The sequence below is a fragment of the Erigeron canadensis genome, chromosome 4 (genome assembly GCF_010389155.1).
Source record: "Erigeron canadensis isolate Cc75 chromosome 4, C_canadensis_v1, whole genome shotgun sequence".
NCBI classification, from domain to species: Eukaryota; Viridiplantae; Streptophyta; class Magnoliopsida; order Asterales; family Asteraceae; genus Erigeron; species Erigeron canadensis.
In genome coordinates this window covers 25,115,593-25,187,681 of record NC_057764.1, presented here as the reverse complement: position 1 = coordinate 25,187,681, position 72,089 = coordinate 25,115,593, and the positions used below count along the sequence as shown (strand labels likewise).

Here is a 72,089-nt window from a genome sequence, read left to right as displayed (position 1 = left end):
ATAAAACAAAAGTAGAAAGAAATCAATTTTTAACAAGGCGGAGGGTTGATTTCTGACACGTAGAGTCCAAATCAAAACTAGTCTCAAGTCTCATATAATTCAACACTAACCAAGTGTTAAACTATAATTCAAGCTTGTAGAACACAACTCGAATCACAAAATAATTATGGCTCGTTCGAATGTCCACAATGGCTTGTTTGATGCTAATTCCTATACGTCACATAGTCAAATGCTTTGGGCCATGGTGCTCAATTCGATTTATACCCTCTCACATGTCTATCCCGTTTTGTTATTCCGTTTAGATCAATTTTAGTGTTCACTACTCCCCGCTTTCGTCCCTAAAAGTTTATATATAAATGCCATATTATTGCCATTTAAACTCAGCCAAGTTTTATCGAGTTAAAAAGTTGGAAACGTTGACATCGACACAAAAACCTTTTTGCCTATTTTAGTATTTGGCAAAGTATATGCTTATTTTGGAACACAAGTGTAAGTATATTAGGATTAAAGTTAGATCAGATTAACTCAAAGTTTAACTAATCTACAAAAGCAAACTCAAACTTTAATTACACGTCAAATGCAATACTAAACATACCATCTTAAACTCGCCTGATGTGAAAATAATCAGGTCGGCCACTGCTTGGGAACAATCTAAATTTCCCGTTAAAAAATAGTTATGTATGAAAAATTTTATAATCTAGCTGCATATTCTATAATTGTTAGTTTTATATAGTTGTAATTAGTCAATTATTTAGATAGATTATATATTAAATTTTTTCAAGATGAATACGGTAAAATAAGTTACTCAAGTATCAGTAAATTTTCTTATAAAAGAAAAATCATACGGAGTATTAAGGTAATTGCATTATAATGAATTAATTAAAAAGGGTTTGTTAAATACAGCTCTTAGAGCTGTGTTTAAGGTATATAAATTGTTTGTACATATACTATTAAAAATCAAGGTCAGACTTTTAATATGGAAGATCCTTAAGGCTGTATTTAATATTTCTAAATTAAGAATAGTCTATTTTGATGAAATATCAGACCTATTATATTAGGATAAGATTAATTAATGCATATTGTAACAAAATTTACATATATTCTAACAGCATAAAAATCACTCTAGTAACCGTCACCGTGCAAATCGGCATGGCTAAAAACCAAAGTCGCCGGGAAGAAGAAAGCGACAGCTTCTCAGCCGTCAATCAACCACCACCTCCCACCGGCGACCAACCATCGCATTCTACTGACTCTTTTGCCCTGATTCACCCGTACAAAACCGTCATTCCACCACCCTATAACCCAACTTCCGTTCCACCACCATATAATACGTACTCATCCGTCGCTCCACCGCCGTATCTTACGTATTACCGACCCGACGTTTCACTGCCGTACAACAATGCCATTCCGTCACCACATAACACCTTCTACTACACTTACTCAGTTATAAACACCTACACTACGTCCGTTCCACCGTCGTATTCTTCCGCACCGGATAACGCTGCCGTTCTGCCACCACCGGTCCACAATAACGGTGATACTAACGCAAGGTCGTCTTGTTATTTTTCATAATAATCACTTGTTATTTTTCATAGTTAATTAATTAGATAAATATATATATTTATATAATTCGGTGAGAATACTTTTAAAATAAGAATTATTTTTCATAACTAGATTAATATTCTTTATGTGCATTGGAATTGTTTACTGGAATGTGATAAAATTTTATCATTTGGATTTGATTATATGGTGTTTGGCATCATTTATTGTTGATTGGGTTGTAGATAGACCGTGTTAAGCGTTGATTGGGAATCTTTTTTTTTTTGGTGATTTGTCGTTGTATCGTAATGATAGCTTTGAGTGCATCATCCCTACTTTCTTTGTAATTGAATGAACCACTAGTGTTGCACCTCGGTGTATATGCAGTTCTCGTTTTCAGCTTGTGTAATCTGTTATTCTTAAATACACCGAATTTGTGCTAATGACTTGACACATCTTCAGATATGAAATGAGGCACCGACATCCATCAGGGGGCCAGCAGTCCTCAACAGAATCAGCTCATGATGGGTAAGTACCTGATTTCGTGCTTTATGCCCTCTAGTTTTAAGTTATAGGCATCAACTTTCAAGTTACAAAGTTATATGGCTTAATTAAGTACCTGATTTCGTGCTTTATGCTTTCTAACTTTAAGTTATAGGCATTAGGTATGAAATTTTCTTCTACTTCATGTGATCATTGTGCCATCTTATGCATCAGACAGTAAATGTGCTTGGTCTGTTTTGTAAGCCTTGTGTGCATTGATCTTAAAAGAGTATTAGTCCTTTAGTTTATGTCTTTTTTTTGTAATTCTCATTGCTTTCTTTTTTCTTTTTCTTTTTTTTTTTTTCCGGTTGTTGTAATGGTGTGTATCATCCCTGATTAGTTTTCTGTCATCAAGGAAAAATTAACTTATTTTGTTGTTATTTGAGATATGGATTATATGCAATTATTTGTTTTCAGATTCCAAACACAGCAGCTATCACAAGCAAGGACGCAGCCGTCCTCAACTTTTAATCAAGAAGATCATGATCGGTAATTTCGAGTTACAAAGTTATATAGTTCAATTAAGTACCTGATACATGCTTTATGCTTTCCAGTTTTAATTTATAGCCTTATAGGCATCATGTATGAAGTTTTCTTGTACTTCCCTGTGATAATTGTGTGATATGATGTATCATAGATTAAGTAATGTATGTGCTTGGTCTGTTTTGCAATATTGGCATATCAATCAGCTTTGTATGCATTGATTAAAGGATTACTAGTCCTTCAATCTATAACTTTCTTTCGTATTTTTGTCGCCACTCGCCAGTTGATAAATTGCTTATGCATTACTCCATATAAGCTTTTTTTTTGGAATTGTATGTATCCCCCCTGATTAGTTACTATTTTTCTGTCATCAAGGAAAACTTAAAACTTATTCTGCTCAATGTGGATGTTTTTTGAGATATGATTATATCTTTAGTTGTTCTAGTTTCACTAGTCTCTTGATATCCATTATTTGTTTATTCTTTATTGTTTTGATTTTGCCAGTCGTTATTATATCTTCCGATTGCCATTTTATACATACAGGACCCAAACACAGCAGCGTTTCCAAAGACAGTGGCAGGAATCCTCTACTATTAACGATGATCGGTACTTTCCAAGTTTCCAGTTCTTATATTTTATTTTTAATTTATTCTTATTCAGGTTTGTTGCAACTTTAATTGATGTTATTTCTTGATTATTTATTATTCTGTGTTGTGTCATTATACATAAACTTCTCTAAGTTATTCAAATTAACCAATTGCTATATGACTAGCTAATTTTTACTGCCTTTTCCCAGTTTCAGTTTTTGTGATAATGTTTATTGTTGTGATATGGGAATAAACTGTTCTTTTGTTGGTAGTATTGATGACATATCTTTGAAGTTATTTTTCCACCATTTGTTTATTTTTTGTTGCGTATGTCATTCTTTTGTATCTGTTTTGCGTTGTTTATTATATTGAAAAAGGTGTTTTTTATGTTGTTATTATGGATGAACTATTTTTGAAGTTGTTTTTCTCTACTTGTATGTTTTGTTGCATAATCGTTCCTGGCTGTTTTGCGTTGTTTATTGTTGTGAAATAGGTGTTTTTCTGTTGTTATTATGGATTAAGTATTTTTGAAGTCGTTTTGCACTATGTGTATGCTTTGTATTGCATAAAAGTCATTACTTGTTGTTTGGCATCATTTATTATTGATTTGATGTAGATAGACTATGCTAAGCTTTTTATGCATGCAATTCAGTTTTTTTTATTGGGATTTTTGTTTTGGTGATTTGTCGTCTTTAAGGTAATTATAATATGCCCCATTCGGTTTATGCATTGAGCTTTATATGTTCTTGATACATTGTTTAAATGTGTTTTGCTCTTATATTTTAATGTATCTTGAAATGATGCTCATATATGTCTAAACTATTTTGCATGTGTCTTAACAGGAGATTTTGTGATGACATGTGCAAGATTGGTGGCATAGCTCTAGCTATGTCACTATCTCTCTATGGAATCATGGCGACTCTAATGGGTCAGTATTCAGATTCGTTCATGAGACAACATATGATAGCTGTGGGAATATCGGTGCTCGCGTTATTGTATTGTTGTGCATCGGGAATCGCTGTTTTGATCAATTATCTTAGAGCCACCGAAGATCCCGGGAATAGAAGCTATATCAGATTTTTAATATGCTCATGCGTATATTGTGCTTTCTTTGCTCCACTTTTGCTTGGCATTGAAGTGTTTATTCAAGAGGATACCAAGCCAGTCTATTATCTCATCATGGCCATGATTTTCATAGCCGTGTTTACTACTTGTTTTTCTCTGTAGAACAGTAGAGGTAGTAAGGCCAAAATAGCTAATGAAAATGATTTGTTTTTGTACATTTGTAAAAAACTGGGAGACAGGAATAGGGTATAGTACTATAGTATATTAGCTTTTGCTGAAAAGATATGATCTTTGGATATAGTATACTAGCTTTTGCTAGATCAATTCACAGAATATTATCTCTCTTTTATCTTTTTGTTATTGTTTGATACTCAAAGAATTCATAGATTTTGGGAAAATCTGGGCTTCATATCTTTTTTCTTTTCTTTTTTTTAATTATGGATATTCGGATGATGACAATGTATGAGATATTATCTATGCAATTTTTCTGCATCAATATTTATATCTATATATCCATTTAAAAAATTTCCATTCATCTATAAGATTCTACATTCATATCAACCTGATAAGATGAGTAAATAGATGTAAAAACTTGAAAATACGTAGTAAAATTGTGATCAGCAATATAATAAATGTAGAATCAATAGTAGTCGCTTTTTGTAGATATCATGGTATTTATTGGTTTTTCCATGTTTAAAGTATCAAAAGTCGTGATTGTTGCAAAATTTACATAATAACACACTGTCTAACACACAATACACAAAATTACTAACATTTTGCTCCTTTGTTACCCTTGCACACATAGGGGGTGGTTACTTATGTGGAATATATGGTAAAAAGTGAATCCTAGAAAGTTAAGTGCTATAGTTATGTAAAGAGGAAAAAATACTTGCAGGAATTGAAAAATAGATATACATTATTAAGGAAAAAATGCAAAACCAAAGCGATGTCCATGTCCATGTTGTGTGGCGCATGTAAACAAGTTCCCATCACTGAATATGCGTGATGTTCAAATAAAATTCGAACAATATTTTTTAGAAGTAAATATATGGGAAAGCAAGCATACTCTATTCCTCTAATAGTGAAAAGTATATATACAAAAATCACGAACCAAACCATATTCATATACCAGAACAATCTTTAAGAAACAAAACAATCACGAACCAAACCAAAAACACAATAATATACTTATACATGAAATTCAACGAAAAATAATTACAGATCTCCAATTCAAAATTCCATGAATATATATATACTACATATACACGTTTAATTTCGATACTAGCTAGTTCTAAATAGATCAAACTCTTGTTGGATAACTCGCTAAGGTTCCAAGTTGGATACATGACTAAATCACGTAAAAAAATAAACTATTAGGAAACTAGAATTTCAAATTTTACTCATATGATAGAGTACCAGATGGGGTTAAGTGGGATATGACTGACTGCACCACGATTGAAAGATAGGTATAACAAGAAGTCCAATGTAACGGGTAGGAACCTTCATGTTATTGCACTTATGTTGATAAGCACATACATGTATCCATAGAAAGTAATACGCAACTAAGGTCCCAACCGATAAGATTGCACATACGAGTAGTGAATACCAAATTTGTTATTCATGGAATTGAATTATGTCAAGTAAAGTAGATTTTAAAATTTTAATATTAATAATTCAAACTGATTTTAAAATTTTAATCAAGGATATTGTATCTAACCAAACTAGATTCTGGTTGAATGACTTGAGAGTCCCTGATTACTAATCAATTTGTTTATTTGTTTAACTACTAATTAATTCTGGTTCTAATTAATCACACAATGCTGAACAATAGAACCTACCAACTAATAATACTATTAAGAAAATCGAAACAGAAGGGCCGGGTAATCACTTCACAAATATAACATAAATATAAATATATAAGATATATAAACCAAATACAAATGTAAAAAACTTACTGTGGATTGGCGGATGGCTGGCGTTCGGAATCGGAATCCATGACTGGGTGACCAGAGAAAATAGGTACGTGGGTTTTCTTTTTACAATTATGGCACTAGTGGCCTTTTAAATTGGTTATATAATGTAAGTACTGTTTTTTTAATGTACCAGTTGACCTGTTTTACCTGTAGCCGGTAACAATGTTAATTTTACTTTGGGATTATGACCAACTATGACTGAATGGTTATGTTATGAAGTGACCTTTAAAACTGGCTATCTGATGTAAGAACCTTTCATTTTTATTCTTTTCATGTGCCAGTTGACCTGTTGTACGGTCATGGTTACAGTTGTGGGTTGTGAACTCTGACGAGATGGATGGTGGATGGTCTTAGACACCGAAAAGGTTGTAGTGGGTGGTCTCGGTCTCATTTTTTCTTCCATTCCCCCCCCCCCTACCCCATTGTAAACCAACGTTGGGTACATAGATATAGATTTATGATATAGTTTTCGTATATTTATGTGTAATGAATGAAAATGGTGTTCAATTTCGTGATGTGATATAAAAATTTGTTTATTTTTGAATGCAGAAAAAATGAAATGAAATTGATTTTAGGAATAAGATTTGGGATTTGTTTTCGAAGAGGAAATAGGAGGACCATATCTACGTACAGTGCATTTATAAATATGTGTGTATATATATACATCTATTTATATCTAGTTTGAAACTTTAAAAATGAAAGTTATATCATTATTATTGAATCATGCTCTGAAATCAATAAATGTATATATGCATCTATCTATATCTAGTGTTGAATTGTGTTTGGGATTTAAGTTAGACATTGAGTTACAGTTTCACATTTGCTCTCCGGAAAAACTTTTTGTTACTGAAGATAGTGTCGGAAATTGGCCGGAGAAGATGACCGGAGTATAAAGTCGTCGGAGTAACCCGGTAGCATACATCTGGTGAACAAAACAAAGAGGTTCTTACATCAATTTAACACTTTCGTAGGTCACTACATTACATAACCATTTGCTCATAGTTGGTTATACTCCGGTGCCCTAATCCATATTTTTTTACGTCCAACATGGCATTACCAGTTACAAATAGGATGTTAACCGGTAGGATACATGAAAAGAACGGAAATGGAAGGTACTTACATCAGATAGCCATTTTAAAAAGTCATTACACTCCATAACCATTTAGTCATAATTGGTTACACTCCGATGACATAATCTCTTTCTTTTTTCCTTCCTTTTTTGTTACTTCAATATCTCAATAGAATACTCATAATAAACTGTTTGAATTTAGTCAATTTTTTATAGACAAACGAATATTTAGTAATTGAGTTAATCTAAAATTAGGTTTTAAATTTGGGTCAGATAGCGAAAGTCAACATTAAAACTAAAAACAAAAGTTAAAATTAAGGGAACTTTGATCCATAGATTAAAATCAAGGTTGGGGAACTCGTGACTCGGGTTCGGACCGGATCAGTGGAAGTCAGATCAGAATCGGGGAGAACCCGGATTAGGTTTTTATATACAAAAATTATTGTTTTTGAAATTATATGGAATAGACTTCAAACTTAGAGCATAATTGATTAAAAATTTTAATATAATATTGCAAACTTCAAACTTCATTCATTAGAAACGTAAACTTAAACTAATTTGGAATTTTTTTTTTCTTATAAAAAAGCAAAAAAATTTCTTAACCAAATTGTCCCGAGTTTTGACCCGATTCTTGACCGATTTGGCCTATTTTTGATTGATTCAGACGACTTTGACCGAGTTTTACAAATGACCAAGTCGTTGACTGACTTTTCACCTAATTCCAGTCAACTCGACCCGTTTAACATCCGATTTTGATTCTGAGTTCCCGGCCAAGTTGGCCGAGTTTTACAACCCTGATTAAAATTAAACGTATACCGGAGGGGCATTTCTATCCATTACTTCTGAATCTCTAATCAGCATCTTCATCGTCGATTGTAATCACCTTCGATCATCTTCCACCTTCATCTCCAGTGGAAACAGCAACAACATCACATTGGGAGAAAAAAAATAAAGGTTGAAAACATGTAAAAAATAATAATACATAACCCTCAAATTGTGATCACAAACACGCAACAAAAGTCCTATAGAACATGTTAATGCAATAAGATTTCAATTCAACATATGATAGATGCATTCTAAGTTGACATTAAATAAAGTTAGTGAAAAGCCTAATGTTTATAGAGGGTCAAAACATGAATTACAAGATCTTGATTATCTTTTTGTTAGGAGTGGTCATTTTGTTTGATGTACTAATTTTGGTTAATGCTTTTAGTAGAGGTTTTTATTAATGATCAGATTGGCGATTAAACGTTCACGTTCAAGTTAATTTTCAATGAACCTGAGAACTCAAACTTTTCACCTTTCTTTTGAACCACTATACCACTACGATAAAAAATACAGAAGAGAATCTTGATCAGGGAGGATTTTAGAATAGCGACATTTGATTGGTTAATTTTATACTAATTCCAAGACCTCTTTTTCATGAAACAGAGAAACTTTATCATGTCTAAACCCAAAACTCTACACTACATCCACCAAACATCGCCTAAATAAATTATATCTAAACCTTAAAACCATTTTCTATCCCAATTCCATGTATAAGTATAACAAACACTAACAGCCTTTAATTGTAGAAATACACCATAAATTGGTGAATACTGAATACTACCGGCAACTGCAAATATTTAACCCTTATTATGATTTATGAACATATATGAGTATGTTACTCGCGCGTTGCGGCGGATATTATTGAGAGAGTTTCGATTGTTGGAATCTTAAAATATTTTAATATCGTTAATTACGACCTCTTAATCTTGAAATCTTTTGATCTCGTTAATTACGACTTTTGCTTGATCGGGATCCATATTAATAGACGTTGTAGCGCCATAATTCCCGACTCTATATGAATATGTTGTGTGTGTTTTAGGGTATAGAGAAGACTAAAGGGGTGAGAAAGGGCAAAAATGTAAAATCGCATGTCCCAAATTTTGTAAACTTTCAACATGGGTGGATAATTTTTAGGGCTTTTTATCTAGAAAGTACCTCAACTTGTCACTTTTACTTTATTGATGCACAAACAAAATTCCGTCATATTGTGGGGACAAAAACCGGCTAAAAAAAGTATTATAGGTCTGTACCGGCTGAGACATGATATGGGGCCGGTCATTACTTATGTGGCAGCCATGTTTACACCATGAACCCCACTTAACAATATATTAGACCCGTTACACCCCACTTAAGGATTAAATTAAGCTTTTATCATCATCATCAAATGATAGTTATTCTGTCATTCTTTTTCTTGATAATTATCGGATCAGATGAGATCAGATCCATCATTAACCGAATTCAATAATTAATTCCCATCTAAATTCCCATCCTCCCCTCTTATTCCTCCTCCTCACTTTCAGATTCCTGATTGATTAGGTTTCATTGACATTGAGTTTTCTGACAAGTTGTTGAATTTTTCGGCGAGGTTCAAAATTGCTTTTAGTTGGTCAGGGTTTGTCCGGATTGGAATTCTGAGTGTTTTGGTACGAATTTGGTGTCTTAACTCGAAGAGTCGAAGAAGATATCACCTTTATAATTTTTCCGGCGAAAAGTCAAATTTTCCGGCGAGTTTAAATCGAAACTGTTTTTGATCAGGGTTTTTACGCAATCAATTTCTGAATGTTTTGGTACAAACTTTGTGTCTTAACTCGAAGAATCGAAGAAGATATCACCTTTTTAATTTTCCCGGCGAAAAGATGGTGGTGGTGCTGCTTAGTGAGAGACGTGGTGGACTGCAACCTGCAGGTTGTGGTGGTTGTTCGTGGTGGTGTCCCGGATCATTGTGGTGGTGTCTATCCATTTTTATATATTTATATCTAATGATTTGATTGGAGAAGTGTGTGTTTGTTGGTAGTTGGAAATCTTTGTTGAAGGTGTGATTGCTAAATTGAAAATATCTATAAAGTTTAGGAAAAAGAATAGACAATTGGTGCTTGCACCCAACAACTCATATAGCAACGTCTGTTGCTGTAGGTTTTTACCAGGGGTACGTGCCAAATTTGTAGCTTGCTTTTATTTGTAGAATTTAATTAAATCTGTTACTCCTCACATGTCTTTTCCGATATGATGATGATGATGGTTGTTAGAATTAGAAGATGGTCAAATGAGTTTCGAGTATTATTTGCAGATGAAATCCATATCATTAATATGAATTATAAAATAATTTAAAATAAAAATAAAAATGAAAAATGACTGGCTACCTAGGGGTGTTTGGTAGGAGTGAATCAAAGAAAATAAAAATGTAATAGAGAATGAATATAGTGGGAAAGAAAATGAGTATTTGGAAAGAGAATGGATTCCGTCGTTTGGTACAAGCAGAGAATGAATATATAAAAAATACAAAATTTTAAATAATAACCAAATTTAATACATATAACATCACTAAAACTAAAAAAATATATATATTTCATTCACATCCATTCTCTACATTTTATAAAGAATTTAGGGAATGAATCAATTCTCACTTCTCGATTCTCTTTTCCATTCTCCATTACAACCAAACATGAGAGTCTTTCTCATTCCCTTTCCATTCTTTCCATTCCATTGTACCAAACACCCCCTAATAAAAGACCAAATATAGTTGATTTAGCCGGTTTTTTTCCCCACAATAGGACGAAATTTTGTTTGTGTCTCAATAAAGTAAAAAGTGACAAGTTGAGGTACTTTCCAGATAAAAAGCCATAATTTTTAATAGAGTAAATTACACTTTTCGTCCCTGAAGTTGGCACGTTTTTCACTTTTCGTCCCTTAAGTGAAAAAATTACAATTTTGACCTTAAAATTGGCAGATTTTTTCAATCATCGTCCCTCGCCAAACGTCATTAACTTTCAGCCGTTAAGTCAGACATGTGCAACACACGTGAGGGACTGAAACTGCAAAAAATGACAAGTTCAGGGACGAAACTGAAATTTACTTTTCTGTTGTCATAATCTTCATCTTCTTCGGCTGACTTTCGTCAGAAAATTGACCGAAAAACTTAAAATGCCGATATCTCACTCGTTTCTTCGAATTAGACCATGAAACTACCACCAAACTTCTCAAAATTAATTTCCCCACGAATCCTAACCAAAAGATTTCAAATTCAACACTTGCCGGAAAACTCAAGATACCCATAACATGGATTTTGGGCAATATTTCTGTACGATTTAGCTTGTTTCAAGAATGCAATATTTCTATTTTCGCAAATAAGTCCATGTTGGATTAGGTGTACGTGCTCCTCACTAAGACACCAATGGTGTGCCTCATTTATTATTCCATAAGCTTTGCACCAAATAGAAAAGTACAAAATGGGGATAGACCTTCATGTGGGTTCAGTTTTTGTCAATGAGGCAAAGACATAAGATCGAAAAATTATAAATATATATAAAAGGGAGCAAAGAGGGACGAAAGGACCAGGAGGCCTAACAAGACCCGACAACTTAATTATTTCAGATCAAAAATTCCGATCATCGTCACCTGATTCTTAGTTTGTATAATAGAAGTTCAAAGCAATTTACAGTTCGTCATTTAGTTGATTCTAGATCTTGTTCTATATTTTGTATAGAAACTTTAAATCCGTTGTTCGTTAAATCCTTACGTCGAAATCTCATTCTGAAAGTTGTTACAAGTTTACTATTGATTCATCTAGTATTGTGTTAAGTTTCATAGCGATTCGTTACCTTTCATTTTTGGCGATTTAGTTAGATGTTAGTTTCATCGTAAGGTTTTCGATATAGTTTACTGGTCAATCGTTAAGGTTATTAAGTTGTTACAATAGTTAGATTAGTAGATTGAGGTACAAAGAATTCGGGTATGACAACCGATTCATTGGATCTCGTTTCGGTTATAAGTTATTCGCACTCAAAGTTGCCAGCTCGTACAAGTTCCATGCTAGTTTGTTGCTTTTTTTGGTCAACTGGGTCTTGGTTACAATTTCATTTATGATACTTTTAATTTACATTTCATGAAATATCGACATTTTAAGATTTTTTTTTTGTTAGGATTCGTGCGAAAATTAATTTTGAGAAGTTTGGTGGTGGTTTCGAGGTCTAACTCGAAGAAACAAGTGAGATATCGGCATTTTAAATTTTCCGGCGAATTTTCCGACGAAAGTCAGCCCAAGAAGATGAAGATGATGACAACAGAAAAGTAAATTTCAGTTTTTGTCCCTGAACTTGTCATTTTTTGCAGTTTCAGTCCCTCACGTGTTTTGCACGTGTCCGACTTAACAGCTGAAACTTAACGACGTTTGACGAGGGACGATGACTGAAAAAATCTGCCAACTTTAAGGTCAAAATTGTAATATTTTCACTTAAGGGACGAAAAGTGAAAAACGTATTAACTTTAAGGATGAAAAGTGTAATTTACTCTTTTTAATAAGGAGTATAGAAATATAGATAAAAGGCACAAGAAAAAGCATATCCAAATACAAACCAATTTATTTACTCGGTAGTCAATTAGATCGAGAAAAAGCCCAAAGGAAATACTTGGGTTGGGCCGAGAACTAACCGTTTCTGACGATAAATGTTGTTGCGTTTGATAAAAGTATACTTTTTCCACTTGCTCAATTGCTCGTATCGTATCACATGCAAAGACATTATAAATTTATCATACTACCGACTCACTACTATAGTACTATGTCACCAAAAGCGAGGTTGTTTGATGGGTAACCATATACCTTTCTAGTTTTACATTTATAAATACGAACATGGTGTCCCCGTAATGCGGCGGCGGTGGTGTAGAAGACGGTCTAGTGGTGACGGTGATGGTACTGTTGGTAGTGGTGGCGGTGTCAAATGGTGTAGGTTGATGTAATTGTGATAGTGAAAAGTTTTAAAAGATAAGGGGTTTAAAGTGTTAAGTATTAAAATAAGGGTTTATGGTGTAAATTAATTAATTAAGGGCAAAGTTGGTAATTTATAAAACACTTTCCATAGTGGGTTTTTATTAAGGGGCAATTTGGTAAATTCTCCTGTGACATTTGAGTAACTATTTCTAAAAATGGAAGGGATGATAATCTTTATATAGGAGTATAGATTTATATAACAAAATATGGTAATAGGCATAATACTTGGACAAATTAAGAGATAACCGAGTAAAAATCAAATGAAATGTATATGTCATGAGGATATGATACCATAAATCTTTATAACAAAATTTAGGAATACTTGGACAAATTGAATATGGTAATATATACTTGGACAAATTGAGAGATGAAGTAAAAAAATAAATGAAATTTATAAAATTACAAGTCATGAGGATATGGACTTATTATGATTTAAGATATTGAGATGACTCGTGCCTTCATAAATCATAAGGATCTATTCATCAAATAGCTAGAAAGATCATTTAATATATCTATATGTAAGGTGCGAATGCTAACTACTAATTATTAATTCGTTGTTAAAAAAAAAAAAGTTGAATTATGCAGCGAAAGGGTTGTTTAAGAAATAATTAATAATGCGAGAAGTAATCTTAAGCTTTAATCTTGAAAATGCTTAAACTTTCATCAAATTGATTAAAAGACGCTAAATAATGTTACACGTAAAAAACTATGATTTCACATGTGAAAAACTATGTATGTATTAACATAAATTAATTATATCCTAGACAACTGTTTTTCTTTCTTATATATAACTTGAGATATAAAGGTAGCTTCATGCTACAACAACTTAGATGAAAAAATTTTGTCCTCTAGCTTACTTATAATCCGAGTTAGACCAAAATTCAACATGGTCTAAGATTGGGTACACTAAAAACTACAATTGCCCAAACAAAGCTTCTTGGGATCTTTATATGTTTTGAACAATGCAACAAAACACTCTTTAAAAAGTTTCCCCTGATGTATAAACAAGAAATCGTCGTGACGTTAGTACCATTGGTACGCCATTGATGCCAAGCTTTGCACGACCTTCTAGCTAGTCAGTTTTACCAAGGACAATCCTTTGTCATATATGGTCATAGCTTGTTTTCATATATTTGGTTGATCATATTTTTTTATCATAATCTCGGTGAAACAATAATGTGTTTTGGTAAGTTGTGAGAAATATAGCAAGTCCATCCAAAAAACTGTTTGCTCAATAAATAAAGCCATGGAAGGATTGAAGGATATGATTATGTCTCGGACGTTAAATCCAAATTCATAAAAACAATATATGTAGGGAAAACGTTATGATCTTTGCCATTGAACCTTAATTTTGGTCTTGTCAATAAAATGTCCTTGAATGTACTATTATACCATGTAAATGAACGGGGAGTTGAGCGGGGCCAAAATTTAAGAAAATATCAATCAGTATTCCAATGACACGTGTTCATAAATAGGATCGATAATTTCTCTTTCTTTTTTTTTTTTTTTTCATTGGATGGTTTCTCAAAAAAAATAAAAATTTCCCCAACAGTGGACGGTCCGAACCGTGTGATCCGAAACCCAAAAAACCAAAACCAGAAAAAATCGAAAACAAAAAAACCAATGTGTAACGGTTCGGTTACGGTTTTCAATAGTCATTAACCGCGGTTAACCAAACCGGACCGAATTTTGATATATGTCTACATATAACCATATATATGTATAGTTACACATATATGTGTTTCGGTCAAAAATTACCTAAGATAATTTTAGAAAGGATTTTGGACAACTAATGAACCAAAGATTTGTAAGTAGGGTTTGGTGTTCAAGGATCTTCAAATAAAAAGGAAAGTTTTCTTATCAAAAATAAATAAACTAAGAGTTTGTACTAAAAACGAGTTTGAAAAAATCTTTGAGATCGAAATACTTTGAGTAAATAAGAAAACGGTTGAAGATAATGTAAAGCAAAACAAAATAATGTATAAATCTTAACTAAATGCGAATAAAAGTAAAGACACCAGAATTTTGTTGACGAGGAAAAACCCTTGATCCAATTAAGTGATCTTAGGTAAAAAAACTCGGGAGGATGCACTCGACCCTCCAGTTATTCTTTTATTATGATCTTTGTTTATGAACAATTGATTACAACGAAATGAAGAACTGAATGAATAACAAAATGCTAATTCTCTAAATTGTTGTTGTTGATGATTGCTGAGTGAGTGTTATAGAAGTGAAAATGCTAATGTGTATGTTTGTCCCCTTGTGCAGATCGATCTTCCTTCTATTTATAGAGCTAGATGTTGAACGGTATCTCCGAAATATCCGGGATCTCCCTTGAATCACTCTTCTTCGTTGAATTGACTTGTATGACCGTTGAGAACTATTCTTCATAAAGTAATTATGTTTTTAATCCCGATTCTTGTGGATAAAGTGGTAGACTAGCCGTTATAAAACGTTTTTAATATAAAACGTGTCTTTGACCTAATTCCTGCAAATAAGATCTAATATACTAGATGTATATTCGTTAGTTCGATCATAAATCTTGAAGATATCAAGATTCTCATATATCCAGATAACATTGAATTAACGATTACATTTACCAATATAGGATCAAGGATCCTCTAATTTCATACGGCATTACGAAGTTATTATAAAAGGACTTAAACTGTAAATTATATTCAGGATCTTAGTAGTGAAAATTCTACCCCAAACAATATGTATTGCATGAATACATCATTTACATATCTATTTAACTAATTTTTTGTATTTGTTGCCTAAAATATTAACAATTTTATAAAGTTTCTTTCACAATCTATGATTAGTTTTGGATATTGTAAGTAATTTTGTTATATACACACACACATATATATATATATACTCTTGTTAATAAAATGTTGTTTACTTTGTTTAAAATAATTATCAAGAATATTGGTAATATCATATAGAAAACATTTTAAGTAGTAAATCATAATACTCTTCAATATAAACTTGCATTGTATAAATATAATGTTAGAAAAAAGTAATTTAAAATCAGATATTTATTTATAAATAAAATATTAATGTAGTTAAATAACTATTTTACATGAAAAAATTAATTAATACAATGTAAATTGACTATTATAATTGAAAACTTAAACTTTATATTAGCATAACTTTAATAAATGGTTAACCGAAAATAAAACCACAATTATCTGACTTTTTCGGGTAACCCATTTGCGGGTAACCGAAATTAACGGTTCGAAATTCCTAACTAACCGAACCGAAACCTGAAAAACGGTTCGAAATTTCTAGCTAACCGAACCGAACCGTTTACAGCTCTACTATATACTATCTAACTCCGACAAGTGTTTATGATGGTTCCATTAGTTGTTAAATATATATCTTTATTTGCCGCAACCGATCTATATAATTTTTAAAAGATCACATGCTACAAAAAAAAATTGGTGTAAGTCCCTCACTTGATGGTTTAACCCAATAATGTAAAATACAACAAGTCAAATATACACTGGAATTAAACTAGTATTACTTTAAATGTAAATTCAAGAATATAAATAAGTAATACAAGACTTAAAACAATAAATAAGTAAATATATAGATGGTGGAACACAATGTAGTTTTCAAGTGTATTTTATATATTGATGTTAAATAAAATACAAGATTGTTGTGGAACAAAGATATTACACAAGTGTAAGTATCCCTAACAATCTATGAATTACAAATGATATACTTGATAAATAATTTCCTTGGATCGAAATACTTAAACTTGTGAAGTATTCCTTTTTGCGATCGAGAGTATTTAGGAAAGTTCACCAAATTGCAAAAAGTAATTTAAACGAGGGAAATGACTTGGTATTTAAAGCAAATAAATTCAGCAATGAATTTATTATGCCGTACATATAAAGTTACACACATTTAAGGATATAGTATTTATTCCTTAAATGCATTGGTTAAAGTACAAGAATAACCAACCACCTTTACAAGTGTGTAAGAACATTTAACAAAGGACAAATGAGTTGTCTGGATAAAAGCGTGAAAACGCAAACAAGTCAATTCCTCGTAATCAGTGTTCAAACTTGTAAGGTCTAGAACACTGACAAGGCTCCAGTCGTAGATCTGGTAAGACTGCCAGTGGATCCCACCATTTGTCAGTCACTTTCTTCAGACTTCAGTTTTTACTTCAGTGCGAATGTTTTTAGTAGAATAGATCTGGACTGGAGTGAAATCCAGTAAGCTAAAATCTGGTGAACTCCAGATTTCCTATACAAGTAAAATGCTTACTGGTCTTTTATTATTTCTGTACAAATTTTCATTGAGGCTCCAGTCTTCATGTCTGAAGTGACTCCAGTAAATCTGGACTTAACAAGTGGTGTGTTTTTTGAAATCTAATTTATCAAAATTATCTTGGCGTATAAATTATGGTTTGAATTTTCATAATATCATGATAATGAATTGGGGTGAGTTACAAATCATTATACACGTTTTTTATTACTTTTTTGTTCTCACATGAATAAATCAAATAATACGTGTGTTTATATGTTTGTAACAAAAAAATTTTCTCATATAAATTTGTATTATGTTTTCACAGGTAAACAAATAAATTCACATGTGATCTAATAAATAGAAATTAAGATTCTCAAAAAAACCTTCTTATATATATATAAAGTAAATTACTGAAATGGTACCTATGATTTGGTCGAAATTACTATTTTCATACCTGTTAGATTTAAATTACGTCCATCATACCCATGGTGTACAATTTCGCACTCGGAAGGTACCTCAAGTTGATGGTCGTTAGTTGTATCGTTAAGTAGCCAATGTGCCTTGTACGTGAGGCATGAAACATGTAATATTATACAAACCACATATACCATCCGTGTAAATCACACTTATTATTTATCAAGATATTTATTTTTATAATTAATTTAATCCTTTTTAAATAAAACTATTATCCTTCTAAAATTATTTTATTTATTTAAAAACTATTGATGGTTTACAAATTTTATTATAAATTTATTAAAAACAATTATTATTATATATATATATATATATTTTAAAAATTTGTATTAAAGTTCTAAGATTATTATTTTTAAAAATATTAATAATTTATTATTATCACTAATGGGTTGATAGCTCATTAATAATGTTTTTATTCTTGTGTTATTTCACCAAGGTTCGAGTTCCACGTCCTACATTTAATTACTAGCCAAAACATTAATTAATTATTATTATGCAAAAAAAATTTATAAAAATTGAATTGATTGTTTAATAAAAATCATTTTCAGTTGAGTTACTTTTTTTAGTATTATATTAAAATATTCCTACATGAATTTTTCTTTGTATCTTTCTTAAAGTTTCAATGAGATTTTAATAAAAATAAAATAAAATAAACTATCAATTGTAACTAACTATATAATATATTAATTATGTTTTTATACAATAGAAATAATATATATTTTGTAAATTTGAAATACTTATAAATTATTTTAAAATAGTAAATATTTTTATAAATTAGATTTTTTTGATAAATAATAATTGTACATTACACATATGGTACCTGTGGTTTGTATAATATTACACGTTTCATACCTCACGTGCAAGGCATGTTAGTTATTTAACGATACAACTAACGATCGTTAGCGTGAGGTACCTTCTGAGTGCAAAATTGTAAACCATGAGTATGATGGGCGTAATTAAAATCTAACAGGTATGGAACTAGTAATTTCGACCAAACCACAAGTACCATTTCAGTAATTTACTCATATATATATATATATCGAAAGTTGACAAAATAAATAAAAAAAATCGTATGTATAAACAGGTCAATCATACAAGGAAACACATTCATAGTATATCTTTCTCATCATAAAAATATAATTTCATAGTGAATACCTTTCTCTTGTTCCACCACAATCAAGTCAGGCCTTTTGATTAATTTCATTTTAACAAACCTTTGTTATTCCACCAAAATCAAGTCATGCCTTTTAACATGAATCATACTATATAGTACCTGCAGATATATAATTTACCCCAATATCTAAAGGGGTCCCATAGGTGGAACAATTGTTCCCGCCATTTGTACGGAACCATTTTCAAAATAACTAACAATTATATATATATATATATAGGGGTGAGATATTTTGAGACCACCTCTTATTTTAGGACCAACTGGGATCATTAACTTACACATGTGTAAGTTAATTTACACATGATTTTTCTATGGGCCCGTCGCCGAAAAGTCTTAGTGTTTTTACAAAAAAGTCTTGTATATCATAGTAGATCATGATGGTGGTGTGTAACTTACGAAAATCAATGTTCCTTTTTTGGACTTTTTTTAGTTGGTCTCAAATTATCCTTATATATATAAAAAAGGACAATTAAATAAAAACAATTTTAAAATAAGAACGGTGAGAACACCTTAAAATCATCATTTTGATGCATTAAAAGTCCATAAAACTGACATAGTGCATAACTAATTATCATTATTTAAGTGTTTAACAACACATTGATTCATCAAAATAAAAAAAATCACGTTTTTTGTTGGATGCATCATTTTGATGAATATGCATCCAAGATGGATGCACAAAACAAAAAACATGATTATTTCGATTTTGACGGATGAATGTGTTGTTAAACACTTAAATAATGATAATTAGTTATGCACTATGTTAGTTTTATGGACTTTTAATGCATCAAAATGATGTTTTTAAGGTGTTTTCACCGTTCTTATTTTAAGAGTGTTCTCACCGGAGTGTTACCTTATGGGTTGGACATATTTTAAGAGTGTTCTCACCGGAGTATTTTCACCGTTCTTATTTTAATGCATCAAAATGATGTTTTTAAGGTGTTTTCAAAATGATGTCCCCCTATATATATATATATATATATATATATATATATATATATATATATATATATATATATGGGTTGGATAATGTAAAACAAGTATTAAAGTAAAACAAATAAAACAAGATCTTAACCATTAGATTATGGTTAAATTGATGCACGAAGATTCACGGAACAATTGATGTACGATGATTTTTATGATGCACGGTGATTATCACTGAAGAAAAAATTATTGTTTTACTTTAATTAATACTTGTTTTATTTTACTTAAAACCTATATATATATATATATATATATATATATATATATATAAGAACAATTTTAAAATAAGAACGGTGAGAACACGTAAAAAACATCATTTTGATGCATTAAAAGTCCATAAAACTAACATAGTGCATAACTAATTATCATTATTTAAGTGTATAACAACACATTGGCCTGTCAAAATCAAGAAAATCATGTTTTTTGTTTTGTGCATCCATCTTGGATGCATATTTTTCAAAATGACGCATCCACCAAAAAACGTGATTTTTTCGATTTTGACGGATCAATGTATTTTTATGGACTTTTAATGTATCAAAATGATGTTTTTTAAGTGTTCTCACCGTTCTTATTTTAAGACTGTTCTTATCTTATATATACAATTAACATTTTTGCCCAAAGTTTGGGATGTGCATCAACGCGTCATACTTACTTCATAATGTGATGCCGACACTAAGATTTAAGAATATATATTTCGGATACGAAAGACCACTTTTTTTAATAGAAAATGTCAATATAATTTGTATGATTCTTTTGAGGGCTTTGTCACAAATGGGATGGTTTTACACGCAGAACTTGAGGGCTCCAATTAGAAAGGCCAAAATCAACTTTTCATTTCTAGAGGTGCCATAACGTAAAAGAAGTGATACCTTTTAATTCACCCCTCACACTTTACATATATATGCTAGTTAAACCTTGAATGATATATATCACATTTTGCAATATGTTATTTTGACAGATGACTTTCAAATGAAAACATTATCACTGTCATACATCAGATACTCGGTTATCTAAACCAAATCACGTTACACTACAAATATACCATTTAGTGACACTTTCGGGAATGGCTAGCGGAAAAAAAAAATGTAACTAACGAGTTTTAGTGGCACTTTTTGGCGTGTCACTATCAATTTCACAACTTTTAGTGGCACTATCTAGTTGCGTCGTTATAAAATTACAACTTCTAGTGACATTTGACGCTAAACATTATATTAATTAGTGACACTCAAATTTATGTCACTAACAACACTTTTTTGTGGCACGGCAGATATCTTGTGCACGAAAAAGTATCACAATTGTAGTCTCATGATATATTAGTAATCAAGATTGCTTTAAACATTACAAAATGAAAAGAGCTATTCCATCAATTTAGATACATCTGTAAGTATCATTGGACAAAATTCTCTAACTAATAGTCAAGAAAAACCAAAAAAATAGTCATAAGCAAACATAATTTAGCAGACTTCATCCAATGCAGCGTACACCAAAAATTTTGAAACCAACTCAATCTTATTTTATGATAGCAAATCAATCTATATTTACCATAAAAAAAAATGCTAAAAATCATACTCAAATATAAGGTTGACAATTTTTACACGGAACTTATTAAGACGATACGACACGACCTGTTCTTAACAAGTTTCATGTTTGACCTTCACAGGTTTCGTGTCTTAACAGGTCCGAACCTGTTAAGACCTTATAAGATTTGTGTCTTAACAGAGCCGGACCTCTTAGGACCTGTTAAGATTAAACATATATATTAAATATAAGAATTGATATTATGATTTGATATATGATTTTTGTAAGGTAAATGTCCATGAACTTTTGGAATGTAAAGATTATTATTGTTATATAATAGTTGAGATTTGTAAAAATTTTTGTATCGTTAAGGTTTTTTTTTAATATAAGTCAAGAATTCTATAAAATATATGTTAACAGGTCTTAACAAGTGAACCTGTTAATTTTCGCATCGTGTACATGTTTGAAAAAAATGACACGATTAGTTAACATGTCGTGTTCGTGTTTTACCTTAACAGGTTCGTGTCTTAACAGATTTCGTCTGATCTGTTATGCTAGCCCCACTTAGATATATATATGTAACAAAACTCAAATACAAATTAGGAAAAGTATGGCACGATAAGAAGAATATCAAGTATATATATGTAAATGCAAGTGAGCATATTAATGACAAATTAACCCTAAATTTTTTATAAAAGTAAAATTCATAATATGTAGTTATGTACAGCGGAATTTAAACGATAGTATTGGAGGAGTTAAATATTTTTGGGGATTTTAGATTTTCTCTTGTTTGTATCTATGTTTTGTTTCTGAGAGGGTAAAAACACATAAATTTTTTTATTTATCCTTAACTAATATATAATTGCTAAATATGACCCAAAATTTTGGAGGGACCATAACCCCCTTTGGTCCTTCAAATCTTCCGCCAATGCCGGTATTATTAATTCTGCTTATATCTGTAACACCCGTGTTTTAAAAACCTGGATTTACAAAAACTTTGTCTAACCGCATCAAAACAAGCGGAATTGTTAATTAATAAAACTGGTGTTACGAATCCATATCATAGCAACAATAAAGCAAATTCACACATGTCATCAACTACATAAATGACAAATAAGTCAACATATGGTCATGTCTTGTAAAACTCGAGACATTACAATAATCAAAATAAAGGTTCACAAGTGTCGTCTAAATAGGTGAGGTCACTAGCAAGTAGCTAAGCATCTTTAATCGTCTACCTAGCCTCACATGCATCTCACCAATCTTCAACCACTAACCTGGGAAACACAACACATTTCAACGAAACAAGTGTCAGCTAATTAAAGCTGAGTAAGATAACAGGTTAGTTCGACAAAAGTTCACCATTTAAAACATTTCATCAAGTTCATCTCATCATATATAAGGCATGTCGGAATCACAAAAATCTGCATAATAATCAACATAAGGGATATCAAATCCTGTGATGTATATATCAAGCTAAGTCATCATTATCGTCTCAAGCATCGTCTAAAAGGATGTCACATCCTATATTGTGCCTATAACCTGCAATCGTCATAATTGTCTCATTCATCATCATCTCAGTTATCGACATTAACTTTATTACATCATCTAGATACATATCATATAAATACATAGGTTACGCAAATTCATCATTACCTATAGCTAAGCAGTTATAACTACTTAGTCGTCACATATCATTTTTTGACATCATATCATTACATCGTCACATCTTATTTACACATATAGTCAAGTAACTTACGTTATCTGGTCGTCACATTTAAGTAGCTTGCACCACTTAATCGTTATACATCAACTTTATTATGTCATCATCATATCATACTTATACATAAAGTCAAGCAGTTTACACTACTTGATCGTCACAAAGAGTTAAGTAGCTTAGCTACTTAATCGTCACAAGAATAGGGTTGAGTATCCATTCGTCACAGGTTGGTTGATCATACCAGATGGAATACTCAATCGACAAACTCGGGAGATATCATGACTACCCCCTCGTGATCGACTCAGCATATTAGCCCCAAAGGACTAGCATAGGTTAAGGTTAACACTTTTCGTCTTAGTTTATACTCGAGTTCGTCTCAGTTCGTCACAATCATCACTTATCATCACATATCGTCACATATCAACACATGTCATCTCAGATCGACACAACACATTAATCTTTATTACATCTCATATCATTATATCGTCATTAGCTTTATCTCATTAGACACATCATTAATTCGACATTAAGACTATCTCGGTGCATATGATTGATTTGTCATCAACATCATTTGCCATTAAATCCCTATCATGCATCGTGACATATCATTCCTATTCAAGTCTAGTAAACTAGATGTAATAGGCCATTCGACAATAAACAACATCATCAACGACGAAATCAACATGGAGATGATACTACCTAGCAATCAATCAGTCATCGACATAATCAACACATATTCAAGCAATCATTACATTCCATTATTATGATAAGGGTTATTATTTGCTACAAGGCATTCGTCATATTAAACATCATAGCCATTGCATAATCATCATTCATACATTACAACTTTACAACAATACTAAGGGATGGAATACTACTTGCTATTAATTCATATATCATATAGAATCTCATTCTCGTCCCACATAATAAGTATAGTAAAAGTAACCTATTAAAGCACCCATATCGTCCCCCACATGGTTCCCACACCCCTACATATGTATGAGATATCTACATATTCGTCAAAACGATTAATTATCAAATCTCACTTTTATTGTGTTCCCCAGTGTGACAAAGTAAGTTATCTTACCTTATACGGGCTCACAACAACTTCACGTAAGCTTACGGTGCTTGATACGTACTCCCGGGAACCTAGAATGAATGATGAACGGGCTAAGCATTAAACAATGATTTTCAACACAAATAGGCTAGGTGTGTCGCACTAGATGAAGGAACAACAAGAGAAAAGGTAAGGTGTGCCGCACTCCTTAACGCACCCTTCATCGCACCCATCCTCGGTATCAATGAGTGCGCCGCACCTATTGAAAGGTGTGTCGCACCCACTGATGACACAATACCAAACCTCCCCTAAAAACACTAGGTGCGCCACACCCATTAGAGGGGTGCGTCGCACCTCTTGGGCGAACCAACAACCTTTATTTTTCATCCAAACGAAAGCCAAACGAATTCTCACACTATGTCCGACTTTTATACATAAAAATGACATCTTTCATTCCCATTTGACGTTATCAAAACAACAATTGATTCAAGGATGAATTATAAACATTACGGGGACATTTAATCATCCGAAAACATGATTAATCACCAACAAAACTCAATCGAGTTAACCCCAAACCCTATGACCAATTATCAATGGACAAAACCTAATGAAACGAATCATCAATCAAACAAGGAATCATGTTTTACCTGTAGGGAAGATTATAGGACTGAAATCTATGAGGATTCACCACCAGAATTTCTTGAAATCGAATAGGTTATGAAGGAGGCACCTAGGGTTTGAGAGAATATCTTATGATGAGATAAAACTGATTTTAGGGTTTGAGAGAATATCTTATGTTGTAACATCTTTCTCACTTCACCACTTAGACCCGTGAACTTTACATCTTCACATTTAAGGCTCAAACTAGCTAACAGGAATACTTATGAACACATTAAACACATCTTGACCATCTTAAACACATTAACACACATATTTAAGGCATTAAACCTTACACATATAACACATTAATCACACATAAGCATTAAATCATCTAAAGACTTAACCAACACAAAGTGTTGACTTAACGACTCAAGTCAACCGTTAGAGAAAAAATTTGAGATGTTACACTATCCGAAGATCTTTCATTTCCATTTGGCGAGTTGTTTCGGTCCATAGAATAATCATCAAAAACCTGAAACACCTTGAGGTATATCAAATGAGAGATAGTGAGATACAAGTATATTAGCACCAAAAAGAAAACAACATGCATACGATAATATCTTTCATATTCATGCTTCCAAGGACACCAACTAAGTTGGCACTTGGTAGTATTTCCTAATGATGTTCACAAAACTACTTACAAGACCTTCTGTTTGAGCCAGACGACGCTCAAGAGTTGTTGGACCTACGTTTCCCTAATAATTGAGGATTATCAGAATATCAATTTGTATTTCGACAGGGTATATCGCCTTATCATGGTCTCGACAGACATGTATAAACACTTTACCTTTTGACGGCTTTTACATCTTCTTGGCCGGAGGTCCTTATGGAAGCAGTCTCTCTACCTTTGGGTAGAGGTAAGACTGTCTACATCTCACCTCCCCCATACCTCACCTCCCTCATACCCTACTCAGAGATTGGGTACAGTTGTTGTTATCAGAATATTAATTTGTATTTCGTAGATCGATTCAAACATCCGCTCAATGAATAAAAATAGACTACCTCACCACTTAAGCCATGGGTCATATCGACTTATGCAATATGTGATGCGAGAAAGGTTGATAAAAAAAATGTGTGTTTTTTCAGACGCCATCATTATTAAAAGCATATGTGAATCATAACCTTAAGAATATATATACAAATCCTTAAACATTTAAATGTGTTCATCATCATAGATATCACTTCATTGTACCTATGTTTTTTTGTTCCATCACAATCAAGTCATGATTTTTAACATGCATCATATAATATTTGCCAACGACAATATAATTTGTCATATGTGTAATTACTTAATTTAATTAGCGTACAATCATTACAATATAAATTTGTCATTTGTATGCACTCTAGTCTATGAACCTTTTAAAAATACGTAAAATTTTGTTGAATTGTTTGCACTTGCAAATATGAACAAATAGCCTATATTAAAAAGTGTAAAAAAAAAAGTTACAAGCTACACATTTAAAAATCTGAAGAAAATGTTTACACACTAATAAGTGCGTTATTTTTCACGCGTTTTTATATCTAAAGAGGCAACTATATCTATACTATATTATAAAGCAAATCTCCTTTGTTTACATTTTAAGTTTCAACATTTATTTTTTCAAAATGCCCATATATCAATTATATATTTACCTAACACTTTTTCGCTCTCCTCAAATCTCAACCAATCATTTTTTACCTCTCTCCCCATAAATCATTTATTTTTCCAATTTATTCAAAATCTTTTATCTCAAAAACCGTACATCGATAAATTATAAAAATTATATGAGTGTTCTTAAAATTTCATGTTCTTTCATTAGAGATGTCATTCGATATACTTTCGACGAATTTTTAAATCTGAGGGCGGAGCCCATACGGCTAAGGTATTTGGCTATCACACTCTATGACCTATCAATCCCACCATCTCACCGCCGCAACACACGGATACTTGCTCTCATATTTAGAAAATGATAAATAGAGTTAAAAGAATGAACTTATAAAAGGGATAGCCTGTGTGAAAATTGATCAGAAAAAAGACTAATTTTATGGACGATTTGTATATATACGTTTGTTTAATTTGTGAGTATCATGATATTGATACTTGGACTCATGTAAAGTAAGACTTTTTAAGACAAGAAACTCCTAGAATTTTGTCATATGCTAAATTCATAACTAAAGACAACACAACCTTAAAACACTTAACTAATGGTATAGAAAACAAGATGAATCAGGACCAAAATATTATTAAATGCAAACTTTTGCGGAAACGCCAGTTTCGGTATCGAATAAAAGATCTATTACGGTTTGTCCCACACTATAGTTTTATGTAACTTTCTATTTAAAAAGCCAAACCTACATTATCAAATGAAATTGTTCAATGAACCTTGATTAATTATACAAGCTATATTTTACGAGCAAGTGCCATAGTCCATATAGACTTTGATTTATAATACTCAGTATATAATATGTTGGTGCATGTATTTCTGATGTTCGTAATTTTCCGTACAACTTTGTGAATACTAATAAGAGTTAGCAAAAAATGTGTGTGTCACTTCCCCCTCTTTAATAATGTGGAAAGTGGATAAATCTTTGAAGAGAATATATAGTCGATCTACGAGGAATATTGTTTATTCTAGTTTCAATTGCGGTCTTTAGGATCAATCCGGGTTGGGGTTCGATTTGGGTCAGTTATTGACTAAAATCGAAAACCGAACCGTTATAATTCTGTTTTCAAAACTAAAACCATTGGGTTTTGGTTTTTCAATTTCGGTTTTTTTGGTTTGCGTCTATTTCTGTTAAGTTTTTCGGTTTTAGTCGGTTTTTAACCACTTGTGGTTAAGGTCAAATTAAGCTTGAAAAGTTTATAAGTTTATACACCATAATTACACCATAATTAATTTTAACAAGTTTTTAAAACAACATTTGTAATGATAACACTACAACAATGATAACAAATCTATAAAAGTAAATTGTACAAACTTCAAACAAATTTTATATATAACTTTTAATATATTTTAATACAATTATTAAAGCAAATCAATCCTTGTTGTGTAATTTTACTTAAAACATATAAATGATATTATTATATACACCTAAAAATGCAAATATATTAAGAAATTACCAAAAATTAATAATAAAATGATATAAATATAAAATAAAGTAAACAATATATATTTTTGGTCCGGTTCGTTTTATGGTTCGGTTTTTCATTAAAAACCAAAACTAAACTATAACTTTCAGTTTTTAGAATAAGCAAAACCAATGGTTTTTGGCTTTATAGGTTCGAATTTTTTGGTTTTCATGATTTTTTTGGTTTTCGGTTCGGTTTTCTACTCACCCCTAAATCCGGGCTCTATTTCATCTTCATCTAAAGGCATTCGTTTTATTGAATTATACTAGTATATATGGTACCCGCAATACAATACGTCAACGACGGATGGTGTTGGCGGTGATTATTGGTGGTAGTGACGATATTGAGTGGTGTAAGTTGATGTAAATGTAATCGTTGTAAAGATGATGGTGGAAATACTTTAAATATAGAACAATTAATATATACTCGCACGATGTAATGGTGATGATGGTAGAGAGTGGTGATGGTGGTGGTGGCGGCGGCGACCGACTGTGGGTCGGTGAAACCAACTTCAAAAAAACAATTTCCGTTTAACCTACACATGTGTATATGAATTAATTTTATATAGAGTCTTACTTTCACATGTGTAAGTTATGTTCAAGTACAAAAGTAAAACAAAAATTAAAAACTTGTCAAAAATATATTGATTCGCATATCTAATGAAATAGGAAGAAATTTAAAAGTAACCATGCTTTTTTTTATCCTTTCTAACTATGTATAAAAGTTTATTATCTCTTAATAATAATAAAACAACCCTTTAAATATTTTTTTTATTTTAAAAACCATTAGATCAAAAGCAAAATTGAATGATAGCCTTTAGATTGTTTTACATACATCATTTGCCTTTTTTAGATTTTTCATTTATTATTTGCTATATTTACAATTACTATCATTATATTTACTATCACCCTTTATTAATATTGTACTAAATCAACATTTTATATCTCAATCTATAGAATCATAATCTATTACAAATAATTTTTGTTGTCTATGAAAATACCACACAAATATAAATTATTATTATTATTATATATTTTTTTAAATTGAAAAATGTTTAGTTTTAAATTACAATTGAACCTTTTAAAATTATATTTTTGATCACTATGTTTTTTTATGAATTTCTAACTGTATAAATCAATTTTATTAAAATTCACATATCACGAATATCATGAAACTTTAAATATCAATAGATTCAGTTAAAATAATATATAAATACATGATTAATAAACAAACATTTCGTTTTTTAAAAAAAATATGTAATACACACATTGACTTCAAACCTTAATAAATTATATGCGTAAAAATTAAAATTTTACTGCTAAACGTTACAAATAAGAACATATTATTTTTTTCAGGTTAAAAAGTATATTACCTTATCAATCTCAAGGTAAGTGTTAAATTTATCGTTTAATTGTTTTCAGATCCTTTATCGTATACACGAACTTAATAAACATATTTAAATTTGTCGTTCGAAAAAAAATAAACATGTTCAAATTATATAGCTAATTATGGCCGATCAATCCAAAATCTGCATGTGGCAGCTTATATGGGATGTCGCATAGACGATGTTATATGATTTAAACATATTTAGTAAGTTCGTGCATGTAATTAAGGTTCTGGTTGATTCATGCATACAATAACTTTTCGTGCTTAGTTGCTTACATTATGCCGCACTTAACGCTGTTATAGAATCTATACTACTGCATTCTAATTTCTTTAAACTATAATGCGCCTAATATTGTTTTCAAACAAATACATTTCAAAGGTTTTTACAAAAAGAAATCATAAGATTTTATTTCCTAAATATGTATATAATTATTACATAATTTTATAACTAAGTTAGTATTTTGATTTGATTTTGTATAAATATGGAGATATATGTTTTTTTAGAATTGTATTATTACACTAAATAAATATGTTTTATCTATATTAATTTTGCATCGTCATTATTCAAAGACATTACAAACATATCATAAACCATATATAATTAGCATGGTACCCACGTAATGTGACAATGATTGCGATCTGGTGGTGGTGGTGATGTTGGCGGTGTTAAGTGGTATAGGTTGATGTATATGTAATTAATATAAATGTGATAATGAATATATTTTTAGAGATAAGAGCTTAAAATGTAAATTTGTAAAATAAGTGTTTATGGTGTAAATTAGTTCATGATATTTGTATCATTTCCAAACTAACTTTGTAACTTTCATTAAGGGAAGGGAGCAAGAATTTTTATAAAGGTGTAAAAATGTAAAGGTATCAACCATTTTCAAATGATAATTCATCATTTTTCAGTACTTAGTATCTATATATATATATATATATCTTTGTACGATCATTATATAAAAATAGTATCATTCATATCTTACTAGCTATCTATAAAATATTTATAATAATAACATTATCATAGTTGAACATGTCCTCTCTACAACTATTAATTATATTAATTATTTGAAAATCTTAATATTTTTATTTCGTGTATTATGAAAAAAAAATAATCTAGTTTTAATAATAAAAGAAATATATGAGTCAAATTTATTCTTACATTGTTTATTAGTATTATTATTATTTTTTTTTATGAGAGTTTTCATGATGATTTACGTCATGAATCATTTAAGCAAATGTGTAAACTTTAAAGCCAACCAGAAATGCAAAATACAGAAAAAAATTGACCACTCTAATGATACGAGCACTTTTATAAAAAAAAAATAAAAATTAATATATTGAATGAATACAAGTGAATATGATATTTTGATAAAATAAATGAACGGTCAGGATTGATACTCAGGACTAACTTTAGTGAATATGACCCAATAATATATAGTCTACAGTCTATATACATTCCTACCTTTGTCGTATATACAATTCAACAGACGGTCTTTGGCTTTTCCTCTTCCCTCAAATTAATGTGCTTGAAATACTACTTCTTCTTTCATTCTCTTTCTTAACATCTCTTTCCCACACGTATGCATACAAACATGTCTATATTATATAGAGTGAAGTGATAATGAAACCTTACAAGCTCATATTAAGCCTTCTTTTTATCGAAACTTAATTTTAATATATTCACAATTCACAAAAAAAAAAAAAAAAAAGAAGAGCCTCTACCGATGCCTCTTTCTCTTCTTCCTTCACCATCACTTTCGCCTAAAAAAGAAACAAAATTTAGGCAAAACAACCCTTTAATCTTTGATGCATACTCTCTTCAAAACAAAACCAACATTCCCCAACAATTCGTGTGGCCAGAGGACGAAAAGCCGTGTCAGGAACCACCAACGCCGCAACTTCATGTTCCTCCAATTGACCTTAAGGGATTCCTCTTAGGTGAACCACATTCAATGTCCATTACAACCCGGCTCGTTGACTTAGCTTGTCGAAAGCATGGGTTTTTTCAAGTAGTTAACCATGGTATTGATTCAAAATTGATAAATGAAGCCCACAAGATCATGGATCAATTCTTTGGAATGTCACTTTTGGAGAAGCAAAGGGCACAAAGAAAAGTCGGCGAGTCTTGTGGATATGCTAGTAGTTTCACTAATAGATTCTCATCCAAACTTCCATGGAAAGAGACACTTTCATTAAGGTATTCGACAGATCCACAATGTTCAAACTTAGTTCAAGACTACTTCTTGAATGTGATGGGAGAAGATTATAGCCATTTCGGGTAAATAAAAATAAAAAACATACATCTAACTTCTTAACTTATCTTATTTCTGTACGTCTTATTTTATTTCTATACCTCGACTGCTGGTTTTCTTGTATTAGCTAGATGTACTATGCTACCTACTGAAACAAGAAAACCAGCAGTCACTAACTACATTCTTGCACACTGAAATCTCATCTTTACAATCTTGTTTAGGAAAATTTTCCAAGAATATTGTGAAGCTATGAACAAACTCTCTCTTCGTATCATGGAGCTACTAGGAATGAGCCTAGGAATTGGTGAATCACATTTTAGGGATTTCTATGAAGAAAATGATTCGATAATGAGATTAAATTACTACCCGCCATGCAAACAACCCGATCAAACACTTGGTACCGGTCCTCATTGTGATCCAACATCTCTAACCATTCTTCATCAAGATAATGTTGGGGGGCTTGAAGTTTTTGTCGACGAAAAATGGTACTCCATACCTCCATCTTCGGACGCTCTAGTCATCAATATTGGAGATACATTCATGGTAATAAAGTCATGATACTCCCTCTGTCTCATTAAAATTGTTATATACTACTTGATGAAAGTTATATGAACTGCTATGTTTTAGACGTGATTTCATTAATATATATGTACATTATTTAAGTATATCAATATTGATATCATTGTTTTTTTTTCTTTTTCGATCACAGGCATTATCAAATGGATTGTATAAGAGTTGCTTACATAGAGCGGTTGTCAACAGCCATACGCCAAGAAAATCTCTTGCGTTTTTTCTATCTCCTAGAATGGACAAAATCGTCTGCCCACCGAATGCATTACTAAAGGACGCCAATAACACGAGAATATATCCAGATTTTACATGGTCGACTTTCCTAGAGTTCACTCAGAAACATTATCGAGCAGACATGAACACCCTCGAAGCCTTTTCTAATTGGCTTCAGAATGAAAGAAAATCATGAATATGCGTTTATATTGAATACGTATAACGTACGTACTAAGCATCCAGTACTTTCAGTTTTGTGCAAGTTGATAATCTTTTCGATAAGATCGATCATTCGGTTTTCATGCATCAATCAATGTAAAATTAATCAATCAATTATATATTATGTTAGATATAGTTGCACTTAGAAATTTATTCACCTTATATATATATGTATAGACTTATATGGTGTGTATATATATATATATATATAGAGGAGGGGTTATTTGAGAACTACTAAAAAAAAACTCAAGAACTCTTATACACCCTTGGATCAAAGAAAATGGATGGACAAGATTAAAAATAAAAAAACTCCTTTCAACACTAGAGGGGTATTTTCGCCAGCTCCTTTTTTTTCCTCTCTCTTACTTTAATAGAATTCTATCTAATTCACTAAAAATTTTTTATCTCACAAACCGTAAATCGTTAGACGAAAAGAAAAGCAAGGGTAGTCTTAGAATTTCATCCTCTTTCATTAGAGATGCGATTCGATATACTTTTGACGACTTTTTAAATTTCTTTTTTTTTTCCATCACGTTCATCTTACACATGTGTAAGTTGTACTTACCCATGAGCAAGTTGTAATTACCCCTAATACATCCCGCTCTTGGGTTTAGGGTTTGAAGGTCGAGGGTTAGCCGTAACCCTCGGGCTTCAAACCCTAAACCCTAGAGTGTGAACCCTCATCCTTTTTAGGTTTTTAGGGTTTAAAATTTAGGGTTTAGATTTTCCAGGGTTTTTAGAATGTAGCGTCCCTCTCGGATTAGCAATTAAGCTTTAGGGTTTGAAGTTGTAGGGTTAGCCCCTCGGGCTTCAAACCCTAAACCCTATAGCGGGAACCCTCATCCGTTTTAGGTTTTTAGGGTTTAGCATTTAAGGTTTAGATTTTTTAGGGTTTTTAGAAAGTAGCTTCCCCATCGGATTAGAAATTAAGCTTTAGGGTTTAGCATTTAGGGTTTTACAATGCGTCCTCATCATTTTTGAACTTTATAAGTAACTTACCCATGTGTAGGTTGTACTTACCCATGGGCAGGTTATACAACTCACTACTTTCAGGTCTTTCCTACACATGTGTAGGATGAACGTGATGGAAAAAAAAACTAAATTTAAAAAGTCGTCAAAAGTATATCGAATCGCATCTCTAATGAAATAGGACGAAATTTCAAAACTACCCATGCTTTTTTTCCGTCTAACGATGTACGGTTTGTGAGATAAAAGTTTTTTAATGATTTAGATATTTTTTGATTTAATAAGAGGAGAGAGAAAGAGAGTGCTGAACAACTTTTTTAATAATGACAAACATGCCCTTTTTGATCTTGATGAATGGAGGGCTGAGATTGATTCTCGCGTTTTTTTTAGTGGTTCTCAAAATAATATATATATATATATATATATACATATATATGGGCATGTGTGCTAGAAGTATGTTGCTTCTTATGATTAAAGATCATGCTTCTATAAAGTAAATTTCTGTACGTTGGAGAAATTAAATAACTGAATATAATATCTGTATGATGTACGGATTTGTTATGTATATTTATTGTAAATGATAAAAAAAAATTTGTATTAAAAAAAAAACTGAAAATATATAGTATTAACGTAATCTAAGCAAGTTAATTTGACCGACTTAGGTATCATATTAAAGCTTTAAGTTAATTTGACTGAAAATATAAAGGTTTTCATGGTTTATAACAAATGTTTTGATAGATTTAAACAAAAAAAAAAAAAAAAAACTCGATACGTACAAACAATTATGGATTTAACTAAATCCATGTTTATTAAACTCTATCTTCTTGTAATAGATATAAATATAAATGGTTATAGATAATGTGGTTTTTTTAGAATATACTAGATTTATGTTTGCGCAATGCGGTGACGGTAGGGGTAGTGATGGAGGAGGTGGTAGTGGTAACGGTGGTGGGGGTGGAAGTGGGGATGATGATGGGGGCGACGATGGTGATGAATGTAAAAGTAGTTGATGTTGGAGGTGATATTGTAGTTATTTTTAAGTGTTAGGCGGATCTATACTATAAATCATTTTATTAAGGATATTATAGGTATATTAGATGAAAATGTATAAATTAGTGATAAAGGAGAAGGATAATTTTGATATTTCAAAGACAGAAAGTTTAAGAAAAAATACGTGGTTTATTTTATTCGATTATAGATAAAGTCCCAAATCATGATTACATTTTTGGAGAGGATTTGATAAGCGTAATTGATTTGGCGCGGCACTTTTTTTTTTTGGAATTAGAAGTTATTTGAATTTCTATATAATGAGTGGATAAAAGATATAATTAAAAACTAATTAGGATTTTAATTTGATTTAACTAAGTATATTAAAAGGGACTAGCATTCTACCCGCGCAATGCAGCGACGGTGGTGGTGACGACGGCGTGGCGGTGGCGGCGAGTATTGGTGGTGGAGACGACCTCGAGTGGTGTAGATATTTCATACGAATGTAACAAAAAGGGTTAATGTAGATATTTTAAATGATAAATGATTGATAGTGTAATTTAATTATTAATGTTAAGAGAATAGTATATGTGAAAATGTTTTACAGGGGGATAGATGAAAATGTTACATGAGGACATTTTAGACAATTCCCCCATATAACTTTCAACATGGGAGGTATATTCTTTAATAAAAAGTATAGATATATACTTGTCACTCAAATACTACAACCTTTATCGTTTTAAGCAATACCATAATCATGTTTTAGTTTATTGGTAGATGTTATGCTAATAAATTAAGTTTATTTTTTTGGAATGGAGTTTGTATAAACACACGATTTTATTTCTATTTGATAAGTTTGGTGATTTTGTTCAATTTTTATCGTTGTAAATTTTTTATTCCTCTTCTTGAGACATGTACCATTGACTTGGTACATACGATCGTTGGAAATCTCCTTAACTTATTTCGCTAACTTCATCAAAATTTTACACTGTCACTAAGCTTTGTAAATTTAATTAATATAAATGTTATAAACTGATCAAAGGTTAAGTCGAGGTGTTGACATTGATATATAGTTAAAATTGAGGTCATAACCGGATCAGGGTAGCTTTGCCATGTCTTTTCGATCAGGCTTAATTGGCATTTACAAATACAATTTTTTTTATTTTTTATTTTTTGAAAATCTATAATTTGATGATGTGACATATACAAATACATCATTTAGTGGATAAACCAAAATCATACAAAAATAATCTTTAATTAACAGTCATGTTATCATAACATAATATCATATTATCTAATCAAATGGCAAAGATGTCTTTATGAACAACACGGATTTACCCTTATCAATAAGTACAAGGTTAAACTTTTTCCCTGAAAAAAAAAATAATTACAAAGATTGTCTTCTTCTTTTACAATGATTTAAACTTATCTTCATTGCATAACGAAGACAACAATATAAAACACAGAAACAAAGCACCCAGACAAGTTATAATTTAACAAATGAGACAATGCACAAAAGATTAATTTATCACAAAAATTTGAAAAAATCACGATTGTGTTGGTTTTTTGTACTCAATTCCAACATGGGATTAGATACCAATACTAACTTATTTTATTTTACATTTTATAACTTTTCTATAATTTAACTCTCTAATTAATAATATGGGGCGGAAAAAAGCTCATAGTTTATCAGAATCTGCATTTAATACATTCGTGGATATACAAACTATTACTCGTATTATTATTGGATTGTATTGGTATGATTACAAAATGCTCTTGTTTAATTAGATTACTTGTTTGTATATATATGAAGATACATATGATGATGTAGATTTGCTACATAACTTTTTATTTACATAATGTTGTTAATTATGTCTTGTCAATAAAATGGGTAGAAAAGAGTAATAGTTTAAAGTTAGTGAAATGTTATATATTTCACTACCTATCCCATTTAACAAGAAATTAGTGGTTAACGGAACCACCAACAAATGGGCCTGGCCCTTGGTTCCACTTCAATTGCTAATTTGCTATATTGAGGAAAAAATAACAAACAAGGAGACTAATCCTAAGATCAAGCTGTCAATTAAAACGATAGACTTCATTTTCATCAAAACCGGTCTAATTAAGGGCATCTTCTCCTCTTGAGAAATTAACTAGTGGAAAGTGCTCAAACAAGTATATATATGTTCGTTCACATATTTGTGACTTCATTGTCAAAAGCTTGCTTTGTGAAAAACGCATCTAGATTCTTACATACGAGATCATAAAGATTCCTACACGCTTCTTTCGTTACGGCACCATGATGAGGTGTCAAGACGACGTTGTCAAGCGCGAAAAGCTCTTCAGGAAAGTTTGGCTCGTGTTCAAAAACATCCAAACCGGCACCACCAAGTTCCCCTTTAACCAAACACTCAATTAGGTCTTTTTCGTGTATGATTGCCCCACGTGCAACGTTAACGATAAATCCGTCCTTCCCTAGGTCCAACAACACTTGTCGATCAATCATGTGATGTGTTTGATCGTTTAATGCACACGAGATGATCAAGATATCACAATTCGATGAAAGTTGATGAATATCATGATAGAAAGGGAATGTTACATTTGGTTTTATGGTTCTTGATGTGTATGATATTATACAACCCATTGCCATTAGTCTTGTTGCGATTTGAAGGCCGATGTTTCCTAGTCCAACGATCCCTACTCGCTTGCCACCTAACTAATAGTCGTAAATATTGTAACAAATCATTAACACCAAATAAAGAGAGACACTACAAGAAAACAAGCCTTTGGCGACGCTGTTTGCGGTAGCTGTAACTTTTGTCGTCAAAAGCACTTTTTCTTGTAGTGAATTTTTTCTTGTAGTGAGAAAAGCTGATAAAAGTATAGGAAAAATATTACTTAGACACTTTAATGAAATGTATATTTTGATGCACACGAGTCCAAATTGTGATGTATAATTGTCACGTATCGTTATCTCATTCTTTTTTCTCTGTTAGAACTTGAATAATTATTAGACTTAGGAAAAAAAAAAAAAAAAAAAAAAAAAAAAAAAAAAATATGATGAACAAACCTTATTATGAAGAGGGTAGTCTCGATGTTTAGGCCAAACCCGATTCTTTACATACCGATTACTGGCAGTAATTCTTCTCATGACATCAATTAAAAGCCCGACCGCCATATCAGCCACATCATCCGAAAAGGACGAGCCAGCATTAGCCACAACGATTCCACGACGTTTGCATTCTTGGAGGTCAATATGGTTAACACCAATGGAACTTGCCAACACAAATTCGAGCTCAGGAAGGCTTTGAATGATATCACAAGTGACCGGGCTAAGAGCCGAACAAAAAATCGCTTTCACAGATGTCGAATGAGAGGAAATGAAGTGGTTTAGAGGCATAGGATTTTCCCATGGTTTTAAGAAATTGTATTTTTTGGAAAATTCGGTCTCGTAAACTTTGAAAACAAGCGGTGGGCCGAGAACGAGAACCGAAGGGGCTGATGGTGTCGAATTCATTGCACTTTCGGTCGGATGATGAGTTTGAGCTAGCTAGTTTAAATTATATGTATATGTATGCTAAAGTGATTTAAGTTAGTAATGAATTGAAGTTAAAGCTAAGAAATGGAATTGTTTCTATAAAACGTTTTTGATAGAAGTTGTAGACAACTAGACATGATCCGGTTTAGTTGTATTATAATAGTCATAATTTCTCTAGATCCCACAAATTAAGATGAAAAAAGTGTAATTAGTGATTTAGATACATCATACATGTGCATATATATGTATGCAATTATTATTATTTTGCTATTTTAAACGGTTAACGTACTAAAAGAAAGGTGGCTAGCTAAATATTTAAGAATGAAAAGATATAATCCACTTCTAAATTCTAATATTTATACAATATATCCAAAATAAAAAATCTTTTTTTTCAAAGAAAAAAAGGTACTCTCGAAGTTTTAGTTTTGTCTTTTTTATTGTTAATTAATTTATATTATTAAGACAAAAAAAGGTAGCCTTTGTTTTGCATTCTAAAGTTTAGTAAAAGTCAACCTGGTTTCGAATACCAAGCTAGTTCATCTATCTACGGATTTTTAAAACTGAAATATTTTTTTTCTATGATAACGGTACAAGTTTGACACATTATGTCATGTAACATAAATACGTGCAACATCTGTGTTTTTTTTTCAAGTTGCAAGATATCACATGTCTAAAAAGTACGAGTAATAAGTTACATTTTTTTATTAGAACATAACTAATTCATTTTATTACATATGGTTTTTGACACCTAAGATCCCACAGTTGTGTTGATAAATAACAGTAGTTGACATGATTTATAAACAAACAGATTGGTAAATATGTAAATGCAATTTTGAAAATTTTGATATACGAGTACAAAAGTAGAAAACTACCCGTTGCTATAAAAAACAATGACTATTTATTTGTACTTGTACTATACTATATAAAGCTAAATAATTAGAAATACAACACAATAAACTTGCACTTTGTGAATATGACAAGGTCAAAACGGTGATGAGGTAACCATGGAAAAAATCGAGCAGGTATCATACATGCAAAGCTATGAGAACCATTCAACTTTGACTATCTAAAAAATCGTATTTATCTGGAGTATAAAGCTAGAATATGTAAATTTTCAAGCTTCCTTTCAATAGCTTTATACTATTTATCAAATGATCACCTTTGCAGTTTTTCCTATAAGATTGAAAATCCAACCAAATCTATCACAACGAACTACAAAGGAAATTCAGGCTACAGAAAATAAGAGGTATGTTAATTCATGTTTACTGCATTTATTTCTTTGAATATTGTCTGTGCTGTGTATATATATATATGCCAATACAAATAATGCACATGACAATGCCAAATGAGAAGGTATTATACTATTATCTTGATATCCACAAATAACAAATTTAAAAGCATTATCTCACTATCCACATGAACGAATATTAAAGTGAAGCATCAATGATTTACAGCCAATCTAGTAATTATTTTTCCTAAACAAAGAAAACCAATAAAAACAAAGATAATTTAGCTCGCGCGAGATATAATTCACATTTGATAAACAGCAGATATAGCTAGTACTGGTTAGCGTGGTTTTGCGCCACCATTTTCTTCAACAGAGTTCACTGGAGTTGATGCGCCGCTCTTTTTAGAACCACTGCTTCCGGTGATGGTCCGACCCATGAACTTTCCAGCCTTGCTGAGCCCACTACCAACTGCACCAAACCCACTTCCGACAAGCCCAACTCCAGCACCAACTCCACTTCCCACTAGTCCAACTCCTGTGCCTATGCCGGTACCCACGAGCCCAACACCGGACCCTACCAATCCGGCTGCTCCATCAATGGCATCCATGGTACTTCCTATGACACCTGCTGCTTTAAGTCTCTTTTTCTCTTCTAGTATCTTCTTTTCTTCCTCTATAGCAGCATCTTGCTCCTCTTTGGTAAAATGATGATATTTGACCTATATATTCAAAGATTTCACATCAAAGCTTTAATAATAAAATTTTCAGATAGATAAATATTTCCACCGTTTATTTCTCGATATATGTCATGTGTGTATATGTGTGTGTGTATGCGCCTACTGTTATTCCTACAAAACTTGAAGTTATTCATTTCGGTCAACAATTTTCCCAAAGGATATCTTGAAAATTCATCAAGGACGTGGGACACTCCCACGAACAATGCAACACATTTAAGGGCTTTAAAGCGCACGAGACTATATGATTTAGCTGTAGCGATGGAATGATAAAAACAGCATTTGATCACGTAGATAGTTTCGTTAAATCATGCTGTAAGCATATCTAAAATACTAAATGATAACGATATATAAAAAAATGAAAAACCTAACTGCAAAAGTCAGTGCTTTCAATATTTTATGCGAAATGCAGAAAGGGCAAAATGATACTTTTTGGCAAAGAGGGTATTGCATCTATTTTGAGTCATCCTAAGAAGAACAGATGCATCATGGAGCTCAAACATTGCAACCACAAAACTAAATCTATCAAAGAGCTATTGTCTACATACCTTAATTGTAAGAGTTCCTCTGTCCTTCTTATCTTTTATCTTAAGCATGTCAAGAGAAGGTTGCAGTCTCAATTCAATCTCTTTTTCGGTCTCTGGTTCAAGGTCGATCAAAGGTAACTTTGTAATGCCCAGTCGCTTGTCTTGCCCTATATCTTGATCCAAAACCTGTTTAATTTCACCACATACATCAATATAAAAGAACTAATTGTTTTGTTTTAGAACCATGACAAACGTGAGAGTGTGAGACTACAAAAACAAACACAAAGGGTCTGTGGTGAGAGTTGCTACACAATTTTTAAGAACTGCACCAGTTCTCTGGATTGAAAACAAATTCCGACATAGATTAAAATAATAGAAATTTTGAAAGCAAAAAGAAACTGCTCTCACTCCAAGTGTACTTTTAGAGTATAGCTTTTGTATCAACGAGATTTCATGTAGTTCAATAACACCCAATACATTACAACAAATATCTAATATGGGGCTCCTTATTGTGGCTCTTGTATTGCCAAATAAACATACAAGATGGTTTTGCAAAAATTTTCTAGTATGAGTACATAAACAAAGTTACCACCAAAAAACAATATTCTGAATGTTGTTAAAAATGTTAAGAGATATTTTAAGATATGGGAGCCAAATATTTTTACATACTGGATCTGCAGCCTGAGTATTAGCAACTTCAACACTGTACCTTGAGATGGGATGCCCAAAAGTTCGAATCGATGAGTTGGTATTATGTTAGCCAATCCACCAACCATATTTAGCATTACGAGTGATGAATTTTAAGAGTATATATATATGTGTGTGTGTGTGTGTGTGTGTGTGTGTGTGTTACACATAGCGAGTTAGACGGCCATCTTAGTCCTTAGACATTTCAAGCAATTTTCCTTAAAAGATAATGTCACCAAGGTTGTCTTGGTCAGCTCACTACACTAAGAATATATCCAACTCTGTGTTCTGCTTCATTGAGTGTCATGTTGATGAACTTGAAAAAAAAGGTCTCATGTGCATTGATCTTTCCTTAAGTCTTAACTAGGCACTATGTATGGAGTCTATTTCAAATATCCATTAGGTGAATAATTCTCTACGTATTCCGTCTTTGTCCCAACTCTACATAGTACATATTTATACATACTTATTCTTTAAGAAGTTGTACATAAGAGTAGCCAGAAAACATTGAAAATAAAACAGATATACACGCTTAAATATCGAGTCGTCTGGACAATCTAATTGCTTTATGAGTTTAAAAAGAAGTTATCTGCTGCTAATGATTTCTTTTTTATATCCGGTTATTGGAGAAGGAAGCATCTATGCTACATGACTAGAAAATGCATTTGGAACTAATTAATCTTTCCAGTCTTGTCATAGTTTTCATAATAACTAATAAATGTTATTCCACTCAGCTGTGCAGCAGACCAAAATCACGTTCTTGACAAAAGAGTTAATGTATATCCTGCTGCTTGTTGATTGCAAGGGCCACAACAGAATATCAAAAATGGGTTAAAGTAACATGAACAAGGGATGGAATGTTCAGAGTGATAAATGTCAAACCTCACCTAAGTTCAAAGTGGCCTGAAGTTATGTTTAAGTTAACTTCCAAATTCCAAAATAAGTAAATAACAAGAACGTACATCAAGTTTTATCCTAAAATAGTATGGAATGTTCTATGGATCTTCTAAATAACAAAAACTTAGATAGTTAGATACTGCTTGAAAGCTCGCCCAACTTTAATCAGTTTAAGTTGAAGTCATCCCCACAAACTTCACGTCATGATGAAATTCTTTCCCAGCAGAAACAACAAGTGTCGTTCCCTATCCTACCGAGTGGTAGAACTCAGGAGTTTTACGATCCCCTGGGGGTTATATTGTATAGTCAACCATAATTGAGCTAAAATCGCTTATATAATACGCAGATAAGATTATGTCAAAAAAAAAAAAAAACGCCCCGTCTCCCTGTGCCGCAAATCACATAGTTACTGTGATCCTGGATTACGACCACGATAACAAAAACAAGGTTCCCGAATACAAATATTAGGTGCACACGATAACAAGGTTCCCGTACAAGTGTACAACCCATCCTGTATATATCCGTATAAAATTCTAAAACAATAATTTAGCACAATGCAATTCGTACACGATAAGGTATTATGTAATGCAAAGCATATTAATGGGGTCAATCATTTAAGAGCCATAAAGAAAACAAATGAATCTATAACTGAAAAACCAGGCACTACACAAATGTGTGCGGAAGAAAAGGCTAACCTCAAGTACAGCATACTGTGTCTCCTTGTCCTCTGCAATTAACTGAAGTGTATGATTCCAAACAGGGTTCAGGTTGTTATTAACAACCTTTGTTTTGAACTTTTCAAGTGGCCGGATAAATGCAGTCACATAAGGATCTGATTTCCCGATCATTTCCATATTCTTCAAATTATTTGCCTTCACAATGGTTATTGTGACTAGTCCTTGTGGCTTAAGCTCCAGATCACTGCATAAAAGGAACAGTAAAGTCACAATTTGCATCTTCCAAAGATAGTTTGTGTTGGAACGAACATGATGAAATAAAATATAGATCAAGAACAAAGGAGCATGCTTTTAAACTGACAAATATTATTACCTTGTATCCACGGGTATACCACCAATGGGAACTACAATCCTGTGGGGCCATTGAAGCATATCTGTAACTATTGTATTTACCGTATCCTACACATATCAACAAAACTAATATGTATGAAACCTAACCAATTCATAACTAAAAAAGGGAAATGATACTATAATGACCAAAACCATTCATATATACAAACTTACATCAATCATATCTGAAAGTCCAGGAATGGCTGTTAGACTTCCACCAACAGCTTTCAATGTATAATCAATTCTTGGTTTTGGCTGTTAATTTAGGAATCAGTAGAACAGAAACTAAGCAGTAAGTTTCACACATATGAAATCTTACAAGTCAGCAATGAGCATGCATTTTATATCTATGAATGTAACTTGACCAAACTGACGAATTAATTCTTTATACCTCAGAAAGTAAAGAAACGACAACAGCAGAGATGCAAGGCATTTCCTCGCAAAGTTGGAAAATAACACGAACAACTGTGAAAACTTGTAGATCCTTCAGCTGTAATTAAAAAGAACACAATAACTTATTAGCCCGTGGATTCATAAACACGGTGACAGAGGGGTAATCAAAAAATGCGCACCTGAATAGGCAAATTAGCAACAACTGCAGCTTCAACTCCTAAAACAATACTCGGGTCACCGCCCCACCGGAAGTCAATGTCCATTGTTATTTGACCCTTCTTAAGGCTCTGAACACGAATACCTGCAGATTACTCAGGTAAATAAGGAGTTTGAATACTCGAGTTTGTGAGTCACAATCAATACTTCATTATTTTGAAAGAAGTGCAGCATGCTTTAAGATGGTACCTTCAATTTTTGGTGCCACGGTTCCAAGAGACAACTTGTTGAACTTCAATGATGTAATTCCTGGTGGACGGTATTCTTCCAATAGTGGCTCAACCGATTCCTTAATTATTATACAAGCTGCCTGCAAATGGCATTAATGAAAAAGACATTTTTAACTTAATCCTTAGACGAACAGAATTATATTATTCTGTTCGATAACAGCATAGATAGCGACTAATACAGATGTTAAATAACATTTGAACCCACAAATCTACTTCAAATCTGATATGGTGATGATCCTAATGACATTTATAAGCCATCAAGTAACACAAAGAATACTATAAATAGATAATCATGTAACTATAGGTAGGAGAACAGCCATATAGTGAGACTAAAGAAATTATTAGTAATCCCAATTTCCTTGGTAAGCTTGAAATTTATCCTAGGGAAGTCGTTGAGATAAAAATTTTCATAAAGATGATATTCATAGGACCTTCAATCAGTGTTTCTTCAATAAGGTGCAAAAATCAATGAACAACAAATGAAGAAATCCCACAACATGTTTATCTGTGAATAATGAATACAAAAGGTAGAGAACTTACTTCTGCAACATATGGCCAGAGTTTGGTTAATTGTTTATTCAACCATTTCACCTGAAATGTCAAGCTTTGGAAATGAGCCACATAAGAACTATATGATCTTGTGACAAGAAAATCCAGAAGTACACACAAAACAAGCTTTATATATGCGCTACAAATAAAGTGGAAAAACAACAAAATATTATGTACACTTCAAAAATGCTAACCTGTTCATAAACAGGGAATGATATCCATTCGGGAAAGTTGTCACCACAAATTTTCTTCAGATCATCTCTGTTGAGACATCCAAGGAGTTTTATGTCGACTGCCTGAGTAACAAACAAAGTATCTCAATATGGTGAATACCATTCTATCTCAAACGGAAAATATTTAAAATGACGCAAATTCAAAACGTTGTCCACCTACTTCAATCTCAATAGAATAAAAATTAGCAGTCTTATTGTACAAATCAGAAATATTTTGTAGGTAACGAGAAACAAAAGCCCATCATCACTCCCACACAGCCCCAGTTCACTGCAAACTACAGCGTACCTCCACTCCCAAACAAGAACTGCAGTTTGATTCTTAGGTTCATAAACCTCAAATTATCTTCTACATAACTTCGTCAAATGATTCTCCAAAATAAGACTTCACTACTTACAGAAATACTCCATAATATCAGTGAATTAACCTCGCAAGTCAAACACTATACTACTACTGTACTACATAAATATTGTTTCCACCATGTAGACTGATTGGTTCCAGAGATGGGGGCATTTCCAATTCCGAAGTATCCCACATTCAATCCCCAACAAAATGAAAACAAAAAGTTAATCACAAAAAGTCATTGGCAAAAGGTGGATCATTTTTTTGACCACCATCTTCCCGAGCTGGTCACTATGTCAGCTTGATTTACCTCTCGTGTAACAGGCACGTGGCAGTCATCGTGCATAGCTCGGTTTCAATTTACGCCCCAAAAATCTTAAAACTTTTTATTCAAAGAAACATGCTATCATATCGAATTCCATTAAACAAAACCTCACACCTTAAAATCCCTAAAAATCCTACAACAATCATCACCGAAACGACAGTGAGACACATACAAACCTTATATAATGCTCACAGTCTATGGTCACAATATATATACACACATATATACACACAATACAACGAAAAATCACATCGTAAAACCCTAAATTGAAGTAAATTAAGTAAAAAAAAAAAATATATATATATATATATATATATATATATACCTTGGAGATTCGTTTACTGCTTCGATAACGCATCATATGACGCCAACCGGCCATAATCGCAATCCCGAATATAGTCCCCATCATTATTCCAGTTATTAACCCCATTTTTTTTCTCTTCTTTTCCTTTTTTTTTAACCAAACAATCAACAGTTAAACCTCAAATAAATCAACCTCAATTTCAACTAAAATAAACAACAATCTATAGATACAGATAAAGACATACAAAAAGTGTGAAATGAAAGTGAAAAAAGATAGAGTGATTACCAGCCGTTAGATCAAAAGAAAACAAGTGGTAGGATTGGATGATACATATATGTCGTAATCGGCTTCGTTGTTGATTGGAGATGAAAATGGGGGTGGTGGGTCTGTAATGTAAAATTGCTGCTTAAGTTTTTATGAGGGAGATAGTTTTTTTTCTCCAGAAAATGAATCTCTTGTGATCAGACAAGATAAAAATGGAAAAATAAAACTATTATAAAATAAAAATAATTGAATAAATGTAACGTTTTGTTTTATATAATTTAATTCTTTCCTTGTGGTGTCCGTTACTTGTTTTTCCCTTTTCCTAAACTTCTCGCACTTCTAAGATATACGAGCATGGTATCCGCACAATGCAGTAGTGGTGGGGAAGACAATCTGGTGGTGGCATTGATAGGGTTTTACTTTGCTAGAGACGAAAATGGTTGAAGGGCATAGTTGGTATATCACGTAGAGGGTGCTTAGCAAGGAAGATTATTTAAGGGCATTTTTGTCTTATCGGGTTCTTAATTAAGTTAAGGGAGAAATCCAATTTGCTTTATAAAGTATTATAGATATTTTTTTTTAAGAAAAACATTAAATAAATCCCTTAAAACTTTATAAAAATATGTTTTTTATATCAAAAGTCTACTCCAGAATTTTATGGTAAGTGAAAACTATTCAATACACCTTAACGAAAACTCTTAGGGCTTCGTTTAGCAAAACACTTTTTTTAATAATATACTCTCTCAATCTCATTTTAATTGCTTAAATTAAACTTTTTTTTTTTGAACGACATTTTATTCTACTTCTACTCTTAAATTACACGTATGCCTGAAAATTAGAACTCTCAAAAAACCTCTATTTATCCATCCTCACAAATATGAACCTTGGTGGATCCTCCCAAGGTCAAAGACTTTACCAATAGACCACCAACCCCATTAGCAATAAACTTTTTTAAGTCTTATTCGATTAGTTTTGACAATAAATATTTTTGTTTTTATTTTATAACATTTGGTATAACATATATGAATAAGTTGAGTTTTAAATATATATTTTTCATTTATATAAATTTCATATACTAATATATAACATAAACAAAGATATTTATGATCAAAGTTTAAAGAAAAAGACTTGAGAAGCCAGATAAGACATGTAACTGGAATAGTTTTTTAATTATTTTATTATACATTAAAATCCTCCATAGTTAAAATTATAAATTGGGTTTTATTAATAAAAGTCCTTAAGGTTTTGATAAAAACTAACTTAATGATTAATATAGTCCTTCACTTGCTAGCGCAGTGGTTAGACATCCCGGATGTTGTAACAAGGGTCATATGTTCGAATCTCGTCTCGAGCATTGTTACTAGCCAATATTTTTGGCGTGGGATCGGGTAGGCCCTCGGTATCCAGTCCGGATACCCGTGGTCCGGCCCTTCGCTGTTCTAAAAAAATATATAATATATTACTTTTTAAATATATAATAAGTTGTTATTGACAGACTGTCAATATTATTTTTCCTATTAATTTATTGAATCATGTTTAGAGTTTTTACAAGAGATCGAGAAAAAATAACGGGTCTTAAAATTTGATTAGTTGTGAGTTTAAATTTCCAGTTAGTATTTAACTGATCAAATTAATTTGATATTGCTTTTACCGTATCTTAAACTCAATTTACTAAAAAAATGTAGTTAGCGATTATTTACAACCTACCTGATTATAATGATTAATAAAATGTAACAACTTGCTGTTAAAAAAAAAAAAAAAAATTAACAACTTACCTTTTTTTATTTGTGTTTGATGCAAATAATAGGAAAATTGTTGAAAAAGGTACTTAAAATTTGATTTTCTATCTATAAACCCTTATAAAAAGAATTGATTTTAAGACTTTAAACATTTTTTACAATATCCCTAAATTGTTCTTAACCCTAAAATAAGTAACACGTATTCATGTCACGTCACTTTTTTGTCTCCCTTTCTTTCATACAATTACTTTTCAGTGTGACAATGTCCATCATCATCGACACCCCGACCATCACCTTCCATATCCATTACCACCACACTTAACCACCGTTTTTTAAATGGTACCGCTGTAAGCCTGCAACGCGCGGACACCTATTTAGTTGACAATAAAGAAATCTAAAGTTTATAGATACTTAAAGTCCGAAATCCAATTTATAACTTTTAGAGAAATATTATCATGTCTTCATGTAATGAATATATTTTTATATTTACATGGACGTATACAGAGGTGATACCAGGAAAAAATATTTCGAGGGAGCAAAATTAAAAAATTAATGAAATATAAATTTAAAAGGGGGCAAAATGTTAAAATCTATAAAAAAAAATTTTGAAATCCATGAAAAATTCAAAAATATATAACAAAATTTAAATTTTGACAGGACCATTAGCCCACTTTGCCTAGGGGTGTTGATCGGTCGGGTTATTCAAGTTTTGAGTTATTTGGTTCGGGTTATTCGGGTTTTAAAGAATAATTAGTTCACCCGTAACCCAAACCGAATAAGATTCGAGTTATTTGGGTTTGGGTTGTTGGGGTCGGGTTTTGGGGTAACCCAAATAAAAAACTATGTGGAATTTGAAGCATACTAAACTTAAAAAAAAAAAAGTTGGTTAATTATATTTCAATATAATTTTAATATCAAAAACATAGAAAATTATACTTCATAAAAGTGTAAGTTAACGGATTGTTTATATTCAAAGGTATTTCAACAAATTTGATTATATAATTCTTGATTTAGTGCATTACAACATGGTTGTATTAATCGATAATAGTCATACATATGTAAAATAGATAAATTATAAACTATTCAAAATAATATTAAAAACACTTAATTAATTAAACAATCTTACAAATGTATAACGCAAGTATTATTCAACCTATTGACGTAAAATTTAATTAAGTTATTGTTATATGAAATTTTAATACAAGATGTATATTGTATAACTATTATACTCGTAATATAGTAATAGTTTTGTATAATACTAACAAAAAGCAAAACGGTATGTTTGATTTTTGTTTACCATAATACTTACAATACAAAAATAACCGAGCAGGGAATCATATTTAGTAATTTATAAATAATAGCATAAAGATTGAGTATATAGATTAAAAAAATATATATATTTTATATGGGTTATTCAGGTTAACCCAAATAAAATAAATTTCATCTATCACCCAAACTAATTAAATTGATATGAGTTTGGTTAACCAAATAACGACCCCAAAACTCATAAAACCCAACCCATATAACCCAAATACATTCTGGTTGGGTCGGGTTAATTGGGTATGATTTTTTTTCGAACACCCCTAACTTTGCCCCCTTTGGGCACCCCCTGGACGTATATGTGTACGAGTAAATATACGTGGCATGCGTGATGTGACCAAACTCAACATTAATTACCTTGGACACAAATTTGCATAAAAATAGTTTACCTGAAACATATTGATATGTGAAAAACACATCCATACAAGCTATTTTCATATTGAAAACGACATATGTCATTCGGACGTTACTCCGGGAGACATTGCATTTGTTAACGGTTTAATAAAAAATATTTATTAAAGAGATAAGGTGTCATAAACTTTTTAAAGAAAACATGTATTATTCAAATTATTAAAAACTAATATTTGTCACTTAAAAAATGAACTGTAAAAGTTTTGTGTGAAAATGAAAGTCGTTCGCATAAAACATAAAAGTTTAGTGCTAAAAGTGTAAGAGACTTAAATGTTGTGGTGAAAATAAAAGAAAATCAAAAAGTATAAAATTTTAGTGCTAAAAGTATAAGGGGTTAAAATGTTGTGGTGAAAATAAAAAGAATAGAAAACTTATTATTCTTTACAAGTTTTCCCGTATATTTTTTTTTAATATATGTGTTATAAAGTTTGTTGCTAAAGTATAAAAGGTTAAAATGTTGTACTTAAAATAAAAGATTATTAAAAAGTAGAAAAATTTAGTGTTAAAAGTGTAAGTAGTTAAGATATTGTAGTGAAAATAAAAAGATTAAAAAGTTTACTAAGAATTATAAAAGTTTTGTTCTAAAAGTGTAAAGAGTAAAATTATTATGGTGAAAATAAAAAATAAAATAAAAAGTATACTATTCTATACACGCTTTCCCGTACCTTAAAATAAAAGAAAATTAAAAACTATGAAAGTTTAGTGCTAAAAGTGTAAAGAGTTAAATTATTGTGGTGAAAACAAAAAGAATACAAAGTTTACTAAAAAATATTGTAGTTTAGTGCTAAAAGTTTAAAGATTGAAAGTTTTGTGTTAAAAATAAAAAGAATAAAAAGTTTACTAAAAAGTATTATAGTTTAGTGCTAAAAATGTAAAGATTGAAACTTCTGTGGTGAAAGTAAAAAGAATAAAAAGTATACTATTACTAAAAAAATATTATAGTTTAGTGCTAAAAGAGTAAAGATTAAAAGTTTTGTGGTGAAAATAAATAGAACAAAAAGTTTACTAAAAAGTATTATAGTTTAGTGATAAAAATGTAAAGATTGAAACTTATGTGGTGAAAATAAAAAAAAAATAAAAACGCTAAAAAGTTTATTAAAAATTATTATAATTTAGTGCTAAAAGTGTAAAGATTGAAACTTCTGTGGTGAAATAAAAATAATAAAAATTATACTATTACTTAAAAATATTATAATTTAGTGCTAAAAGTGTAAAGATTGAACTTCTGTTGTTAAAATAAATAGAACAAAAAATTTACTAAAAAGTATTATAGTTTAGTGTTAAAAATGTAAAGATTAAAACTTATGTGATGAAAATAAAAAAAATTAAAAATATACTATTCTTTACAAACTTTTTGATACTTTATTTTTAATATATATATTATAATTTCACCATGACAAGTATGCCACGTCATTTACTTGTACACATGTTAGCATTAAAAACATATTAATATAAGCATGTTAATGTTCCATAAGATGGCATAAATTTGATTTTAAACTCCTTTTTTGGAATCAACAAATTTTACCGTTTCTTTATTTTCAAAACTTGAATATTGTGTTACTTTTTTTTTTAATTTTTCCAATTATTATTTACAACTAGATTTTTATCCCGCGGGAAACCACGGATTGATTTTATAACAACGAAATTTAACACTAAAATACATTAGCTATATACAATGTGAAAGTAATGAAATAGGATTAGATATAAACCGGACAAAGTAGGAGTTGTACATTAGATATTACATCTTCACAAAAGATATAACAAAAGATATTAAGCGTATCTGTAGCAAAACATGTTTCCTGCTTGAATGAAATAAACCATGACTTTGTTAGCGGTATATTCATTTTCACAAGCATTAAAGCACTTCTTTATAGACCATATTTATTGTTGTTTTCTTGACTTCTAACTGTTCATCTTGTATTAGAATTTTCAATCCTTTCTTGCTTTTGACTATCGAGACTCCTACATACAATCTATACTTCAACGCCAAATTCACAGTCCATTTGTAATCTGTTTTGTTTAACCCCATCATACCTGCTAGCTGCTAGCCTGCTACTCTGCTAGTAGCAAGTAAGACTATATCCAATAAACTCAACACATCAAAGTACTACCTGCTACAATCGGACTATTTCCGATAAACTCAACACATCAAAGTAGCATGCCCTCTGCAGACACCATTTTTTCACTAAATATAACACATACCAACCATACCCATTGGTACCTATCATTACAAAATTCAGAATTTTAACTACTTGCACTTACCCATTTTGCTCAAACTCTTACATTTTCAAAAATATTTCTGTAAAAAATACCATTTCCCTTCTCACACAAACAATTAAATCGGTGATGTCCTTTCCAAATATAGAAAAAAGCATCCTCCCATTCTAGTACATAAGTCACCTCTTTGGCATTTTGTCCACAGCCAAAACCAATATTGTTCCAAACATATAAACACTACATTCTTAGCCTGGAACATCTTTAAGCTTCATAGTTTCCCTTGATCTAATCCATGTAACAAATACAAATTACTTATAGATAGTATGGCTTAAGTGAAATATGAATAATTCATACAAAAAAATAACACTAAATATTTCATATAAAAATTAAATAAATCACATTCCTCTCCTACGTCATCATGAACACGTAGAATAAGTTTAATGACATTATTATTGAATGCATATCCATATCCCTTTAAGCTTACTATTACTTTAACCTGTGGGATCAGCAGAAAGTTTATGATAAATCATCACATGGCAGTATTGATTGTCATGTTTTTTCATTATTTAGATTTCTGGACAGTCTATTTGGTTTTTTAACTTTTTTTAGTTTTTATAACTCTAAAAAACACTATCAATATTCATTTGCTTCTGCCGCAGTTCGCCTGATACAATGCACTCTCACTATTCAAATTATTCTCCTTAGATACTCTCGGCTAATCAATAATTGGTTTAATGTAAGTACCTAAAACATATGAATAGAGGTATTTACCTGAATTTGTAATGACAATAAACTCGCATTGTCAAAATAGCTGAAATTTCAGAAATCACAAAGAATCAGCCAAGCACTCGCTTTGTAAAACCACCCAAACTCTTCCTCCACCATTCGACTATATCCTGCAATCCAACAAATAAAAACAAAACAGTTTAAACATAACATATAGAACACGACCATGCTTGGCTATACTTACTTTAAAACGGAACACTTGCCGATTCTAACTAATCAACATTTAAAAGTAGACATTTCAAGTTCCATTTCAGAATCTGGTTCGCTTATGTCATCATCGAGTCAAAGAACCCGAGGCTAAAAAACACTACCTGGTTGCAAAGACCTCATTTGCCATTGAAACTTCCCGAAATCTTTATTTGACTCGAAAAGATTATGGGTCTTTGTTGCTGGCTTTACCATTTTGAATCACATTTTGACTCATCGTCCAACTTTGCTACCTTTACCATTAAAAAGAAAGATACGCACTACATCTGCTGCATCCTTTGCTGCTCTAAAACGCCTATAATTACCAATAACCATGTATAGCAGTTACATATTCTATTTAAAACACCTATAATTACCAATAACCATGTATAAAATATAGAAAGTTACATCTAATGGATACAACTTAATTGGTTGTTTGCTAAATAAAACAATGATTTCACTGAGCTTGTAGATTCTTTGTTGCAGCCTCATTGTTTTTCTTGAAGAATGCTTGTTGCTCGACATCAAGCTTTGGGGTGATTTATTTGATCTACTTTTTGAAATAAGCAACAAACTACTTCTTATCAAAAGGAGGAAAAAGTTTACATCATCATACTCCTATTTCTCCTCAACTTTCTCTTCTTTCTTTGACTCAGCAGCTGCTGCTACAGGTGCAACACCACCATCGGCTGCTGTGGCAATGGCAACATCACCACCGCCTGAAGGAACAAAAGCCAACTTTTCCCTTCCGAATGCAATCAACTCAGTAATATCTTTACCCTTGACCTCAGACAAGAGCAACTCAATTTTATCATCATCAACATCAACTCCAACTACACATTATTAGATTTTAACTTGTTAAGACATAAACCTGACCATTTAATCGGCAATTTTACATAAACGAACCCATCTTATTTATCTTTAATGCTGAAGTACAATATAGTACCAGTGTACACACAAACTAAGCAAAAACTTGCTAACACAAGTGTCACCATTACGTAAGGACACAACTATTGAATACTCACCATTACGAAAGGCAACTTTTCCGCGCTCATTTCACCAGCTAAACATAAAATACTTTGATTCTTATACACCTAATAAATCCACTTTGCTAACACCAAAAACTATTAGATTCTCATAGTTAGAAGACAGATATCCCACCATATATTACAGTATTGTCACAACCGGCCAAGTAGAGAAAAGTAGGTGACAAAATGCTCTAAACAATATCTAAAAAATCCATCCACTTACTTAAAGGCACAACTAAATGTCTAACCATAACTATGACAGCTTCCTTGGCGGGAGCAGCTTCTGCAGATGGAGCTTGAGAAGAGATACTCCAGCAGCTTTACCATCTGGAGACCTGTTTACGGATAAAACTACTATTGACTATCTCATATGTACAATCAAAAATCACACTCTGAAAATCTATAAACGACATATCATATTATAAAAAATATCACTTAACTTCCCAGTCCAACAAGAAAATAGAAAAATCAAAAACCATTAGTGTTTAACTTAAACGACTCGGTTCACAAGCCATTAGTGCTTAACTTAGACGACCCGGTTTAATTATCTTAAAGGTAACCCAGGCTTGAACCTAAATGGCTCAAGTCATCAACTTAGGCAATTGTAAACCCTTTACTAAATTATCAAAGGTATTAAATCTAATTTAGTCTAATGCGATGATAATTTAGTCGGTGGCTCAAATATAAATCTTTTTAATAGCCCAGGCCATTTAGACAATTACCCAACCCACCCATTTTGCCACGTCTCTAAATACACAATGCATAAATTCCGTTATATAATGATTATATGATCATTAATAACTTATACAAATAAGCAATTATCTTCATTCCATTTGCTATTCCAGTCCATTATATGCCAACCAAATGCACAAACTGAACAAAATCATACTTGTAATTTGACCCCGACACTATGCCCTCTTTTCACTATAACGGGCTCATTGGCGAGCACATTCTCAAGATGATAGATAAGTTCTTTAGCTTGACAAGATCCAAATTCAGGACCTGCATCTTCATAAAACCACACCAGGGCCGTTTCTTTATCTTCAACTGTTGACCCATCAATCATCTGGTACAATATTTATAAAAAATTACTTACACAATCTTCTTTAACACAAACTTATGATTCAAGTACTAAGATTATTACCGCATTTGAATCTAACTTTGAAGATCACAATTGCCGCATTCTCTACTTAATATCACCCAACATAATGATAGCATTATCAATAGGAAATACTATATAGAAATTAAGTAACACCATGTGACAGTTCTTTACACATTGATACCCAACAAAATGCATTAACCTGCATTACCACTTTTAAAAGATGATATTTGTTGTTAAAGCAATTATGCATACATATATCTATCGCGAATTGACAAACTAATAACTTATAACATACGAGTGACAATAAAAGTTAAACTACACAAATTGAAAACCTAATTCGACACATACCATGGGCTTGTTAAAAAACAATTCCCCCTGCATATGTATCAAAGCATTAGTAGCAGACAAAACATCCTCAAAAACAACCCAAGCCTGACCTTTGCATTTCAATGTTTTGAATGCTAATATCTCCATTGTCTTTCCAAATCTTGAGAAAACTTCTTCCAATGAATTCTTTAGCTCTGAAAAAAAAACATGTTTATTCATCACGTTTATATTAATACAATAATAATAATATTCATTGAAGCATTTTATCAAACACTTGATATTCATATACAAATCTGAAATTTTTAAATAAGATAACTGATATCAAACCTACAAAATTGTTAGAGAAAATCAACAAATAAAAAACCAAGTTTATATTGGACTAACAAAATTCTCCATCATAAACATACCAAAATAAGATTTTTGGCCATATGCTTGACTTTTTTACATCATGTAGCTTTTTAAAATCCATAAAAATACATCAAAAGCTAACAATAAAAAAAAACTCATATATCTTTTCATCATCATCATCATCATCATCAACGACAACAACAACACTGCTCATCTCTTTGGCTTCCACTGCTCAACTTTCTTTGTATTAAAATACATCATCTAAAAATGATTAAAAGCCCATATCTTTTATATATATACGGAAATTAAAAAAAACCAAATATTTATAAAAAAATCATATCAAATCTCTATATAATATAAGATTTATATATATAAAGAAACAAACCTTTTAGCAATTGATTAATTAACTTACCAATATGTAGACGATGATTATTGATCCTTTTTGAAATAAATTCCAAAATACAAACATGTAAAGCAAAAATGAAATGTGTGTTATTTTGGTGAGAGAGAAAAGAGCCTGATATATATCTATCTATATTCTTTTAGTCTTTCTATCTCTATTCTATCTCCATTTCCCACCACTCAATGTACACATTCAAATTTTGAAAACCTGTGTGATTCCCCCGCCCAAATACGCTCACACACACACACCAAATACGCCTTAAAATACCTAGCACTTGACATCATAATCCTATGTGGCAAGCTTCTTTGTTCGACAACACACAATTGTGATATCACTTGCTATGTCTCCTTTAGTATGAAAAGAGAGATAGTATCTAATAAACTCATTTTATTTAAATAAAACCTAAATGGATATCCTTCTTAAATTAAACACACTGTATTCATTATTAAAAGGACAAATATATTCTAACATTGTTTTCAAAGTTATTGTTTATAACATTTTTCTTTTTTTGTTTTTAACATTTATTGTTCATAACATTTTGTTTTCCAAAATAAAACAATTGAAAAGGCGTGTCATTAATTTGATAATGTTGCCGACATGGAGCGAGGTAGGGTAACGAACTTTTTTTTATAACATAGAAAACGTCATGGCAACATGTCATAGATTTGAAAAATGAATAATGACCAAAATGTAAAGGTGATTCAACTTTCAAGTGAGGACAATGACTTCTTTTTTAGTTATCAGTTTTAATGAATCTTTTGTTATTTATATTTATATGAAATTCAATTAACCCCTCATTATTTGTTATATGTGACCTTAAAAGTTCATTGATAAATGGCCGAATAAATATATGTTGGGATATTCTCACACTATCAACAAATGTCAGCCTTATCATGATTACATACTAACAATTTAATAAGCTAACTCTTCATCACACACTTTTCGAGTCCAAATATAAAATTACCGAAACACCTACGGCCAACTCACATCTATAAAGTCTAGGCATTCACTTAACAAACCTAAATTCCTTAATTCTCGACTCTAATACCACTTAAAAAAAGACTCAACTCGATTTATGTATTGGATCATATGTTTTAAAGCTCATTCAAATGTGAAATGTTATAAAAGTTCATGTTGAATAAGAAAATTTCATTCAAAACCTTCGAAATAAATTTTTGCTTACTAGTAAATGAATTTGTTCACGTTTTCGTTTACATGTGAACAAATGACTAGATATAAGATTTTGAAAGGAAAAAAATATTATTTAACATACATTATTATAACGTTTTATTTGAATGAATTCTAAAAACATGTAATCTAATATATAACTAGAGAGTTGTCATTGTGCTTGGAAAAGAAAGATTATCGGAATAAAGAATCAATATATATATATATATATATATATATATATATATAATTATTAAAATAGTAGGAAACTGAACGATTCTAGAGTCTATAAAAAATCTAACCTATTTTATAAATTTGCCACATAGGATTTATCCTACATGGCACATTCATATTTTTTTTTACAATATTTTACTCTATTTATATATATCCTTAAAATAATTATAAAAAATCATAATACAAATTGTTTTAGAAAAAAACAAGTCACATATATCTAAGTTTGGTAAAGATATTTGACAAAATTAATCAAATCATATATTATATTTATATCATAAATAAAGAGAATTATATTTATATATATTTATATATATTTAATAATAATAAATTCGTTCGCTATATAGAAATCATACTAACTTTTCTAAAAGAAATAATAATATATAAATCATACTGACATATAATTCAATTGAAATATTTGGATGAATCAATCAATGATATCTTTTACCCGGTTATACAAATCTCATTCATTCTATAGGCATAAACATTATTTTATAAATCATTCTTCTCCTTTGAATATACAAAGTTTCTACCACAATTCTCTATACTGTTCATATTATACATATCCTTTATTCCCGTGTTGAAGGTAATTATCACTTTATGGCTTTCATCTTTTTGGATTTTGTTAGAGGTAGCATTGGAAATTGGCAAATTAAAGAAAGTAAATTTATCTTTGCCATGAATCGATAGATTCAAAGTCTAATGTTCTAATTTCCACATAAGCATTCTAAGATGTAGTTTTGGAGTATGTCAAAATTGTTACTGGATTTACGGATCTGTTTGGTAGAGGGCTTTTGGGGGCTTTTAGGAGCTTAAAAGCCATGAGCTTTTAAAAAGAAGCTCCATTTATTACGGTAGCCCTGTTTAGATATACATTTTAAATTAAAAGCCCAGCCCAAAAAGCTCCTAAAGCCTTGAAAGGTCTTTAAAATAAAAGCTGGTGGAAGAAAGGTTGAAATAAAAGCCCCAACTCCTAGCCTATTTCTAAGCTCCAATTTCAAGCCCCTGACCACAGCCTCAGCTCCAAGCTTTTGTGCCAAACATACCCTACATAAACAACACTTTTTGGGTTAGTTATGTAAGAAGATTACACTTAGTGTTAAGTTGGAGCTTCAATATGTTTATATTAATTTGTTCCTTGAAATTGATTTGTGTATGTTATTTTTGTTAGGTTTTTGTTAACTAGACATAGAGGTCACAGATTCTTGGTGAATAATAACTTTTTGAAACATCATTATGCAAAAGATCCGGATATATTTATTTTTGTGAGTAATAAATGTGAGTTTTTGTTCTTTTTATTGTTTGTTGTTTAGTCGATTATTTTATTTGTTAACTTTGTAAATTGTAACAATTAGATTCTATTTTTAAAAAATTTTATTCACATAGCTAGCAAAATAAACAACACATTGAAATTACGATAACTAAATCACAATTTATTGATTATCAATGTCAATTTTAAAAGTTTTGAAAAATAAATTCAATATTCACGCATCGCGTGGGTAAAAGACCTAGTGTGTGTGTGTATATATATATATATATATATATATATAGGGTAAGGGGGACAATCAAATAAGAACAGTTTTAAAATAAGAACGGTGAGAACACTTAAAAAATATCATTTTAATGCATTCAAAGTCCATAAAACTAACATAGTGCATAACTAATTATCATTATTTAAGTGTTTAACAACACATTGATCCGTCAAAATCGAAAAAATCACGTTTTTTAGTGGATGCATCGTTTTGAAGAATATGCATCCAAGATGGATGCACAAAACAAAAAACATGATTTTCTTGATTTTGATAGACCAATGTGTTGTTAAACACTTAAATAATGATAATTAGTTATGGACTATGTTAGTTTTATGGACTTTTAATGCATCAAAATGATGTTTTTTAAGTGTTCTCACCGTTATTATTATAAGACTGTTCTCACCGGAGTGCATAACTAATGATAATAAAAAAACTAACATAGTGCATAACTAATTGTCATTATTTAAGTGTTTAACAACACATTGATCCATCAAAATAAAAAAAAATCACGTTTTTTGTTAGATGCATCATTTTGATGAATATGCATCCAAGATGGATGCACAAAACAAAAAACATGAATTTTCTCGATTTTGACTGACCAATGTGTTGTTAAACACTTATAAAATGATAATTAGTTATACACTATGTTAGGTTTATGAATTTTTAATGCATCAAAATGTAGTTTTTAAGTGTTCTCACCGTGTTCTTATTTTAAGACTGTTCTTATTTGATTGTCCACCTATATATATGGTAACACTCCGGTGAGAACAGTCTTAAAATAAGAACGGTGAGAACACTTAAAAATATCATTTTGATGCATTAAAAGTCTATAAAACTAACATAGTCAATAACTAATTGTCATTATTTAAGTGTTTAACAACACATTGATCCGTCAAAATTGAAAAAATCACGTTTTTTGTTGGACGTATCATTTTCATGAATATGCATCCAAGATGGATGATACTTATATATATATATATATATATATATAAGTAGCATAGTTAGATTAAGTGGCTAACACAACCCCATTTTTTTTAGAACAGCGAAGGGTCGGACTACGGGTATCCGGACTGAATACTGTGGGCCTACCCGATCCGCTCCCCCCGCCCGCCCCACCCGGTAACTTCAACTCGTTCCGCCAAGAAAACTTGGCCTGCCACAACGCTCGAAATGGGATTCAAACTTGTGACAGGTTTTCAACTTCCGGGTGTCCTACCACTGCGCTAGCAAGTGAAGGACAGGTTTCCTATATATATATATATATGGGGGACCCTTATTTTGAGAACTTATTTTTTTGAAAGAACCGTGAGAACTCCTAAATTTTATATCAGTTCACATATTTTTTTTTATTCATTCACATGTAAAACGTTATAAAAATGTATGTTGAAAAAGAATTTTTTTTTCAAAACTTTATATATAGCCGTTTGTCACATGTGAACAGAAAACGTAAACAAATTTATTCACAAGTTCACAAAAGACTACTTTGAAGATTTCTTAAAAAAAGTTTCTTGTACAACATACATTTTTATATCATTATACATGTGAGTGGACAAAAATTCTCAAAAGAAGGAAACTCTCTCTCTCTCTCTCTATATATATATATATATACATACACATATAAGTAGCATAGTTAGATTAATTGACTAACACAACCCCATACAAATACTGGAGATTGTTTTTTATCATTTAGATAGAACCGGAAAGGCGTGGAAGCAGCCTCTTTACCTAGGCAGAGGTAAGAGTATCTACATCTCAACCTCCCCATACACCGGCGAGATATTGGAATCCAAAACCTGTGAAAACGACATTGGGTGTTATATTCACATATACTAGAGCGGTACCAGTGCGATGCGACGGTGTAATGGTGGTGGTGGCGGCAGCGGCGGTGGTGGCGATGACGGGTGGTGGTAGCGCGGGGGTGGTGGTAACGGCGATGGTGGCGGTGGCATGTGGTGGTAGCAGTGGCGGCGATTGGTGATGGCATCGATGGTAGGAAATTATTGATGTTAGTGATGACAGTGAGTAGTTTAGGTTATTGATGCAATGGAGTTTTGATTCATTGTTAAAACCTTAGTTGCTATGAGTTGAAACTCAAAAGTTAAACAAACAGTTAAAATTTACTTTATAATACAGGGATATAGATATATATGGCATCCTACTTTTGGGTTTGAAACACTCAGACCACAAACCGATCTATAACAGTTCTGACTAGAACTCATGACGGTCGATTAGGTTCAAGCCAGTCATTACGACATATGATGCATATGAAGTAGCTATAATAGTATCATAACATCTTGGTATGTGGTGGTTAGGTTTTTGAAGGCAATCGGAACATAAGACAACAATTAAGAGCTGTCATTAACTCGAGCTCTACGTGCTCACATGTCCAAACAATAGACTCGAGTCATGGATTTGAAGTCTTTACTAGAATTGATATGGATTTAAAGTCTTTACTTGATATGATGACAATAGGATTGTAAACGAACCAAGTTGTTCGTAGCTACACGAGCTTGACTCGTTAAAAGCTTGAACCCACAAGCCATTCTCCCCAAAATAAAAGGAGTTGAGTTAGAGTTTAAGCAAGCTGGAGCTCGTTTATAGCATATGTAATCATAAGCAAACGCATAAAGATTGTATCTTAGCAGTTTAACTGTTACCTAAGTGATGAAATGATCATCAACCAAATTTCTACTATCCAATAATAGATGAAAAACGTCATACAATTTCAATCTTAGTGCAGCAAAATGCATCCATCAATGAACTCAATATCTAATTCTAAAGTGAAAACAAAAATATCAAAATGGCCCATTAAATTACAAACAAATACAATCTGTATCTCCTTTCTAGACTTCTTTTCACATTCAAAAGTCAAAATAAACCAAAGATCCAAACAATGCGAGTCCAAAACACACCACTACCCGCACATTATCACCGACACTCAACCCACCATCACTCGGCTGGCTATCGGTCACCGGTGGCCTAAGAGATCCGACACCATTAGATGGTGCCTCAACATATGGTGGCGGCGGTGGCTGGTTGAGATTCGGTGGAAGCCCAACCCCTTGACTCACATTAACCCCAAACGCCATCCCCTGTTCGCATTGAATTCCATCAAAAGCATCCGAAAAAAAGTAGTTTGGTCCCACGATGGTCAACGGAACAGCCACGGTATACGGCTTGAACACCGTGTTATCTTGGCCGAAGTAAAACGTATCACTATCCGAAGAATTATCAATGCTACAACTCTTAAACGTCGTCTCGTTGTAGGTTAAGATCACCGTTTGGTTCGTGTTGGTGTTAAATACTGCACATTAATCGTAATCACAAAATTAGACCAGTACCAAATTCGTTATAAGCGAGATTCAGCACTACGCCCCTTAACCTAATATATAAAAGAAATTCCACAAGTATTGAACTAAAGTTAACTAGCATTCGGCCATTCGTCGCTCAGATTCGTAATTTAACATAAAACTTTCTTTTTACTCAAAACCGAATTAAAATCACTAAACGATCCACTAAGATTCGGCTCTGTACATGATTCAAGCACAAAATAATAAAAAGGCTAATAAAAATGATATAATATAAAATAAGAATACTTACTTAAGTAGTCGCCAAGATTAAATGTTTTGTTGGCCGACCAAGATTGGTAATTAGCTGATGAGGTATTGGCAGTAGGGTCAAAAAACCAACCGGCGGGCCCACCGACGGTGTAATTAGTGTATGCGGCGGTGGTGGTTATGAGAAATGCAAGCAAGGTGAAATAGACCGCCGGAGTGGCCATTGGATGCGGCGGAGATCTGATCTCGAAATGTGTTTTGCTTTTGAGATTTAGGATTAGAAATAGATATAGTATTTGTTTGTTTGTTTATTCAATTAGGGGTTTTGATAAAGAACGGTTCACGTCGACAAGTCCACCTGTTTTCTAGTGACATAATTTAAAAAGTTTCAATATATTAGTAATTCTGTAATTGTATTGTATTACTCGATTATTACTATATCATTAAAGGTGATGATAATGATAATGAAGAGTGCCACCTCCACGTGACATTGTTCAATTATTACTATATCATTAAAGGTGATGATAATGAACAGTGCCACCTCCACGTGACACTGTTCAATTAGTCCACTTATATTTCACAAACTATTTAGATTTTGTCAAATTGAATCTCGTTTCATTTTTTTTTTTGGTTCATTTTTGTTTCTTACACAATTTTTTTGCTTTTCTGTTTTCTTCAATTGCTTCATCCTCCGCATCATTATTAAAATTTTGTCATATCGTATCCATTTGTAGTTTTTCTTTCAATATTTTTATAGTTTTTTTCCTTTTGTGTTATTAAAGATGATGCTAATGAACATTGTCACCGCCACGTTGCACTGTTTTATTGGTCCACTTATACATCACATTTCTACTCGAATTTTGCCATATCAGATTCCGTTCGATTGTTTTTTCCTTTTGGTTTTTCTTGGTTTGTTGCTCAGTATTTTTCTTTTGTGTTCTTTTTTATTGGTGCATCTTATACCTCACATCACTATATAGATTTAGTCATATCGAATCCTGTTTGGAGGTTTTTCTTTCGGTTGTTTTTATAGTTTTTTGTTTTTGTGTTCTCAACTAATATAATGAAAACTTTTACTCAACATTTTGTTTTTCCTTTTTTTTTTGTTTTATTGCACAACTTAAAAGTATGTATTTGATTTTGCAAAGTTTTTTATTCGGTTTTATTAGTTTTCTCACACAAACAGTATTTGTTTTTTTCAAGTTATTTCTTGGTTTTTCATACTTTTATCTTTTTTATTATTAAATTGATTCAACGCAGGTAGACTAACATAACGAAACTGTATCAACATGACAATTGGAGCCCCGCAAAGCGGGGCCAAACCTTACTAGTTTTCACTAAAATCTAAGTTTTTTGAAATAATTTTATATTTGTATATAAAGTGTTAATTATTTTTAAAAAACGATTATTTTTATGTATAATAATAATAATTATTGTTACACGTTAAACATAAAAACGGTAAATTGATAAGAACCGTCTGATCCCATGTACCGAATTGGTACCCACATAACCCCCAGCAGAGATAGTGTCAAGGTTAATCAACCACTTAAATTCAATTCTGCCTCTGACAAAATTCGAACCCAGTTACTTATACGAAGAGTTGGTTGTTACACGTTAAACATAGGTCTACAAGCTGTAAGATGTAAAATCCATAATCCTTAACAATCAATAAATGAATTGATTCTTTAAAAACTTAAAATTAAAAATTTTATGCTCCAATTCAAATTCACAATGTGAAATTTGCCCAATTTGCCTTATAAAAATAGAATTAAATTCATAATCCACTTAGCGTAAACCCGAACGTAATATAGATCTTCTAGTATGATATTTAATCTGTATCTTTCCATATAGTTGTGTTCGGATCACAACACGATTTAGCCAGCTTTTTAATATTCACAAAAAATTTAGTTTTAAAATGAACATTTTTAAAAATATATATCGATAGAAACTAAACGATTCAAAGTTGATTGTGTTTATCTTTCCCCTTTTTAAAACATATCCAAGTATTGTTTTTTCTTTCTTCTTTTAAACGATTAGATTTAGTTATAGCTCGATGTAATTGATTCAACCAAACGAATTATGTTGTTATTCAAGTTAAAACGAGTAATTGTTAGTTTCGTTTGTTTATGTAATGTGTGTGCAAGAAGACAAAACCTATCATAAATTTCAAACATTAGCAAAAATTATATAATATAGTTTTTTGTAAACTGTTTATTGTGTTCAAAAGTTTATAAAAAAAGTTATCTTCTTTTCAAATTTAATCCAACATGATGACTAAATGGTAAAACTTCTCTTCTTTCTAATTTAATCCAACATAGATACTAGCGTGCGCACATATATAAATTAAATAATTAACCAGGGCCTGAAATAAGTCTAAAATTATATTAGCCTTAATTAAGTTGTAAACATCGATCACAAGAAGGATTTAATCGAAGCTTGTTTCAATAATTGGCGTGCAAGCACTTCACAAGATGCTAGCTAGCCTTGTTTACTACAAAATGTATCTAGCTAATACAAACACCAAAAATCTTTAGACAAAACGCAATGTGACAAAATTAAGCTTTCATATTCATTATATATAGTGTTGCATCCTTTTCTTTCTTGCAAATAGGAAATAATAGTACCAAAATTCAATGGCTTCTCAGAATCGAATTGTTTTGATCTTGGTCTTCTTCATCTCACTTTTGATCCACAAAATCTTTTCTTTTATGGTCCCTTTCGATTGCTCTAAGCAATATTCTAAGCCGTGCAAATCCCTTCTTTATCAACACAACGATCTCACTAAAGACGACATCTCTTCTCTTTACTCGGTGGACAAATCACAAATTGAAAGCTTTGGACAAGGAGACCATCTTGTCACCGTGCCGTGTTCTTGCCAAAATGTTAACAATACAATTGCATACTTCTATGATACAACTTATTTAGTAAAAGTAAATGATACTTTTGTTAGTGTTTCTGATCAGTTTTATAGCGGACAAGTCTGGTATGATAATAGTAGATTTTGGACTGCTCATACAAATGTTACAATGCACTTGTTGTGTGGATGTACGAAAACAGACTCTCAAGTTATGGTCACATATACAGTTGAGGAACATGACACACTTTCAGCTATTGCCAACCGTCTCTCGTCTAACGTGGATGAGATATTGCGCGTAAACAACATGACACAAGGTTTTTTAGAGGAAGGTTGGGTGTTGTTTGTTCCTATGTATAAGAATGAAGTTTTACCATCAGTAGCATTATGAAATTGCATTGGACTTGTGTCTATTAGATGCAAAATCTTATGTCCATTTTTAACATTTTTTTCCCTTTTCGGATAATTATACTTTAAACTTGTTCTATTCTCTTGTTGGATAATTGCTTTCGAAGTTTAATCTGAATTGTAATTTGAACTAGATAGAACATTCTAAAATGGATTTGAAGTTAAACCATAATGTATAGATTGACAAATATGTTGTGAAGTGTGATTGTGTGAACTTTAGGGGTGTAGCTAGTAGGGAGCTCGGAGACTCATTTAATTTCTTATTTAAATTTTAAATATTAAATCAGCATATATAATGTTCTCTAATCGGCCCCTTTAACAAGCAAACCTCCTTAATTTCAAATCCTAGAACGTTAACAAAACCTAATAATACCGTGAGTAAAATGTCACGTACAAGATCGAACAATATGTATAGTGTTTTTTTTTAATTTTTTTTTTTAATATCAAAAGAAGAAAAAATGTAGTTTTAAATGAAGAACAATCTATAGCATCAAGTGATAAATAATGTTGCAACATTTAAATAATAATAGTTTATAGGTTTTAGGTAAAATAAAACAACTATTAAAGTAAAACAAATAAAACAATATGTTTTTCTTCTATGATAATTACTGTGCATCATGAAAATCATCGTACATCAATTGCTTCGTGAATCTTCGTGCATCAATTTAACCATGATCTAAGGGTCAAGATCTTGTCTTATTTGTTTTACTTTAATACTTGTTTTACAATACCCAACCCCATAGTTTATATTAAGAACGTACAAGTAGATAAACGCTTAGCAGTATTTTTTAATTTTAAATATGATTTATGAACACATCAAAACTATCAATTGAGATGACCAAAAGGTCTTGTGTCTAAACCAACAAGTCACACAAATGAGTGGGGTATATGTATTTTAGAGCCGACAATTTCTGACATGGACCTGTTAGCACGACACGACACGACATGCTTTTTTCGTGTTTCGTGTTTGGCCTTAACGTGTTTTGTGTCTTAACAGGTCCGGACCTGTTAAGACACGAATATTTATCGTGTCTTAACAAATCCGGACCTGTTAAAACACTAAACACGATAAGACAAGTAGTATATATATGGACATGTTAAGACACGTTAAAGACACGTTAAGGACACGATAAGACACGATAAGACACGTTATCAGGTCCCTTAACAGGTCCCTTATCGAGTAACTTTTAACAAGTCCCTTAACAGGTCCCTTATCGTGTAACCTGTTAAAAATCGTGTCGTGTTCGTGTTTGGAAAAACTGACACAATTAGCTATCGTGTCGTGTTCGTGTTTAACCCTATCGTGTTCGTGTCTTATCGTGTCATGTCAGACACGATATATCAGCTCTAATGTATTTGGTCGTCATAATTCTCAATAACGACTTTTGCGATAAACATGCATCTGAAATTTATTTATTTATTTATTCCTTATAATAGAAAAGAATGAAAAACAACATAAAAGGGGAGAAAACTAGCATAATAGACTATTACGGGATAGTCTTGATCATTGGATCCTACTTTTAAAATGGATATCTTTGGTAAAGTTAGTGGGTAGTTGAATAATTCAAAAGATAAAAGTTAGAACAATTTAAAGCCTGAGGTGGTGAAACAAAAATGTAATTATAGAAAGTTATAAAAAAAAGACATAAAAGTTGATGCATGGTTAATAGGGAAATAATTAATCTTCTTAACAAAATAGTTTAAAAATCCTCTTAACTATTGGATTATGACATGTGGAAAAATCAGAGGGCAATATTAGGAAAGAGAATTAGTGGATACTACATGTCATCTTCTTAGAGTGTTAGACTATTTTGTTAGGAGAATTAGTATTTTCTTTTAAAATATTTAGGGGTTGGCCATCAAATTATAGAAGATCATAAGGATGAAGGACAAATCGTAAGATATCGAAAGATTGAGGGGATGGTAAATTATAAGAAATCAAGCGAAGAATCAAATTGACACAAGTGTACTTTTCATTATATCCCATGCTTAAACACCAGTTTTACATGTTAAAGGTTTCGAGTTTGAGACATGAGAACGACATTTCTAAATTTCACAAATAAAGTCCATTAATTAAGCAAGTTTGAGTTGGACGATTTAGTTGGGAGTTTCTGCATATACTATTGTAATAAAAATGATAATGACAGTATTCAGGATTGTCATTATTAGTTTATTATACACATAAAACTAATATTTTATACTATAAAAGTCACTCTTTGAATTTTCGCATAACAAGGTGCATTAAAATTTGTATATTGCGATTATTACCCTTAAAAAATTCAAGGGTAATTTTTAATATATAATGTACTAATTTTAAATATGTAATAAGTTGTTACAAGAATGGTCATTATCATTTTTTAAAAATTTAAAATCGAACTCTTGATAAAACCTTTACATACATGGGCGGGCGGATGCAACTTAGGCTATCCGGAGTGGAGCATATTCAGAGGGTGGGGATATCCGCCATGTGGCGCCATGTCATCATCAAGAATATGTTTAAAAAAAAAGGAGTGGTGTAGTGGGCGAAATAGGGGCAAATCTAGTCTTTTGATTGGCCACACGGAAAACAAGGCACACCCATAAAGAAATTTTTGGGCGAAATATGTTTTCCGCCTGGAGGAGGCAAGGGGCGCAATTGGATGAGGGGGGTGGTGTTCTAGGCAAGTTTTTAGGCGAAATGGGGGAAGATCCGCCCCACTCCGTATAACCTTCTAAAGGTAGTGATATAGAATCCAACCCATTCAGCCCAATACCATTCATTTTGGTACATTGGAACCCAGACTAAAAATTATAATGAACCTTATGCTTTTGGAAAATGTTAGAAATATTGTTTAAATAAAAAGTGGTTTCCATGAAATGCTCAAGCGAAATTCTTTTCTTTTTTTTAGAAAAATAATAAAACGTGGTTTCGTATTTTATGCTTTAGCTTTGACTAGAGACTCACAAGTCACAATGTTTAGGTTAAAAACTTTTGCCCCACCATCTGAATTTCCTAGATCCCCTGCTTACATATATATATTTTTTGAACTGAACGAATCTATCTAGGTCAAGCTGATTCTTAATTTGACCCTTATAACAAATTATTTTTTTTTTCGTTAATGTGAAGGGTACTTGAAAAAAAAGTATTAGACAATGTTTTAAATACTGGTACGTACCGGCCGGTATTACCCGGAATACCGGATACTGAGTGGTATCCCGGTATTTTACATACGATATTTTGATTATACCACCCCACGTAAATACCGGCTGGTATTTACGAAATACCGGTAAGATAATACCGGCCTTCTGAGGACAACTCCGGTATGATTAAAATACCGGTTTAGATCAATTTTCAATGGCATGTAAAATAAGCTAATGCCTAAGAGTATAGATTTTTCTAGTCACAAAAATCGTTCATTAGAAATGGGAATTGGATTTAATTTCGTTGCTGCCTTTAAAAAAAATAAAAATAAATGGGAATTGAATTGGTCATTGCTGTTTTTGCACGCCAAAACATTGCAAACATGAATTGACTTTAATTTCTAAAAGAAAATCGACTCTAATCTGAAATCAACAATATAAATTTAAATCATGATGTAACACATTTGTTAAGCTAGAAATGGAATACACAATTATTTTCACTTTATTCTCCATTTTTACATGTTTTTATATCTTTATTATCAAAACTGGAAACCAGAAGCCAGACAACACTGTCCGTCTTCCGCCAGGCCCATACCCCCTCCCGATCATTGGAAACATCTTTAAACTCGGAAACAAGCCACACCACTCGCTCCACACCCTCTCCGTAACATACGGCCCGTTAATGTCACTCAAACTGGGTAACACTACAACGATTGTTGTATCCTCGCCAGAAATTGCAAAAGAGTTTTTTCTAAAACATGACATTTCTTTCTCGAGTAGGTCAATCCCGCATGCTGCTGACACCCACGATCGTAATAAAATCTCCATGGTTTGGTTGCCGGTTGGTGATCAATGGCGTAGACTAAGACGAATATGTAAAGAAAACTTATTTTCGGTACGCCAACTTGATGCTAGCCAACACTTGCGCCAAGAAAAGGTTCAAGACCTTCTTGATTATGTTCAAGAATGTCTTGATAATGGTAAAGCGGTAAACGTTGGTCAAAGTGCGACTACAACAATTCTTAACATCCTTTCCAACTTCATCTTTTCAATAGATATAGCTGAATATGATTCGGAATCATCTCAAGATTTTAAAGAACTTGTATGGGGGCTAATGGAAGTTGGTGGAACTCCTAATTTAGCTGATTTCTTTCACATTCTTCGTCCGTTTGATCCACAAGGTTTGCAAAAACGGGCTATTCATTATACCGAAAAGCTCATGGCGATATATGAACAACACGTTGGTCAACGGTTGCAAGAAAGGGCTGAATTGTGCTCATCTGATTCAACTTCATCAAGCAAGGATCTTACCGATGTGCTGTTGGACATTAGCGAAAACGAGAAATCATCAATTAACTTGGATGACATAAGAAACTTGCTCTTTGTAAGTTAGCATTTTTTTTGTCCAAAAAAAACAGAGTTTTTTGTATTAGTACTTTTTATGTCATTTTTTCCATTTTTCGTTTTTGGGCAGGACTTATTTCTAGCTGGAACAGACACTACATCAAGCACACTGGAATGGGCGATGGCGGAATTAATCCACAACCCTGAGAAAATGTTAAAAGCCCGATGCGAGCTTAAGGAAGTAATGGGGAAAAAAGATGGAAGTACATGTACATATATTGAAGAATCAGATATCTCAAGGCTCCCATACTTACAAGCCATTGTTAAAGAAACTCTTCGGTTACATCCACCGGTTCCTTTTCTAGTCCCTCATAAGGCCATAAACGATGTTGAGGTCCAAGGCTATGTAGTCCCAAAAGATGCACAAATATTGTGTAACTTATGGGCTATGGGTCAAGACCAAAATGTATGGAGAGACCCACAAAGGTTCGAGCCAGAGAGGTTTCTTGACATTGGAATCGACTACAAAGGTCAGGATTTTGAGCTTATTCCGTTTGGCGCGGGAAGAAGGATGTGTCCAGGATTGCCTCTTGCTGACAGAATGTTGCACTTGTTGTTGGGGTCTTTGATTTACAAGTTTAATTGGAAGATTGAAGGAGGAATAAGGCCACAAGATATGGACATGAGTGATAAGTTTGGGTTTACCTTACACAAAAGTCTGCCTCTCATGGCTATCCCAGTCAAAGTTTGATATATTTGTTGATTCAACTATATTGAGAACAATATAGAGTTTTCAAAAATAGTTGGAAAAGAATAATCAGCCGTGGGAGAAACGCGTTTACTGAGCAGTTTGATATCTATTAGTCTATTACTAACATTACTAACAATCAGCCGTGGGAGATTCAACCATTAAAATAGAAAATGAAAAAAGTCTCTCTACTTAGGTAGAATTAAGGTTTGCCTAAATCTTAACCTCCATCATACACCGTCAAGGTATTGGGGCTCAAAACCCACGGAAGACAACACTGAGCAGTTTCTTTCTTTCTCTTTATATTACCTAAACATATCCATAATTATATAAAATTAAGAAAGAGACGGGGCTCTAAATTCTATTTGGGGTCATTTTACTAATGGCGGTGATACAAATATACTCAAAATCAAATATGACTATTTCAAAACAAAAGCATTAATCAAGTTCGGCTGTGCATTTGCACAGCCAAGGAGTTTACTAGTATATAAGTGACATACCTGTATTAATCAATTAATAACAAAGAACGTAAACACATATATACCTCTTTAACAAGCAAGCAATTAAGCTAACCAGATAACCATGGCAGTCTCCAATGCTAACTGTATGTTAGTCAGTTACAAAGACTAGAATTATTCATGACTCTAAAATGAAATTTACGGCTGATGCCGCAGTTGAGTTCTTGACTTCACCTGACATCCTGATGCGTTTGCAGCGCTGTAGTGCATCCTTATGTTAGTCAGTTACAAAGACTACAATTATCTATGATCAATACTAGCTAGATACACCCCATCTAGAATGAACATGTGAGGTTCAGACCATATATAGGGTTTAAAACGCGTGTGTTGCACGCCAGGGAGAAAATGAAATTGATTGCATGTTATAGACACATTAAAAAAGTGTTAGAAAAAGTATTTGGTTTGTTGTTGGAAGAGAAGAGAACATACTTTATCGTTTGATATCTCTATTATTTCACTTTTGTCATTTACAACTGGTATTACTTTAGCTTTACTTTATATTTAAAAAATATATAAGATATAGGAAATGATTAAAGGTAAGACAACAATCGGTCATGTTATTTTCTTAGTTGATTGTGGATAATGTTTATACAT

The 72,089-nt window shown here is 31.8% G+C and overlaps 7 protein-coding genes across 9 annotated transcripts; 3 read left to right on the top strand and 4 right to left on the bottom strand.

The window, feature by feature from the left end:
- The first annotated feature begins 1,143 nt into the window (after positions 1 to 1,143).
- Positions 1,144 to 4,547, top strand: LOC122598333. Of its 2 annotated transcripts, XM_043770926.1 has the most exons (5): positions 1,144 to 1,550; positions 2,002 to 2,067; positions 2,500 to 2,571; positions 3,109 to 3,171; positions 3,995 to 4,547. In XM_043770926.1, exons 1-5 carry the CDS (start codon positions 1,150 to 1,152, stop codon positions 4,377 to 4,379), a joined length of 987 nt encoding a protein of 328 aa, XP_043626861.1. In that variant the 5' UTR covers positions 1,144 to 1,149; the 3' UTR covers positions 4,380 to 4,547. The 2 variants fall into 2 exon arrangements, with proteins under 2 accessions (XP_043626861.1, XP_043626862.1); XM_043770927.1 differs by lacking the exon at positions 2,500 to 2,571.
- Positions 4,548 to 31,134: 26,587 nt separating this feature from the next.
- LOC122597921 (gibberellin 20 oxidase 1-D-like) lies at positions 31,135 to 32,641 on the top strand. The gene is made up of 3 exons (XM_043770511.1): positions 31,135 to 31,688; positions 31,884 to 32,205; positions 32,372 to 32,641. Exons 1-3 carry the CDS (start codon positions 31,135 to 31,137, stop codon positions 32,639 to 32,641), a joined length of 1,146 nt encoding a protein of 381 aa, XP_043626446.1.
- Positions 32,642 to 36,808: 4,167 nt separating this feature from the next.
- On the bottom strand, positions 36,809 to 38,134 carry LOC122597225 (glyoxylate/hydroxypyruvate reductase HPR3-like). Its single transcript, XM_043769848.1, has 2 exons — positions 37,688 to 38,134; positions 36,809 to 37,333 (listed from the first exon to the last, which is right to left on the bottom strand). Exons 1-2 carry the CDS (start codon positions 38,132 to 38,134, stop codon positions 36,809 to 36,811), a joined length of 972 nt encoding a protein of 323 aa, XP_043625783.1.
- Positions 38,135 to 39,494: 1,360 nt separating this feature from the next.
- Positions 39,495 to 46,353, bottom strand: LOC122596306 (calcium-dependent lipid-binding protein). 2 transcript variants are annotated; one of them, XM_043768855.1, is made up of 12 exons: positions 46,171 to 46,353; positions 45,907 to 46,034; positions 44,878 to 44,979; positions 44,675 to 44,725; positions 44,094 to 44,214; positions 43,868 to 43,989; positions 43,687 to 43,785; positions 43,470 to 43,550; positions 43,279 to 43,364; positions 42,924 to 43,149; positions 40,666 to 40,830; positions 39,495 to 40,102 (listed from the first exon to the last, which is right to left on the bottom strand). In XM_043768855.1, exons 2-12 carry the CDS (start codon positions 46,009 to 46,011, stop codon positions 39,722 to 39,724), a joined length of 1,539 nt encoding a protein of 512 aa, XP_043624790.1. In that variant the 5' UTR covers positions 46,012 to 46,034; positions 46,171 to 46,353; the 3' UTR covers positions 39,495 to 39,721. The 2 variants fall into 2 exon arrangements, with proteins under 2 accessions (XP_043624790.1, XP_043624789.1); XM_043768854.1 differs by having other exon boundaries at positions 45,907 to 46,029.
- Positions 46,354 to 53,426: 7,073 nt separating this feature from the next.
- LOC122597224 (alpha,alpha-trehalose-phosphate synthase [UDP-forming] 5-like) lies at positions 53,427 to 55,412 on the bottom strand. Its single transcript, XM_043769846.1, has 4 exons — positions 55,287 to 55,412; positions 54,726 to 54,902; positions 54,559 to 54,583; positions 53,427 to 53,641 (listed from the first exon to the last, which is right to left on the bottom strand). The coding sequence occupies exons 1-4, from the start codon at positions 55,410 to 55,412 to the stop codon at positions 53,427 to 53,429; spliced, it is 543 nt and encodes a 180-aa protein (XP_043625781.1).
- Positions 55,413 to 61,727: 6,315 nt separating this feature from the next.
- LOC122597735 (cucumber peeling cupredoxin-like) lies at positions 61,728 to 62,852 on the bottom strand. Its single transcript, XM_043770303.1, has 2 exons — positions 62,547 to 62,852; positions 61,728 to 62,250 (listed from the first exon to the last, which is right to left on the bottom strand). Exons 1-2 carry the CDS (start codon positions 62,725 to 62,727, stop codon positions 61,808 to 61,810), a joined length of 624 nt encoding a protein of 207 aa, XP_043626238.1. The 5' UTR covers positions 62,728 to 62,852; the 3' UTR covers positions 61,728 to 61,807.
- A 6,511-nt stretch (positions 62,853 to 69,363) lies between these two features.
- Positions 69,364 to 71,122, top strand: LOC122598061 (cytochrome P450 76T24-like). Its single transcript, XM_043770672.1, has 2 exons — positions 69,364 to 70,269; positions 70,360 to 71,122. Exons 1-2 carry the CDS (start codon positions 69,364 to 69,366, stop codon positions 70,978 to 70,980), a joined length of 1,527 nt encoding a protein of 508 aa, XP_043626607.1. The 3' UTR covers positions 70,981 to 71,122.
- The last annotated feature ends 967 nt before the right edge of the window (positions 71,123 to 72,089 follow it).

What these genes read in the sequence shown, in the direction of transcription:
- LOC122597225 (XM_043769848.1), bottom strand. Translation starts at nt 38,134, where the DNA reads ATGAATTCGACACCATCAGCCCCTTCGGTTCTCGTTCTCGGCCCACCG. An exon ending in ACTACCCTCTTCATAATAAG is followed by an intron (nt 37,334 to 37,687) that starts GTTTGTTCATCA and finishes TACGACTATTAG; the next exon opens with TTAGGTGGCAAGCGAGTAGG.
- LOC122598061 (XM_043770672.1), top strand. Translation starts at nt 69,364, where the DNA reads ATGGAATACACAATTATTTTCACTTTATTCTCCATTTTTACATGTTTT. An exon ending in ACATAAGAAACTTGCTCTTT is followed by an intron (nt 70,270 to 70,359) that starts GTAAGTTAGCAT and finishes GTTTTTGGGCAG; the next exon opens with GACTTATTTCTAGCTGGAAC.
- LOC122597735 (XM_043770303.1), bottom strand. Translation starts at nt 62,727, where the DNA reads ATGGCCACTCCGGCGGTCTATTTCACCTTGCTTGCATTTCTCATAACC. An exon ending in TAATCTTGGCGACTACTTAA is followed by an intron (nt 62,251 to 62,546) that starts GTAAGTATTCTT and finishes ATTAATGTGCAG; the next exon opens with TATTTAACACCAACACGAAC.
- LOC122597921 (XM_043770511.1), top strand. Translation starts at nt 31,135, where the DNA reads ATGCCTCTTTCTCTTCTTCCTTCACCATCACTTTCGCCTAAAAAAGAA. An exon ending in GAAGATTATAGCCATTTCGG is followed by an intron (nt 31,689 to 31,883) that starts GTAAATAAAAAT and finishes AATCTTGTTTAG; the next exon opens with GAAAATTTTCCAAGAATATT. An exon ending in ATATTGGAGATACATTCATG is followed by an intron (nt 32,206 to 32,371) that starts GTAATAAAGTCA and finishes TTTCGATCACAG; the next exon opens with GCATTATCAAATGGATTGTA.
- LOC122598333 (XM_043770926.1), top strand. Translation starts at nt 1,150, where the DNA reads ATGGCTAAAAACCAAAGTCGCCGGGAAGAAGAAAGCGACAGCTTCTCA. An exon ending in ACAGAATCAGCTCATGATGG is followed by an intron (nt 2,068 to 2,499) that starts GTAAGTACCTGA and finishes ATTTGTTTTCAG; the next exon opens with ATTCCAAACACAGCAGCTAT. An exon ending in TCTACTATTAACGATGATCG is followed by an intron (nt 3,172 to 3,994) that starts GTACTTTCCAAG and finishes GTGTCTTAACAG; the next exon opens with GAGATTTTGTGATGACATGT.
- LOC122597224 (XM_043769846.1), bottom strand. Translation starts at nt 55,412, where the DNA reads ATGGAGATATTAGCATTCAAAACATTGAAATGCAAAGGTCAGGCTTGG. An exon ending in TGTTTTTTAACAAGCCCATG is followed by an intron (nt 54,903 to 55,286) that starts GTATGTGTCGAA and finishes ATATTGTACCAG; the next exon opens with ATGATTGATGGGTCAACAGT. An exon ending in TGGCAAAATGGGTGGGTTGG is followed by an intron (nt 53,642 to 54,558) that starts GTAATTGTCTAA and finishes AATAATGTGTAG; the next exon opens with TTGGAGTTGATGTTGATGAT.
- LOC122596306 (XM_043768855.1), bottom strand. Translation starts at nt 46,011, where the DNA reads ATGGGGTTAATAACTGGAATAATGATGGGGACTATATTCGGGATTGCG. An exon ending in CATTCCCTGTTTATGAACAG is followed by an intron (nt 44,726 to 44,877) that starts GTTAGCATTTTT and finishes TTGACATTTCAG; the next exon opens with GTGAAATGGTTGAATAAACA. An exon ending in TTGCTAATTTGCCTATTCAG is followed by an intron (nt 43,786 to 43,867) that starts GTGCGCATTTTT and finishes TTTTAATTACAG; the next exon opens with CTGAAGGATCTACAAGTTTT.